Source organism: Lepisosteus oculatus, unplaced genomic scaffold, assembly GCF_040954835.1.
Source record: "Lepisosteus oculatus isolate fLepOcu1 unplaced genomic scaffold, fLepOcu1.hap2 HAP2_SCAFFOLD_121, whole genome shotgun sequence".
Classification (NCBI taxonomy): Eukaryota; Metazoa; Chordata; class Actinopteri; order Semionotiformes; family Lepisosteidae; genus Lepisosteus; species Lepisosteus oculatus.
In genome coordinates this window covers 117,196-172,038 of record NW_027167671.1, presented here as the reverse complement: position 1 = coordinate 172,038, position 54,843 = coordinate 117,196, and the positions used below count along the sequence as shown (strand labels likewise).

Genomic DNA, 54,843 nt, shown 5'->3' with positions numbered 1-54,843 from the left:
CCTGCTTCTGGAGTGTCTTACTTTTCCTTCTGGCTGATCTCTAAATGATTGAGGCTGAATGATTCTTTTTATTTGGTGATTTGACCTTTTCAACCTGTTTCTACTTTTAGACTTTGGTTTCAAAGACTCTGCTATGGACATGTTATGCAAACAAAAAAAAAATGACAAATAAAATTCCACCTACTCTGCCCTCAGTTTTCTTATTAAGTGGTAGTTGCCTTATTTGTGTCTAAGCATCTCTTAACAGGAGAAAAAATGATGGTATGATGTTAAATAAAAACATTGTTTTACGGTAGATTTCTGTCAACCACAGCTGCCAGTTTTTTACCGTAAATTTTACAGGTTTTTTTTTTACAGTTCATCGATGAAAAAACGGAGGTTTTAAAAAAGAGAATTAGCTCACTGATAGTTTTATGTGGAGGCTGTGAACACTTTCACATGTCATGGTCTTTTAAATGCATTTGGTTTGAAGGCTTTCTGCGTTTCCCTTCCAAAGATATGGAAAGAAGAATATTCTAGCTTGGTCAAAAAATGGCTTAAAAACGACATGAAGGCCGTGAAAACAGCCACATGTATTTTGTACCCACACAAGTGTTTTCGTAACTCTAGCAGTTATCGTGAAAAGGCTACAGTCGTGCCAATTGTAATCGCTTTTATTTTTAAAGACATTTTAGAAAAGTGTCATCTCTGTGACCCAGTGGTGAAGAGCGGCCTGTTCTGCCAAATCCACTAGATGGCGCTACCTCTTAGCTCGCGGCTCCTGTCAGTTGAGTTCAGCGTTCTGCGCATGGGCAGTAGGGACTAAGAGGCAGTGAGCGACCGTTAAAAAGAACCCGAAATGACTCCAGAGAGTTGTAACGGTAAATACGGTGTTGTTTCCCTATTTGCACCCTAAATGAGTATAAAGGGGTATTTCATAGGATTGAGACAAGATTAGCAAGAGGGGTATTAGATTTTAACGGAGTACACTGAGGCGGTAGCCAGTTTTTAGACACCTTCTCGGGCTAGGGATATCTGTTTATTGATTTGTAAGTAATGGGTTTCACATGCTCCTTCATTCTTTACAGAGACTTATGTTTAGCACCGTTTGTTAAGTGTACGCAATTGTGAGTCTTATACTAATTATTGTCGTAATGTAGTTCTCGGGGAGGTGACCTGCCTATTTCTGTAATGTCATTTCTTTCTTTTTTTGTTGTTCAGTGTAGATGCGTTTCTGTAACGGTCAGATGCAATGTAAAAAACTGTCAAACTAAACATGTTTTCTTTGTTTTCCCCTCTGCGTGAAAGAACCAGCGCCGTATTTTGTGTATATAAAAATATCGTTATATGTCATTTCTTTTATTTTTATTTTTTAAAACTAAGAACAGATCAGACCACATACTCACCTAGAAAACAAGACCCCCAAATTATATTTGTGTCCTGTGCTAATTATTCTTTGCCAGGCTACGTCTATACAAAAAAGTTGCATTTAATACCACTCGATATTAATATATTTACAGAGATAAGCTCTCGGATTATGGTCATCAGTGACCACTCATGTCGTTTCTTTTTTTAAAAGACAAACGCAAGATTTTTTCAAATAGATCCACACATTTTCTCATATGCACGTATTCTCCAATATCATCACAACAAAACCATAAGGTTTATTCCACAGATATGACACTATTGTGCAGTAAACCAATAAATTAAAGAACTAGCAGAACCCCAATAAAAACACCCGGCCAGCACAACATGTCAATATCATACCTTTTTACCAACAAAACCGCAAAAGCAAAAAACAGCAAAAATATATATATATCCCATTTTTTACCTTATTCTGAAGCATGATGTATATCCAAAATAACCCAGACTAGCTTATCTCCAAACCTGGAGGCTATTGAACGTTATTGACTTTGTAGTAAATGTGTGAAGAAGGACCGCGAGAAATAAGGCGATCTGATTGGTAAAAAGCGCTGTCAGTCATTGTATTTTCAGCCATTCAGAGGCCTTAGGGGGTAAGACTTCCCCTAGAAGCCTCAGGCTTCATTCCGCCTGCCTATTAGCTGTCAATCATTGACTCAGAAGGGCTAATCAATCAGTTTTTTATCAGTTTCTTCTCAGTGCTCCTTTTTTTCAAACTGGAAGTGAACTCTGAGGTTTTCTTCATTGCATAACAGCAGATAAAGGCTCTTTAGCAGTGTCTAATGTTTTTTATTCTTATTATTTTCAATATTTTTTTGATTTTTTATTATAGGCCTGAAATGTAATTCCAGGTCCAGTCTTCTCAAAACATGATGTCGAATTTTTTCTTATTGATCAATTTGTCCCAGATTTTTATCCAAGCTAGTAGTCACCCAGAACAAGGTTTTCAAATCATTCCCAGGGCCCTGACAGGCCTAGAATTGAAAATTCTGACCTCTGAATACCAACAAAAAAAAACATTTTTGCCTGCTGTTTTTTTTTTTTTCATATGTTTGTCTGCAGAGTGGACACATTAAGAAATATAAGAGATTTGTTCACACTCAAAGCCAAGGGGGTTAGTTTCAATTTAAGACCCGAAACAGGCTCTTGCTATGTTCTGCTGCAGAGATATAACAAATGTTTAAGGGGGAGGAAATTCCAGGCAGAAATTGGCTAAATGTGTCAATGGTTAGAACTGGTTCAGATCAAAGATCAAGCACAGATCAAACAGCAGGATCTCACACACTGGGACTGATCTGTGATCTGTGATGTGGTTGAGTGTGAATTGTGGTGCTCTAGCAGGCACAGTCTGTGCTGTGCTGAAAAAAAACCATTGAACAACTCTTAAGCATAGTGTAGTTTTTGTTAACAAGTTTATCAGTGAAAAGGCCACGGGCATTTTTCCTCCCACCTATGTCCTCAGAGTAGAATAGAATTTATTATTAGCACAATTTATTACAGTGCTAAATTTAATATTATTGATTACTAATAGTTTATGCTAACACCTAACTTTCTTAACGTGAGAAATACTGCTCAATACGGCCGTATATCACTATAGGAAGCATAACACCGTAGCCTCCAATTACCCAGACCACAAAACAAACAAATAAATGTTAAATGAAATGTCAAAAGAAAACTGAGGACATAAAGAAAGGGTTTCAGAAATCAAACAAAGCTTTATTCCTTTTGCCCAAATCGGGAGACATTAGAGGCTTGCCACACCCGGACTGTTACAGTAACACATTAGCAAGTTAAAGCAATTACGTTGAAAAGCCGGGTGTAATAATTGTTTTCTTCCTTGATGTTCTGATCTGCAAGGCAGTTTTTTTCCGCAGCGAATGTGGATTCCGTCTGGCATTGCCAGATTGTGAAAAATAAAAGTATTTTATGAAACACACATTTGCGATTTTAATCAAGATGAGGGTAAGGGAGTCTTCTCTATGACACTCTCCCGTATAAAATTAACGTGAAACAAAACAAAAACTAAAAATAAGATACAGGTACAATCGACAGACATTCACAGCATGTAAATGTTTTATGATATGTCTATGTTAGGAATGTCTGTCGATTGCATCTTATTTTGAGTTTTTGGTCAGACCACAGCCAGGACCCGCCGGGCCCCACAGCCCCATCTGCACACACCCCCACAAACCCACCCGCACACACCCCTTCTCCTGCACCTCACCGCGCCCGGCCACCACTGCGTCACACAGCTGCCAGCGCACCTCACCGCGCCCGGCCACCACTGCGTCACACCGCACAGACGGTGTGACGTGAAAGATGGTGACGTCACCGTGCAGGCGAGCAGACACACTCTCTAGTCAGGCGTACAGTATGTGTTAAATATATTTAGATCTTTGAATTAATATTATTATTGATTTCTTTAGCCTCACAGCATTGTCCAATAATACGCTTCTTGTGTCTAATTTTTAGTTAAGCAGGATTTGAGCTACAGACCATAAAAAAACAGGATTCACTTTTTTCACATATTGATGATAATGATATCGGTAACAGTCTGAAACTATCCATTGTTGTTAATAAATGACTTAGATTCGAACATGTTTTGATATTTAGAAATATAAAAAAGTCATTAGAGTGTCCATAATATTGCTATTTTCGTTTTTCAAGGTAATGTTTGATAAAAGAAAACTCATTGCGATAGCTGGGTTTGAACACCTAACCTTTTGCTTATAAGTCAGGCACTTAAACCATCACGCTACTGAGACAGTGACATAACAAGTGGTGAAACAGTCGTACACATCAATAGATATGTGTATATACTACTGTGCTACAGTACATGAATATAATTATATTGTTAATAATTTCTTTATATATGCGATTCCATATTATATTCCCTATTAATCAAATTCTAAAAGTATGCTTCTGTTTACTCTGGTATCGAGCGTATTCACAGAAAAGCTTAAAACTATCACTTTTCTCACAAAGTACTGAATACTGTATAAACGTACAGTAACATGGTCAGAAGGAGCAAGGAGCAAGTAAAAACGTTTCCAAAATAACCACATGTAAGACTTTGATGCTTAAAATGTTTAGGGAGAAATGGAATACTGGTGTGCATTTTTTCTTTCAAATACCAAGACCATCCATATACAGTACAGTTTACATACAGTAATATTTTTGTTCCTAAATTAATATCTTTAATGAGCATGTGAAAGGCATGGTGAATCGGAGATTCTCAAGAATTACTTTGTATGATTGGAAACAAATGTGTGATTGGATCAATGAAATGCTGTGACGTTATTTTTTGTCAAAGAAAACAATAGTCTTTAGATTTACAAAGAATGTGGACCAGGATAATACTTTGAGTTTACAGCTTGTCCAAGGTCATTCATTATTAATACTATGAGTAATATCTTCTGTAAAGACTTTGATGGCGAAAGCTCAAACGCTGTACATGAGACGTTGAGCTTTATTAGCTCCACCTGGCGGTAATTCCGGACACTAATATCTTACTTGCGGTATTATACGATAACCCGTGTTATTCCGGGACACTCCCACCACGTTTAACCGCAATATAATCCGCTCGTTTTGAATGGCTGCATCTGTAGGAATATAGTTCTTGAGTGGAATATTGTGAAAAGCCTTTGAGAAATATTTGAACCCTAACCCTAACTAACAAAACCCCAAGCCAGGGTTAGGGATTTATTCCCATACAATGTAGACAGTTTTTGATGGCATAACTGTGTTTTAGTGATGAAAGCATAATTAGGAATATAGTTCTTTCAATGTTTTCTAAACATTTTTTTTTACCTATGTGGCTGTATAGAGTGCTTTGCCCCAAAAAGGGACGGTGTCTGAATTGCCCGACAAGCAACAGTTCGAAAGAACCTGATTTAACTTTCAAACTCTTGCCATGGGTTTAAAAATCACAGGCATATTAACAAATAAAGCTATAATGTATTAGTTGTTTTGGACTTTTTGGCCACTAAGCCTAAACGTATGTTCGTTCAGCACTCCGTTCAATATGAAATTTCCAATGAAAGAATTCCTTTCAAAAATTAATTTCACCGTTCCTGACTGACTCATTTGATTTTGGCAGTGTTGTATTTTCTTTTCAGACCAATAGTTTGATTCAAAGAAGCATATTTTCCAGTCAAATGAGTGGAATATTGAGAAAAATGTATTTGAGAAATATTTGATCCCTAACCCTAACTAGCAAAATCCGAAGCTAGGGTTAGGGTTTTATCGCCCAACATGCAGCAGTTCGAAAGAACCTGATTTAACTTTCAAACTCTTGCCATGGGCTTTAAAATCACAGGCATATTAACAAATTAAGCCAAAATGTATTAGTTGTTTCTTTTAGGCCACGTAAGACTTAACTTACATTCATTACGTTAAAGGGTGGAATGGGCAGTACGGGAATGATTACGATGGTGGAGCATCGATAGTGTTACGCCAAAATAACAGATTTGCAATTTTTTTTTAGTCAAGAAGCAATACAAAGAAGAACAATCTCCCACTCCTCCTCACTGAAACATTCACCGCAGTGGCAGCTCCTCCACCTTCTTCATCTCAAAACGCGACTCTAGCTCCACAAAAAAGATGAACAAGGTCGGATCTTGTAATTGGAATTGCATTTTCCAAATTCCCAGGTTGCAAATTTATTTTAATTTGTATTAATAATCTATACTCTCCGAGTAAAATATTTTTTTCACCCAAGCATTTGTTTTCAATTAACCTGAACGTCATTTTCACAGATTGTGTCTTATATAGGTCACGTGCTCAATCTGTAAAGCGCCTCGCAGCAATCAGCGTGTCATCTCTGAACTCACAATTGCATTATTACTGAGAGAGGGACGCATTGCTCAAGGGGTTAAATTGATCGTAGTTTCTCATATGTTATTACTTTAGCCAATGTAGGGTGCTGAAAAAAACATGCGTGGCAGCGACAGAGTTTTATTTTTGTGCGGTTACTGCGCATCTGCAACCCTGCAACCTGGTAAAGGTCAGGCGAAGCCTATTTTCTAAATTAGACTCAGACAGGTCTAAATAGACAGGTTTTCTACACTGTGTAACCAAAGTGGTAAAAAATACTGTTTTTTACATTGGGTGTCAGCAGAAATCTCTGTCGATTTTCCATTAAGACCAGCTTCAGTAAAACATCATGCAAACGGTGCCCTTTTAAGAGCTCCCATTTTACTATCCTGAAAGCAGCTAATTCGTTTGATTAAAATCGATGAGTATATCAATAAAGATGTAAATTTGTACAGTTCAAGATTTGTAAAAACTTGTGGGAGGGCAAGGGGGTGTAGCGACGCTTTCCAGCACGTGGTGAACCGATGCGACCGCCGGTAAGAGATGGGAGTCGCAATCGCATCCTTCGCCAGGGAAATAAGCAACAGAAACGTTTTTTTAAACTGACATTTTTATAAATGGAAATACAAACATATTATTTCCCACAAGACTATCACAGAACACTATACTGATCATCTAGTAGTTCAAAACAGCAGCCAGTTCTGTCTAGGGCCTGTTCTAGAAAACATGTCATTAAATACATACTCTGTATGCACAATCCATATCTCTACTGAATTTCTTCATGACTTCAAAATACCTTTTTTCCTTCTTATTTTTTATGGTCCCAATAAATTAATTCTCTAATCACACTGCCTTTTCTTCTGATATTGCCAAGTTTTTGTCCTCTCTACCAGATTATGAACAGTGCATGATAAGGCTTTCTAGTAGTCTCACCTTGTAGTCTGTTTTCAGATCTTACTTTAAGACCCTGGCAGTCACATAGATCTTGTGATGTATTCTGTATATTGTCTTCTGTATATTGATTTATTTGGTCAAATTATCTCTCCTGAATGTGCACTTTCCTAAGAAACAATGTCTTCTGAGAACTGCTATGTAAAATAAAGATTAATAATTGATCATCTCTTTAAAAAAATAAAACTGTAGACTAAATTTGTAACTGGCACAGTTCTTTAAATCAGGAGTGTCAGACTCAATTTCTTCAGGGCCTTGAGTCTTCTAATGTTTGTTCCACATGTTCTCTCAGTTATATGCTATATACATTATACTGTTAATGCAGCTTCACAGTTATCATCACTTCCGTTCAAATAGTCATTATTTAATCACACTGATTCGGCCTTTTTGTTTTTATTGGAATTTCTGAAATATTTCGACATATACTGTTTTTCCACCATTTCTAGCTCAAATACATACTCAAAAATCTTGAAATTAAGATGCCAGTATTAGACAAGTCCAAAGCGGTTCATGGAGGAAGTAGAAACATATCCTATATCCTATACAAATTGATCATGCTAGTGATTCCAATACTTATTTTTGATAGATTTTTAATGCCTTGGTATACATATCACATGGGCAATATCAATCGCCAGACAGGATTGTACTATAGGCATCTGGGTGTTTATGTTGATTCTTTAATGGTCAAATTAGAACAATAAAATTACAAACAGAATGTTTGGGTACAACATGAAGTGTGTAGCTTACTCCCTTCAGCATTGAGACTATACATAAGGTTTACAACACTAGTAAAATCGCATTTATAATACTGCATTCATTTTTATTCACCATACCTCTAAAATTACATTAGGTAATTTAATATTCAGACATTTATAGTTCTGTGGATTGGTGAATCATAAAAATGAAAAAAAAAAAACAAAAGTAGTAAGAGATATTCCTTTTTATAAAAAAACAAAGTGTAGATAGGGTCAATCAGTTTTTTGTAGCAAAGAGCCACAACTTGAAACTAAAAGAGAATTAATTCTTGAAAGATGCCGTGGTATTGATGCTTCAATAAAATGGCTGGGCTGCTTGTTACTTTGGAGAGCTGTGGGTGCTTTCAACAGGATTCCTAGTTAGGTGTCTTGTGGCCCAATCTGGGCTCCTTGAAGTAGCAGCTAGAAATTGGATCTATATACAGTTAGGGGTGGCTTCTCTTGTTCTTCAGATTACAATCTGTATGTTTCATATTGTTTTATAATCATCAAAGAGTTGACTTGAATTAACACTCATCTTTTATAAACATGCTGCCTATAAACTCTGCAATTACAAATCAGCAAATAGACAACGTTAGCAGTAAGTACAGCCCCCTATTACTGTGTCTCCAGTTGTAAATTATGGAATAGAACTGCCTCCTTAGAGTTTGCTGCATTTTGGTTTATAAAATCATTAAGAAGAGATTTAGGACAGTCCATACAGGTCTGATTGTTTGTAATCCCATATTTTTCATGTTTGATTTATACAGTACATTTCATTACATCTGTCAATATGCGATGTTACTGTTGTAATGCTTGAGTTGAGTACTGATAACACATCACAACACTTCAAGGAGTTTTGATTGAGTGCCAGTTTTAGTACTCGTCATTTTTAATGTAGTAAATCAGAATAGTTTGTAATGAAAACTGTGTTAAGTAAGTAGACTGGAACCAGTGATCTCTCTGTCTTAATTGTGACATTTTATTGAAATAAACAGGAGCTTACTGTTTGGACTCGGTGGAAGAAAAGGATATTGCATAAGCTTCTAATATTCTGCATTCAGTCCTTAGGTTAATGTTCTCCAATGAACTAAAAGAGGGATTGATGAGCCCAAGAACTGTTCTTAAGTTAAACTGAAATGATCACTATATCAACTAACTGTCAACATGGTTACTAAAAATGATATACAGATTTAAATGTCTCTTGCTGTCTTTCTACATAAAATATGTAAGGATATTATTAAGGTTCAATTACACTACATGGAAAAGATAAGATATGGAAATGAGTAAAACATGTGTTTGCTACAAAAACTATACAGGTTTTCTTGAAATCAAACATTAAGCATTAACAAGCACTGAGAACTTCATTGTTCCTGCCTCTCAGATGGACAGAGATCCCTGGTCTCCCTAACTGAGTGGCTCCTCTGAGAAAGACCTGCAGTTCACTAGAACAATGAATATAAGTCAGGAAAATGCAAAATGTGCCAAACACTTTGGTAAGTACCTGATTTATGCTTCCTAGACTATGAATTTCAAGATGAGTGATGAGTTGAGATCTGTAGTTATCACTGTGTGTACAGTCTGTTTTGAATTCTTTAGCTAATTCTGAACCCAGAGAAAAAAGAGTAATTTAGGTTCACAATTACTCCACCAAAATCATTCCAAACATTTCTGACCATGGTGTGGTAAAGGAAAGTGAAGTACATTTCCCTCCTTGTGTGAGGAAAAAGACATGTGCTCCTGGTAGGGAGTAGTCTGTGTCAGTAACATGCTGTATGTTGGCAGGGCTTGAGGAGATGAAGTGGGCTGTGCGTGTGCAGTGCTACAGTATATGTATGAAACACCAGGCACATTGAGAGCTCCTGCATGATTAGCAGTTGCTATACAAAAAGATTTTCTGCTGTCCCTGTCAGAACTGAGGACATGATCAAGATAATTTGGAATCAGGACTATATTAACAGAGCTTTGATGGGATTAACCTGCTTTGCCAAAGTGCACTGATTCCCATTATTGGTGTTTGTGTGGTCACCTATTGTTTTTTGATTCCTGGCTTTCCAATGCATCTGTCCTCTGCTGCTTCTATTTCTTCTCCCCTGTCCCAAACCCTCTCATGGCAAAACAGCAGCTTGTTCTGATCTTGCCATCAAGCTAGAGAGTAAGATTGTTCCTCTTCAGAGACAAATATTTACTGATCGGTCTATTAAAGCAATGCTTCTCAACCCTGCTTCTGGAGTGTCTTTTCCTTTTCCTTCTGGCTGATCTCTAAATGATTGAGGCTGAATGATTCTTTTTATTTGGTGATTTGACCTTTTCAACCTGTTTCTACTTTTAGACTTTGGTTTCAAAGACTGCTACGGACATGTTATGCAAAAATAAAAACTGACAAATTAAAATTCCACCTACTCTGCCCTCAGTTTTCTTATTAAGTGGTAGTTGTCTTATTTGTGTCTTAGCATCTCTTAACAGGAGACAAAATGATGGTATGATGTTAATTAGTATTTGGTGATGCCACTTTGTCAAAGGCTTAAACCAGGTGATTTCAATCATTGTATCATACTGTAGACTGCAATGTGAATTTAATCTCCAAAGGTCCAATCACTTCATTCAGTCCATTACTTGAAAGAAGGCAGGTGTGAAACTCAAAAACTGAGCATTGATGGTATCCAACTACTTTTGAATTAGCTTAATCAAGACCTCAGCTGGCATGTTGGTTTTCCAGTCCTGGGGATGAGTTTTTACCGAATTAAAATCTGTAGAAACTTCAGTAGAATTTTCCAGGGTTCTTCCATAGTTTAGTTCCAAATAACTGATCAAGTCTGCATTGGGATATACAGTAATTAGGAATAACTATATGTTGATCGCTATTGCACTGGGGTTCCTAGATAAGTGTGTAGATCTGATGGGCAGCATGGTGGTACAGTGATGAGCATTGTTGTCTTGCAGCACTGGGGCTCTTGGCTCACTTCCTGGTGTGCTATCTGCAACACTAAATTAAATAAAGTGGTTAGAAAATAAATGTGATCTAGTTGCTTTTATAATTTTTTAGGAATACCTTTCCTACTGTGTCCTTCAGGTGAAGCCCGTGAAAATTGCCCTGTGCTAACTAAAGCCACGCTTGTGCCTTCTCGCTGTTTCTCCAATGGAATCAAGCCTGTGCCGCCGAACACCCAACCCAGGGCTGTCCATGACACACGGCCCTCAGAAATGTACACATTGCAGACACATTCAGAGCAATTAAAATGTTGCCCTTAAAGCTTAAGACGGTTGGGGCTTTCATAAACAGTGCACTGAAGCTCGTTTTCCAAACTGTGTGGCTTACTGCCACACAGGTAGCCTCCTACTTTTATGAACATCTTTTCTTTTTTTTTGTGGGGGCTGGAGTGAAGAGTGTTGATAAAGTTAGGTTGTGTTCAAGCTGGCATCTTTTGTGGTTTTATGTGCTTCAAAGCAGGATCGTGAACTTGGCAAGGGAGTGAACAGAGTTAACAACACTGCTCGAACTCTGTAAAGATGACACAGCAGTGTTTATCATTTTTTCACTTTTCTCCACTGTGTCTCCATTTGTCTTGTCTACAGGTCCGATAACTCCCCTCTTTTAGTAGCAAGACCTCGTTTGGCTGGAGTCCCCTCCAGTAAGCTGATGGCTGCTTCCAGAGTGGAGGACAGCCCCAACCAAGGTGCTGACAGCTGGAGCTGCTGGCCTGTCATTTGTTTGAATGAGTTTGCTTGTGTGTATGAGTGTGTGCTGAGAAACCAGCCGTGAGACTGGGCAGAACTGAAAGTAACTTAGCTCTTGGTTTGAACAGTACAGCACAGTAGAGATTGAAACTTCCTGTCTGCTGGGACTCAGTTAGAGTTAAAGAGATAAAGAGGATAAAGCCGATTATTCTTCTCAGTCAGTTCTTGCATTTGCCCTCCTTGAGTTGAGGTTGGTGTGTGTGTTAGTGTGTCTGCTACTGTGGGCTGTGGTGTTGTGAGATTGGTGAAAAGGGTGACAGTTCTGAAGGGTGTTGAGAAATTTTGACCTTGTTTTGTAGGGGTGACCTCAGATGTGAGTGTAGCGGGACAACAACTGACCTATTGTAACGGGCCTGCTGAGCCTGAGGAGGACAGGCTGATAGTGGTGTCCCCACCTGCTGCCAGACCCCCGGGCCGTGTGCCCCGCAGAGTGTCCAGAATCCCCACATGTGAGTCGGCTGCACCATTGGTTAAGATGTCACTAATGATAATAGGGACTGGTACCAGAGTTGCATGCAAAACCTCACTGGTAACAAAAACTCTCTAATGGCCTGTGAAGAGGGATTTATTACAGACTTTACTCTATTCCTTTCTAACATCCCACCTTCATAACTGTACAAAACGAAAACATACTTTCCTTTTTATCCATGATACAGGATTCTCCAGCATCAGGGAAAAAAAATGTATTACTGTATACTTGGTTCTGCTCTGTCTTTTTAAACTGCCTTGCATCAACAAAAGGCTCTTCTGCTGCTGCTGATGTGGTAAAAACATTATGTTTCTAACATTAGTTTTCTTGAATGTTTTAAGGAGTCCTTTGGTAAAAGTTTAGAGGATAGTAAGACTGGCCTTGGGGATCATTGTATTGTTTTATTGATTTTGAGGATCGTTTTGATTTTGGTGAGTTATTAATGGGCAACAGTATGTTGGCAGGGCTTGAGGAGATGAAGTAGGCTGGGTGTGTGCAGTGCTACAGGATATGTATGAAACACCAGGGACATTGAGAGCTCCTGCATGATTAGCAGTTGCTATACAAAAAGATTTTCTGCTGTCCCTGTCAGAGCTGAGGACATGATCAAGATAAATTGGAATCAGGACTATATTAACAGAGCTTTGATGGGATTAACCTGCTTTGCCAAAGTGCACTGATTCCCATTATTGGTGTTTGTGTGGTCACCTATTGTGTTGTTTCTTGGCTTTCCAATGCATCTGTCCTCTGCTGCTTCTATTTCTTCTCCCCTGTCCCAAACCCTCTCATGGCAAAACAACAGTTTGTTCTGATCTTGCCATCAAGCTAGAGAGTAAGATTGTTCCTCTTCAGAGACTAATATTTACTGATCGATCTATTAAAGCAATGCTTCTCAACCCTGCTTCTGGAGTGTCTTTTACTTTTCCTTCTGGCTGATCTCTAAATGATTAAGGCTGAATTATTCTTTTTATTTGGTGATTTGACCTTTTCAACCTGTTTCTACGTTTAGACTTTGGTTTCAAAGACTCTGCTACGGACATGTTATGCAAAAATAAAAACTGACAAATACAATTCCACCTACTCTGCCCTCAGTTTTCTTATTAAGTGGTAGTTGTCTTATTTGTGTCTTAGCATCTCTTAGCAGGTCAGATCATCATCTCCGAGCTGGCCCTCACCCAGAGCCTTCAGTTTCTGGCCTCTGACGACTGGTATGCATAAAGCAGTACAATCAGCATCCAACTATTCCGCTTTCTTTGAATACAGTTCTGACTAGTGAAAATACAGACCTTGTTGCCCATAGCTCTATACAGTTAGACCTCTTTCTTTGTCCTGGTTGATATATTTCTTTCCTTTCACTGAATTAAGGGAGAGGAAGGTTGACGGACTGACCTTCATAAGGCGTCTGTTCCAGCATCACCCCGCCATCCTGATGAGCAGACTGCACAATGTCTCCCAGGCGCTCGTGCAGGAGGTGTGATCTCTCCAAAATATTAATTGTTCATTTGTATGATTGCTTTTCACTGTTTTTGTATCCATTCTGAACCATTTATAGAGAATGGTTCAAGAGAGGGGTACAGACGAGGCTCTGCAGTGCTGGCGGTGGTTTGCCTTTCCCCAGGTGAAGAACTTGCGATCAGCTGTGTCTAGGATGGCAGTGGTGTGTCTGAGAGACATGTTCACCTTCCTGCAGAGAGGGATGGACCCGGAACTGGGCAACACAGTTAAGGTGCTGCTGCACAAAGCCGGAGAATCCAACACATTCATCCTTCATGTACCCCTGCTCGTGCAATCAACGCACTGCTGAATGGAGGTCTGAGGTGAGGGCAGAAATATACAGAATAGAATAATACCCACAATCTTAGGGTCTGACTTCAGGAGCTGTGAAGGGTCATTTACGTTTCACGGAGCTTTAAATCAAAGCATGTACTAAAGAATGTTTACTACAATGCTGATATCCATTCATTTTCTAACCACTTTCTCCAGTTTACGGTCATGAGTTAGCTGGAGCCTATTTCTGCAAACAGTGGGTGTAAATCAGGCCAAACCTTGGACTTGTCACCAGTCCGTCACAGGACAGACACACAGACACGGACACGTGCACACTCACACCAGAAACACATGAGAACACACAAGCAGATAGCACCCCAGGTCCTGGTGGAGAGGATGGGCGCACGTAACCTCCCCAGGGAACTCACCAGCTGCATCCTGCCTGCTGCCACTCGGCTGGCACAAGATGCCTCCCAGGAAACCAGGTACAAGCTTGCTCTTTTCCTAGACGGGTAAGATGGTGATTTCCTTTTAAGGAGCCAGCTTTGCAACTCCTTGGTGCAATGAGTCTCATGCAAAGATTTGTCATTTCAGACACTTTGGACAGCGGTTGCTGTCTTCCCTGAAGCACCGACTTTGAGCAAAAGGTACTGTCTGTGGTCTGCGGTCCTGTATTTTACAGTACAGCTCTAATTTTAAAACAGAAACATTTCATTTCCTTTAAATTGAAAATGTAGGTCTAAAATTTATAAAATCACAATACATTCACAAACACTTAACAGGGGACAATATACATCATTAACAGCTGGACTGTTTATTTTGTTAAAATTAATATTCCATGTAGTATGTGCTCTAGAAACTTACAGATGATTAAATATTTTAATACATTTCTACCAATGCATTTATTAGGTTATTCTTTTTACAATTATAGTACTTAGCACAAAAAACTAATCTGGAATATATTTAGCTTCCAATGTATTTAAAGGTATCACTTACTAATTAAAAACTACTTTATTTTTGTCAATGTCTGTTATTCATAATCAGTGAATGAATTAAAGTCATTACTGAATTGTGTGAAAGATGAAAAATGAAAGTACTGTGGCAGGCCTGTTCTGGTACACCCTTAATTAAATGCAGGTGGGCTGGAGCTTGAGGCTCCCAGTGATGTTGCTTGACTGATTGATGGACGTATTGTATTCTGTATGCTTCATGCACATGTTCACCCAGCCCGTCTGTCTATCCTGGTGCCAACTTCCACCTTTACCAACTCTCCCAACTTTGTGTCTGTTAGACTTCCAAGTGGAAGAAGAGACTTAATGGTGGAGAATGAAACATCACAGTGAAGACATCAGAAAAGACAGAACTTGTGTTATTTGTGTTTATACTATTCTCTGCTGTTTCTTGGTGGTTTCAAGTGCTTAATAAAGTCGTTATTTTGAAATCATAATTGACCTTGCTTCTCTATTCTTTATGTATTTCCTGTGGCTCATATGCCTTAGAATGTTGGCTCAGTACTTGTTCAAGCACATCATGGAAACATAAATGCAGTGGTATTGCTGTACTTACATTTATTCCCCACCCTTTCTGTACTGTATGTATTGTAATGTTATAGTTATTTCTTGAACTAATTTCTGCCACTAACGACAGTCTAAGTTAAGTTGCTGAAGTTGAAGTTGCACTTCCTTTTTAGTTTCTACTTTTACTCCCAAGTTTGATTTACTGTTTATTATGAAGATGTCTATGGCGTTAACTCTGTCTATCAATGCCTTTGAAGATTTGGAATACTTGAATGGGTCCTTCCGAGAGTTCTTTTAACCTGTCAGCATAGGAAATTCCTTTCAATCCCAGAAAGTATCTGGCTATTTTCTTTTGACTGATTCAATAGATCTCTTGTGTAAACACCATTCAACACAAACTTTCCAATAACAGTATACTTGTCCAAAAACAGAATCTTACCATTGTTGATACAGTATGTTCTCTTCAGTTTGGCTTGGATGTGTGGTCCCTTCAGAAGTATATTTTGATTGAGTGAAGGATATTTTGCATGTAAATGAGTGAAAGATTGTGGAAACTCTGAAGCAATCTGAACCCTAACCCTAACGCAAATCTATAGCTTGGGTTATATACACTGCATTGCCCTGAGGGAGAATGTTGTCAAAAATGCCCTCAAAGAAAATGTTTGCAAGAAATTGATAACACTTATCAAACCCCTTGCATTTTGCATGGAATGTACATGTATTTTATGGGATAAAGCCCAGAGTTTTAAGGTATACCTGACTGTTACCATAGTGCGTAACTAACTGGAACACTGCAGGACCGCTGTGTACATACTGTACATTCACACTGCGAGAAATACTGCTCAATATGGGTTCGTGCAAACAACCCGCATATGACCACAGGAAGTCAGAACAGCATTGAAACAAACTCAAAGTAGTCTCCAGTTATCTAGCCTGTAAGCAGGGAATAAAGCTTTGATTGATTTCTGAAACCCTTTCTTTATGTCCTGTTTTCATTCAGGTAAGAGTCAACTATATACTGTACACAATACTGCTGACAGACAGACACAGCCTTGTGGTGTGAATCTCTTTTTTTCTTGGTTTTATTTAATGTGGCACTATGCAGTGGGATGCTGCTCATAAGCCAATAGCATTTAAACGACAATACCTAGAATGCTGCAACTAAGTGTTTTACACACAAGGCAAGTCCTCTGACCTTTCCCAGCCTTGCTTTGGGTTGTGAAAGTTTTTCATTTTTTTAATGAATCGACACTTGACACATGCCTCCAATGTAATGAATCTTTATTACTTTTTCTTATCAAAAAATCAATTTAAACTCTCTAGTTATTTTTAAACTTCTTACTGAACTATGGAACAGTTGCAGGGTTGCTATTTCTCTTCCATATTGGCAAACATGGAAAAAACTAAAATATAACCCTATTTTAAATGTAAAGTTTTTTTTTTCCTTTTAAAACAACAGAAGTCTTAACATCTGAGAAAAAAATGAAGACATCATAACTTAGGAGAAGTCCTCATTGGTTGCAAAAATGATACATTTTAACGAAACATTTTGAAATATAATGAAACAAATTAAACATTGCTATTTCTCATGGCCATGAGAAACCCTACATTTCGCCTACCAGCCCAGAGTTGGTGTGGAGGATGCGATCATCTACATGCTGCAAAGGGCCTACTCACACCTGGACAGGGCTGGCAACACTGTAAGGATCATGTTTTTCGACTTCTCCAGTGCCCTCAATACCATCCAGCCCTTACTTCTAAGGAGGAAGGTGGAGGAGATGCAAGTCGATGCCTCCATGACCTCGTGGATCACTGACTACCTGACAGGCAGACCACAGTCTGTGAGACTTCAGAACTGTGTGTCTGAACAGGTAGTGAGTAACACAGGGGCACCTCAAGGGACAGTTCTTTCTCCATTCCTCTTCACCCTCCTATACTTCGGACTTTAAGCACAACTCAAAGTCATGCCACCTGCAGAAGTTCTCAGATGACTCTACAATTGTGGGATGTATCAAGGGTGAGCAGGAGGAGGAGTACAGAGGACTGGTCAGCAGCTTTGTGGAGTGGTCTGGGGTGAACCACTTGGAACTGAATGTAACAAAGACAAAGGAACTGGTGGTAGATTTCAGGAGGAAAAAGGTCAAACCTACTCCTGTCTACATCCATGGGAGTGGCGTGGAGATGGTGGACTCATACAAGTACCTGGGAGTGCACATCGACGATAGACTGGAATGGTCTAAGAACATCGAGGCCATCTATAAGAAGGGACAGAGCCGACTCTACTTCTTGAGGAAGCTCAGGTCCTTCAATGTATGTAGTAAGATGCTACATATGTTCTATCAGTCAGTGGTAGCGAGTGCCATTTTCTACGCAGTGGTATGCTGGGGCCCTGGGATTAGAGCAGTGGATTCTAAAAGGCTGAACAAGCTCATCAGGAGAGCAAGCTCTGTAATACGGTCTGACTTGGACCCCTTGGAAGTAGTGGCTGAGAGGAGAATCATGTTGTCATGGACAACATCTCCCATCCCCTCTATGACAGGCTTGTAGAAATGAAGAGCACGTTCAGCAATAGACTGATTCATCCACGGTGCGACAGGGAGCGCTACAGGAGGTCATTCTTGCCTTCTGCTATAAGACTGTACAATGCATCCACCTTGTGTCTGAGCAGAGGCAACATTGACAGTGACCTGTTTCTGGACTGAACGCATCTACACATCTACTGCTACATCTGTTCTCTTTCTTTTCTTTTCCCGTTTACATCCGTTTTTGGTGCAATACATGCCAGGGACCCGTGCAATACATTTATATTTATATCTAAATCTATATCTATATTTACATCTATATTTACTGTATATTCATATGTGTGATACGATTTTTTTGTTTACTGTTCTGTTCTAGTTTGTTCTTTGTGTGTCCGGACTGTGAGTAACTCTTTTAGTGCACCCCTCACTGTACTGATTATATTGTATGTATTGTACTATTATTATTATTGTATCATTTGTTACACTGTGGCTGTGTTGACTGTGTAAAGCTGCTGTTGCACTGCAATTTCCCTCACGGGATCAATAAAGTATCTATCTATCATAAAAACAGCCACACACACACAAAAACCTTTTCAAGCTACGCTGCGTGTAAGTTCAAAACATCTACCGGTAATCCATGGAACTAATGAAAATATGTAGACCTATGTTTCTTTCACAGTCTGAGTAACAAGCAAAACAAAATCCAAAAAATGAAAATTTTTGGAATTTAATAAATCCCAGTCAGACCGATGTTTTAGGTCTCAAAAAGAGGACATGCTAAATGTCACACCCCACACTCTCCCTAACAAAGGCCATTACATTCCCAAACCCACTGTTTCACAATCTCATTCCTAATTGAACCCATCACATTCCCACATGCACCAGGTTCCATAAATTCTCACTCCCAGACCAATTATCCAACCACGTCTCTTTCTCTTTAGTATTTAAAGTTCCCTCACGCCAATTTATGCTCCCTATTGAGAAGCCTCCCAAAGTATCCTCTTGTGTGTTTCTAAATTTTTTGATTGATCTGCTGGTTCCTAATCTTCGCTCCTGCCTGTTTGACCATTCTCTTTGGATTTTGTTTTTTGGATTGTCTTTCTGGGATTTCCCTAGTTACTGGACTCAGTGCTTCTCCAATTGACTAAGTCCCTGGATTATGTGTTTGGATTTGTCCCTGTGCTACTCCACATTATACAGGATTTGTGGTTCTGCATAAGGATCCTCTTATTCTGCTGATTGGTTCCCTGACACTAAATACTCAGCAATGACTTTCATTAAATGCTCTCTTTTAATCAAATTTACATACATTTTTTTGTGTTGCCCTCTACTAATAAAGTGAGCAGAGTTTGGGTTTAAGGTGCATTCAGACCCAGCTAAAAGGCTTTGTTTTGGCTCCTCTGGAAGACTTGGAGCATGCCCTGACTGGCCTGAAAGTTAAGGCATTATTTTCCCATGTTTTCAGCTTGTAGAAAAAGAGTAAAGATAATGTGCACACCTTCCTTTGATATGTCTAGTGTGGAGTTGTCTGTCTTTCTATAGCTCAGATAAACCTGAACGATTAATTGATGCAGAATTCAATGATACAGTAAAAGATGGGCATCTAACAAACTCAGTTTTATGTTCCACTCAAGGAAACTCAGTTATGGTTGGCCATTTATAAGAAAATATCACTTTATTGGCCATATTCAACTTCTTGTATAAGGGATTTGTCTTTTTGCATACTCCAACTTGCTCTCCATGAGACACGGACTGGGAGAGAAGCTTGAGGCTCGAGCGCAGTGTCAGCCATTTACAGTATAAAGCACCCCTGGAGCAGTGGGGGTTAAGGGGCCCTTACTCAGGGGTGTATGCTATCCTTGTATAATGTGTGATTGGATGTGCAGAAAAATTAATTTATTATCTATATGAGCCTAAGTGGGATTTAGATCCAGTTATGACCATAAGTGAGAAGAGATGGGAGTTCATGCCTAGTTATTTAGTAAACATAAACTAATTTTCGACCATAGTCTTTTGATGTTGTTAAGGAAGGGCTAAGGCATTAGCAGGACACAAGTGCCCTGCAGACTCCAAAGTTGTTACAACGCAAGCAATAGCACCTTGGTACAGCTAACTGTTGTAATTCAGCACCTAATTTCTACTGTTTTGTCAAATTAATTTGCCTTATTCTTTCAAAGACTGTACTGTGTGGAATGGGGGAGCTACACATTGAGATCATTCATGATCGAATAAGAAGAGAATATGGCATTGAGACTCACCTTGGACCACTACAGGTGGCCTACAGGGAAACCATCTTGCAGTCGGTTTCCACCACAGGTATCACATTCACACCTCGGCACAATATGCCAGTAATATCTTCACTTTGACAGGTAACAATTGCTTGTGCTGTACAGTATATCAGTGGACATCAGTTTCTTAGAGGGCTCATCATTGATAACATGTCACAATTCCTCTTCACAAGGATATAGGATGTGTGTTCTGCAAAATGACTGCAGGTTTTTTAGGTGTCTCAAATCACATGTCAGCATTTCTGCCTGGTGTGCATTCCAGCCAATATTTATGAAAGTATGGATTGTTTCTTTTTTCTGTGTCTGTTAGTAGAAAATGCTTTCGTTTTTTTCTTTCATTTCCCTACCCTCTACAGAAGCTTGACCCGTTCTAATCTGCTGCAGAGCCTGCTGTTCTGAAACTATTCCTGAGTGTCGTCGTTCTCCCTTTGTCAGACACATTGGACAGAAGCATTGGAGACAAGAGACACCTGGTGACAGTTGAGCTGGGAGTGAGCCCCTGCGCAGAGGGTAGCTCCACTGCTGCCCCTGCCATCAGCTTTGAGGACAGTGTGGAAGAGCAGCTTCCTTTGGATGTGAAACAGGCAGTGGAGAATGGAATACAAAGTGCTTATCTCCAAGGTAACGGGGCTCTTAAATGCATTTGGGCTATCAGTGACAGGCAGTTTTCTTTGGTTATTGAAGCACCATTATTTGGGTCAGTTTCAGATTCTGATACCAAGAATGGTTTCCAATATAGAGGATGTGTACTATAGCTTGACAAAATGTCCAAAAAATGTTTATCCCATTTGATATTGCAATAATAAAGTCATGTATGTGAAGGCTCACCTTGAAGCATTGTTTTTAAGCACTACAGTTTGCATAAACTCTGGTTGTTTACATATCTTTTGTTTTGAACAACTTTTCATTTAACTTCTTAAGAGTCAGTAGTGGAGATCAAGTTCTGGTGCTAGGGTGTCAATTTTTACTGACGTGTTTGAAATAGTGATGTACATTCTGTAAATTGTATAAGTCCTCTAGAATTATACTTTCATATGTTATGCTGTCTAATTAACTAAGGTAAGGAGTATTTCATATTTATGGTGTATACACAGCTGAAGAGAGGTTCTGAACTACTCAGCTTGAATTAGGTAGTGTTAAATGATGATGTATGGGTGTGAAAGCTAGACCCTGAAAAAAGCTGACCGAAAGAGGATGGATGCTTTCAAGCTATTGGTGCTAGAGAAGACTGTTACGGATACCATGGACAGCAAGGGTCACCAATAAAGAGGTTCTGGAGCGCATCAAGCCAGAAATCTTGCTTAGGGAAAGATCACCAGACTCCGGCAATTGGAGAAAGCAAATATGCTTGGAATGGTCAGTGGAACAAGAAGACGAGGCCACCAAAGAACGCGGTGGCTCGACGCCAACAAAACGGACACTGGTTTAGCTATAGAACAGCTGAAAGGGAAAGTCCAAGACCGGAAAGCGTGGCGAGAGATGGCCTATAGAATCGCCGAGAGTCGGATCCGACTGACCGGATAACATCATCATCATCAAATGATGATGTGGATGTGTAGGTGCACTGTCAAAAAAGCTTCTAAAAAGCTGCAATTTTACATGTTTGTCCATGTGCTTTCTACATATGCAGCCATTTCCTGATTCTCCAATGCCATTCAAAGTAATTCCAGGTCCACTGCTGGGGTTCCCGGTGCAGGATGTGGTCACTACAGTTTACTCTGTCAGCATACAGCCTGGGACATCAATGGCCATGGTCTCAGCCTGTGTGTCTCGCTGTATGCATAAGGTAACATTTGCTCAAAAGGAAAAGATGAAGACTAGGATAATCATGCAGCACAATACAATTTCTTCAACCCGTTTGAAATCATGATGGAAGGCTCATTTCTAGAAAGTAGTCCCCTAAATGAATAAACCGATGAAAGAAAACATGAGAGAAATATATGTAGAAAGAAAAGTCATTGCTTATTGCAAGACAGAAGTTAAAGATGCAATTGTTAAATGTTCTGAGTAGCCCAGGGCACAATACATAGAGGTTAGAAGTGTTGTGCTGTTTTTTACAATTGGCTTTGTTAGACCAATATGCTAACAACAAAATCAGTTTGTTTTCTTTCAATTTGATTTAAAAATACAACTCAAATATCAAATGCTATATTAAATGTTTATTGCTGCAATTTAGTCTTAATCTATTCAAATTTATCGATGAATAGACGGGCCAGAAGACTGGGTTTTTAGTGACAGAATAAATGTTTATATTTTTTATAGAACATTTAAGCTTGTTTGTCCTTCAGGTTTCATTACAATATGGGCATTGTTGTTTAAAAACATATTTAACAAAGTATTCATCAGGAAACAATGGAGTGTGATGGGAGTGAGCATTTCTTTACAAAAACGACTTTTCTTTTGTTCATCTTTCTCACAGGGTTACTTCACAGTCCTTTGCGCTCTGACATCTGGCACTGCCACCTTCACACTGGAACTGTCCAGCTACGAAGCCATGACTGCCCATGATCAGAACACCCTTCTCAGCCGAATGACAGGAGTGGCATGAAGCCTTCAGCCAAACATGTTTGAAACAAGGAGTACAAGAAACTGTTTAACTCTTGAAAGCATCAGGCTCATACAAAATGTAAACTGGGCTTTGTCTTTTAAGAAGGGGTTGAAAAGACCTGCATTTCCTTTCATGTGTTGTCATCCATTTTGCTGCAGGATATAACTTTGGAAACACACTAAACTGACTTCAAAGTTTGGAATTACCAGCTACAATTCTCTTAATAAATTATGTACAAAAGCTCTAAGAGTAGGATAGGTGATTGTTATGGATAAATTAAGATGTACTGAACAAAGTAACATTTTACACACATCAATAAAAAATTAAAATGCAGAAGCATTAAAAACGACCCCAAGAAAGCTAGTGCCTTCTTCTTTCAGTCTTATTTCCACAGTGGAGTCTTAGGTCATGGTTGAACTGAGTTTAACGGGACATATTTTAACATGGAGTGTTGCTAGGGCTGCAAATATCAGTACCTCTTCCAACAGGAGACACTTTAATGTTCAAATGCGGGACTTTCTGGGTCACAAGGGTCGGCTGGCAACCGTACTCGCCTCAAAAGCAAAGGAGTCCTCACGCGTCATTCTGTTGCGGTGGGAGACATGAGTGAGCACAGTGTTGATGAGCAAGTTGCTCAAACCTAACGTTTCCGAAGGGGTGGAACTGAAGTACGGGAATAATCACGAGGGTGGAGCATCGATAGTGTTACACCGAGATAACAGATTTGCAACTTTTTTTTTAGTCAAGAAGCAATGCAAAGAAGAACAATCTCCCACTCCTCCTCACTGAAACATTCACCGCAGTGGCAGCTCCTCCACCTTCTTCATCTCAAAACGCGACTCTAGCTCCACAAAAAAGATGAACGAGGTCGGATTTTGTAATTGGAATTGCATTTTCCAAATTCCAAAGTTGCAAATTTATTTTTATTTCTATTAATAATGTTTAATCTTCGGGTAAAATATTTTTTTCACCCGAGCATTTGTTTTCAATTAACCTGAACGTCATTTTCGCAGATCGCGTCTTATATAGGTCACGTGCTCAATCTGTAAAGCGCCACGCAGCGATCAGCGCGTCATCTCTGAACTCACAATTGCATTATTACTGAGAGAGTGACGGATTGCTCAAGGGGTTAAAATGATCGTAGTTTCTCATAGGTTATTGCTTTAGCTCATTCTCTTCGTCAGGGCATATATAAAAAAAACGTATTGTACGCCCGGTAGTAATGGTCAAGAGAGTGGCAAACTATTGCAGCAAAACCTTCCCGGATTAGGAATACCGCAGCAAAGCAGAAAGGTACCTATAGATTTTAGGAGTAGTTACAGTACCCTTTAAGAGAAGTTGCTTTCACTGAGACTTTATCTGGTATAACATTAGTGTTTCACTATTTTTCTATTAGTTAGAAATAGTCTGGTATAATATTTTAAAAGTAAATTAATATGACGTGCGTGTAACACAAGAACAGTAAACTATGGTGCAGAAAAAAAACTTGCATGGCAGCGACAGTCTTTTATTTTTGTGCGGTTACTGCGCATCTGCAACCCTGCAACTTGGTAAAGATCAGGCGAAGTGTATTTTCTGAATTGGACTGCTTGTTTCTACACTGTGTAACCAAAGTGGTAAAAAATACTGTTTTTTTACATTGGGTGTCCGCGGAAATCTGTCGATTTTCCGTTACGACCAGCTTCAGTAAAATGTCGTGCAAACGGTGCCCTTCTACACGCTACTTTGTGCAGAGGAAGAAGCATGAGAGCACCAGAATGAGCTCCCGTTTAACTATCCTGAAAGCAACGAATTCGTTTGATAAAAATCGATGTGTATATCAATGAAGATGTAAATTTGTACAGTTCAAGATTTGTACAAACTTGTGGGAGGGCATGGGGGTGTAGCGACGCTTTCCAGCACGTGGTGAACCGATGCGACCGCCTGTAAGAGATGGGAGTCGCAAACGCATCATTGTCCGAGGATCGGAGCAACAGAAACGTTTTTTTCAAGCGAAGCAGTATCTTCATTCATATTTTTATCAATAGAAATACAAACATATCCAAAAACGATATAAAAAAAAACAGTGGGGTGTGAATTCGAGCACTGGTCTTGTTACTTTTGGATGTGTGCTTACTTCATTCACCTACTGTAAGACGTTTTTTTTACACCAGAACCACACATCGTATTAAGAAAATAAATCTTTCCCGTTAAACATCTAGTAGCCAGTTCTGTCTAGTTCTTCTTGTGCCAGTTCTTCTAGAAAACGTCACCCATGTCATGAAATACAGTACATACTCTGTATGCACAATCCGTATCTCTACTGAATTTCTTTCAGTCTTCAAAGTACCTTTTTTTCTTCTTATGTTTTATGGTCCCAATAAATTAATTCCCTGATCACACTGTCTTTTCTTCTGATATTGCCAAGTTTTTGTCCTTTCTACCAGATTATGAACAGTGCATGATAAGGCTTTCTAGTAGTCTCACCTTGTAGTCTGTTTTCAGATCTGACCTTAAGACCCTGGCAGTCACATAGATCTTATGATGTATTCTGCATGTTGTCTTCTGTATATTGATTTATTTGGTACAATGATCTCTCCTGAATGTGCACTTTCCTAAGAAACAATGTTTTCTGAAAACTGCTATGTAAAACAAAGATTAATAATCGGTATACATATCACATAGGTAATATCAATCGCCAGACAGGATTGTACTATAGGCATCTGGGTGTTTATGATGATTTTTTCATGTTAATTAGAACAATAAAATTACAAACAAAATGTTTGGGTATAAAACAAGAAGTGTGTAGCTTACTCCCTTCAGCATTGAAGCAATACATAAGGTTTGCAACAGTAGTAAAATCTCATTTATAATACTGCATTCATTTGTATTCACCATACCTCTAAACTTACATTAGGTAATTAAATGTTCAGACTTTTATAGTTCAGTCGATTGGTGAATCCATAAAAATGAAAGATGTGAGAGATATTCTAGTTTTTAAAAATCCAAGGAGTGTAGATAGATAGGGTCAAGCAGTTTTTGTAGCAAAAGAGCCACAACTTGAAACTAAAAGAGAATTAATTCTTGAAACATGCTGTGGTATTGATGCTTCAATAAAATGGCTGGGCTGCTTGTTACTTTGGAGAGCTGTGGGTGCTTTTAACAGGATTCCTAGTTAGGTGTCTTAAGGCCCAATCTGGGCTCCTTGAAGTAGCAGCTAGAAATGGGATCCATACACAGTTAGGGGTGGCTTCTCTTTGTTCTTCAGATTACAATCTGTATGTCTAATATTTTTTTTAAATCATCAAGGAGCTGAGTTGCATTAACATTCATCTTTTATAAACATGCTGCTTATAAACTCTGCAAGTACAAATCAGCAAATAGATAATATTAGCAGTAAGTACAGCCCCCTATTACTGTTTCTCCAGTTGTAAATTATAGAATAGAACTGCCTGCTTAGAGTTTGCTGCATTTTGGTTTATGAAATCATTAAGAAGAGATTTAGGACAGTCTATACAGGTCTGAATGTTTGTAATCCCATATTTTTCGTGTTTGATTTATACATTCCATTACATCTGTCAATATGCGATGTTACTATTGTAATGCTTGAGTTGAGTACAGATAACACATCACAACTCTTTGAGGAGTTTTGCTTGAGTGTCAGTTTTAATACTTGTCATTTTTAAAGTAGCAAATCAGAATAGTTTGTAATGAAAACTGTGTTAAGTAAGTAGACTGGATCCAGTGATATCACTGTCCAAATTTGGACATTTTATTGAAGCAAACAGGATTTTACTGTTTGGACTCCTTGAAAGAGAAGGAGATTACATAAGCTACTACTGTTCTTGAGTCCTCAGGTTCATGTTCTCAAAAGAAATGAAAGTAGAGATGATGAGCTGAGAACTGTACTTAAATTGAATACAAATTATCACTATATCAGCTGTCTGTCAACATGGTAGCTAAAACTGATCTACATGTTTTAAATGTCTCTTGCACTCTTTCTACATCAAATATTTAAGGATATTCAGATTCAATTACAGTACATGGAAATGATAAAATATGTAAATTAGTAAAACATGCATTTGCTACAAAAACTGCTGTTTTTCTGGAAATCAGACATTGAGGATTAACAAGCACTAAGAACTTCATTGTTCCTGCCTCTCAGATGGACAGAGATCCCTGGTCTCCCCACCTGAGTGGCTCCTCTGAGAAAGACCTGCAGTTCACTAGAACAATGAATATAAGTCAGAAAAATGCCAAACGTGCCAAACGCATTGGTAAGTACCTGATTTATACTTTCTAGACTATTAATTTCAGGCTGAGTAATGAGTTGAGAACTGTAGTTATCAGTGTGTATACAGTCTATTTTGAATTCTTTAGCTAATTCTGAATCCAGAGAAAAAGGAGTAATTTAGGCTTGCATTAACTCCACCAAAATCATTCCAAACATTTCTGTCCATGGTGTGGTAAAGGAAAGTGAAGTACATTTCCCTCCTTGTGTGAGGAAAAAGACATGTGCTCCTGGTAGGGAGTAGTCTGTGTCAGTAACATGCAGTATGTTGGCAGGGCTGGAGGAGGTGAAGTGGGTTGTGCGTGTGCAGTGCTATATGCATGAAACACCAGGCACATTGAGAGGTCTTGCATGATTAGCAGTTGCTGAACAAAAATATTTTCTGCTGTCCCTGTCAGAGCTGAGGATGTGATCAAGATAAATTGAAATTAAGACTAAATTAACAGAGCTTTGATGGGATTAACCTGCTTTGCCAATGTGCACTGATTCCCATTATTGGTGTTTGTGTGGTCACCTGTTTTGTTGATTCCTGGCTTTTCAATGCATCTGCCCTCTGCTGCCTCTATTTCTTCTCCCCTGTCCCAAACTCTGTCATGGCAAAATACAGTAGCAGCTTGTTCTGAACTTGGCAGCAAGCTAGGGAGTAAGATTATTCCTCTTCAGAGACTGATATTTGTAACTGATCAGTATTAAAGCAATGTTTCTCAACCCTGCTTCTGGAGTATCTTTTAGTTTTCCTTCCAGCTGGTGGTACAGTGGTGAGCACTGGCTCACTTCCTGGCGTGCTATCTGCAACACTAAATTAAATAAAGTGGTTAGAAAATAAATGTGATCTAGTTGCTTTTTTTATTTTTCATGAATGCCTTTCCTACTGTGTCCTTCAGGTGAAGCCCTTGAGAATTGCCCTGTGCTAACTAAAGCCACGCTTGTGCGTTCTCGCTGCTTCTCCAATGGAATCAAGCCTGTGCCGCCGAACGCCCAACCCAGGTCTGTCCATGACACACGGCCCTCAGAAATGTACACATTGCAGACACATTCAGAGCAATTAAAATGCTGCCTTTACAACTCAAGACGGTTGTGGCTTTCATAAACAGTGCACTGAAGCTCGTTTTCCAAACTTGTTACTCAGTTTTTGCTTACTGCCACACAGGTAGCCTACTACTTTTAGAAACATCTTTTCTGTTTTTTTGTGGGGGCTGGAGTGAAGAGTGTTGATAAAATTAGCTTGTTGTTGTCCAAGCTTGCATCTTTTGTGGTTTTATGTGCTTCAAAGCAGGACTGTGAACTTGGCAAGGGAGTGAACACAGTTGACAACACTGCTCGAACTCTGTAAAGATGACAGAGCAGTGTTTATCATTTTTTCACTTTTCTCCACTGTCTCCATTTGTGTCTTGCCTGCAGGTCCGATAACTCCCCTTCATCAGTAGCAAGGCCTCGCTTGGCTGGAGTCCCCTCCAGAAGGCTGATGGCTGCTTCGAGAGTGGAGTACAGCCCCAACCAAGGTGCTGACAGCTGGAGCTGCTGGCCTGTCATTTGTTTGAATGTGTTTGGTTGTGTGTATGAGTGTGTGCTGAGTAACCATCTGTGGGACTGGGCAAAATGGAAAGTAACCTAATCAGTACAGCTCTAGATTTGAGCAATACAGGACAGTAGAGGTTGAAACTTCCTGTCTGCTGGGACTCATTTAGAGTTAAAGAGATAAAGAAATAAAGAACTTGCCTATTTTCCTTCTTGGTCGGTTCTTGCATTTGCCCTCCTTGTGTTGAGGTTGGTGCGAGTGTCAGTGTGTCTGCTACTGTGGGCTGTGGTGTTGTGAGATTGGTGAAAAGGGTGACATTTCTGAAGGGTGTTGAGAAATTTTGACCTTGTTTTGCAGGGGTGACCTCAGATGTGAGTGAAGTGGGACAGCAACTGATCTATTCTAACGGGCCTGCTGAGCCTGAGGACAGGCAGATAGTGGTGTCCCCTCCTGCTGCCAGACCCCCGGGCCGAGTGCCCCGCAGAGTGTCCAGAATCCCCACATGTGAGTCGGCAGCACCATTGGTTAAGATGTCACTAATGATAACAGGGACTGGTACCAGAGTTACATACTGTACAAAAGCTCACTGGTAACAAAAACTCTCTCATGGCCTGTAAAGAGGGATTTATTACAGACTTGATACTATTTATTTCTGACATCCGACCTTCGTAACTGTATATAAAAAAAACTTACCTTTTTATCCATGATCCAGGATTCTCCAGCAGCATTGAAAAGAAATGTTATTATAACTAATAACAACTAATCTGTTTCAAAGACCTTTAGAACTCTCAAGGACTTGTGAACTGATCTGTAGACAATGGGCACAAATCAAGCCGCGCTAGAGATAACAGCACAACCCAGGATTTATTGAACTCTGAGGTGTGGCCATGCCAGTTCACATTACTGTACACATTACAGTTCCAGCTGTACCAACACACCAACAGATGGCGTGACAGAGTTTTGAGTATTGGGTGTGAAGTTTTGGTTCTGTGAGGCAGTAGATCATCAGGTGACAAAAGCTCACAAGGTGATGATATCTCCAGATTCACCGAGAAAATCCCAAGGAGCTCCTTCAGAGTAAGCAAACTCATTTGCAGTAGATTCTGGCCAGAATACAGGTGGGTTTTGTTTTTGTTAACCCCAGCAACTCTGCTTCCCCCACCCAGTTATCCCAGAGCCTTGCCAGCCCCAGGTTTCAGGGAAGAAAGGGCTCCTGAGGATGTCACAGAACAGTGGTGGAGAGGACTCGGACATGCAGTTCCTGAGCCCCACCAACCCTTCTGACAGAGAGAGAGGTGGAAGACTGGTAGTGGTTACAGTCTGGTTGATTTGCACAACTTGACTTCCATGTGGTGAAAGAGCAGGGGACTTGATGTAGTGTTTTAGCAACAATGGCAACTTGTTAGGAAGACTGCCATCCTGACTAACCACTACAGCCTTCACAGTAGACAAGCAGTCCTCACCCTTTATTCTTCTTAAAGGTCAAGTGGAAATATAGTTTCCTCTCAGTATGTGTAAGCCCTGTCTGTGTTCTTCAGGTGAAGCCCAGGGAAGGACCTTCCCAGAGCTCCTCAGAGCCTCTCAGATGTGCTCCACAACCTGCTGCTGTGTATTCAGTGGGATTAAACCCGTGCCCCCGATCTCTAGAGGCACAAAGCCCTTGCCCGACAGGGACCAGGGCATGCCCAGGGACTCCGGAAAGGCCGGCCAGACAGGGCGCCCCTTGGAGCGCCCAACGGAAAATAACCTGCAGGTTTATGGAGAAGAGGAGGCAGTGGACTACGAGGAGGTCAGAACACACCAGGGCCTTTCTAACCCACATATCATCATTTAAATGTGCAGAAAAAGGAAGGGATAAGAGCTTGCTTGTGTAGTTTTATTTGGTTATGTTCTTCAGGAGGTTTCAAGGTTTCATTCCCAAGTCTTTTCTATTTTGCTTTGCACAAAAAGTACAATAAGCTGTGCGAATGCACTGGCAGTGAGAGCCCAGCTGGGTTAGGAACTGAGAAGGAATGTTAAAGGCTTGTGTCTTTTGTGTTCTTCAGAGGCCGAACTCCCTCAGGTTCCTGCAGTACACTGTGGCAGAGGAGCAAGACTTGCTCAGCTCACCCCCACACAACTTCCTCGATGGCATCAAAGCCGGGTCAGTCCACAACAGCTCATGGCCCACAGACACACGCCACCTTTACAAATAACAACGCCTACAAAAAAAGCTGAGACAAAAAAACCCAAAATATACTAAAAGCAACAGTTAACATAGTTGAGCTGCGTCAGCATGCATAGGCTTCAAAGGAACAACTAATAGATTTATTCCATGCTGAAAAGAGAAGAAAGAAAACACAAAGTTTCGGCTGTGGAGCCTTCTTCAGGTGTGAGTTAGTTAACATATTCAGAATGATGAAGTTGTCTGCTTGTGGATCATGCTGGCATCTTTTTCTTTAGTGGCTTTTACATGCTCCATAGCAGGGCTGTGAACATGGTGATTTTTTAATGTCTCACTGACAGAAAGTGTCCTATATTTACAATGTTTTTTGTACAGATAAAACTTTGTGGAGGGCGCGGTGGACATCACAACATTCTTGCCTGTGGGGTTGGGGATCACAAAATTGACAGCTCTGTTCCAGCTCTGTAAAGATAACTGTCAGAGCAGTGCTGATCGTTATTATTTTTTTCACTTTTCTCCTCTATGTCTCTGTGTCTTCCCTGCAGGTCCGATAACTCCCCTCCTTTAGCAGCAAGACCTCGCTTGGCTGGAGTCCCCTCCAGAAAGCTGATGGCTGCTTCCAGAGTGGAGGACAGCCCCAACCAAGGTGCTGACAGCTGGAGCTGCTGGCCTGTCATTTGTTTGAATGTGTTTGATTGTGTGCTGAGAAACCAGCCGTGAGACTGGGCAAAACTGAACAGTAATTAAACATTACAGCTTGGGTTTTGAATGGGGCAGTCTGTTTCAGTTTTTTCTTTTCTAGACTAGATTACTGCATTTCCTACACAGTAGCTGTTCATTATTGCTGCCTACTGGGTCTTATTTAGAGATAAAGAAATAAAGAATAACACCTGCCCACATTTTTCTCAGTTGATTTTGGCATTTGTACTTCGGCATGAGTGTCAGTGTGTCTGCTGTTGTGGGTTTTGACAGGTGAAGGGTGTTGAGAAATGCGGACTTTGTTTTGCAGGGCCTGGTGAGCCTGAGGAGGACAGGCTGATAGTGGTGTCCCCTCCTGCTGCCACACCCCCGGCCCGAGTGCCCCGCAGACTGTCCAGAATCCCCAGACGTGAGTCGGCTGCACCATTGGTTAAGATGTCACTAATGATAACAAGGACTGGCTCTGAAGGATAATTTCAAAACACAGACATCCCATTCCAATTGGTCAAATTCCCATGCATGAACACAACCTACTGTACGTGATTTCTTCTCCTATTATTATTTTCTGAGGAAAAACAGAGGAAAATTAACTATTAAGCTTTGATTCTTTGTTAAATTATGCGTTATGTGATGCATTATGTGATAGTTAGCCCACAGAGGAATGATAATATCAGATGGGAATGCAAGCTTTAACTAATCTAATGTAGTCAATGTCACTCTGGATCATGATGATAGACTGTGATAGACTCTGTGTCAACAAATGTGTAACTTTGGGAGAGATGTGATGTTTTTTAAGTCATAACAATTTGTTGGTATAATTTCTGAGCCTCAATTTGGTGTGTTGCTTTAAGTCTAATCTGGCTATTATCACATTATTACTTTAATATTGTTGTGTCCATTTCAGTGATGCCTATCAGACCATGTAATTAAATCATATATTCCAACTCACTAAAACATTGCTTTGGTCACTTTGCCTCTATAGGAGTGTTGGGGAGCTCCACTCGTGTTGCTTCTCATCAGAGCCTGATGTCGTGCCCTGGGCAAGGCATCAGCACTGGCAACACAAGTGTCGAGCCCCTGGCGCGAGTCTATGGGCAGGCAGTCCAACAGAACAGTTACCCCCAGGTCCAGGAGGTTAGTAAGAGTTCCTTATTTCTCTTTGCTTTTGTTTTGAGTTTTTTACAAACAAAACTTTTGAGTTTCAAAAAATGCTCTGTAGGTCTTTCATTTTTGTGTTTCACCAATGTCCTAGTTTTTTATAATACCTTCTACAGTATATTTATTTATAAACACTTCACATCAAGACATCAAAAACAATTTAGACATCAAAAACAATCAAGATTAGTAATAATGTCTCCATCAGCATATGTACTCTGTATACTGTAATGCCATAGCACACAAGTGTAACTACAGTATATTATGATCAAGTCCTGTCTACGTACTGACCTAATATTCACAACAACAGTATTTGAAGCCCTATACAGACAGTATTCTGGAATAGAATATTAGAGTATTTAGATATAAAAAATACAGCCTGGAAATGAATTGACCCAATAATAACAAACAGCAAAAATGTCTTCAGGGGTTCACTATATAGGAAATAATAATGATACAGGACTAATATGTTTCTTTTTCCATCTATAGTATATTTGGTATTTGAGGGATTTGATCATTTTGGGACCGGCCAGATTGCTTACAATGATCAGACGCAGTTATTTATCTCAGAAATTAAAACATTTTTACATTTTTTTAGACTCTGGTGGATAACTTGTGAAAGCCTTTAGCTTGCTTTTAGAAAACACCTATCAAATCCCTTGCATGGCACTTTCATCTATGTACTGTACTTAATTATATCAGCAGCATTATAGAGTTGCCGTCATATGGCTGTAAGTTATGTTACGGCAGCAAAATATAGAGGAAACTCAAAATAAAATGCAAAAAGGCTTGCCAGATATAATAATAATAATAATAATAATAATAATAATAATAATTGCTTACACTTATATAGCGCTTTTCTGGACACTCCACTCAAAGCTCTTTACAGGTAATGGGGTCTCCCCTCCACCACCACCAATGTGCAGCATCCACCTGGATGATGCGACGGCAACCATAGTGCCCCAGAACGCTCACCACACATCAGCTATCAGTGGGGAGAAGAGCAGAGAGTAATGAAGGCAATTCATAGATGGGGATTATTAGGAGGCCATGATTGGTAAGGGCCAATGGGAAATTTGGCCAGGACGCCGGGGTTACACCCCTACTCTTTTTGAGAAACGCCCTGGGATTTTTAATGACCACAGAGAGTCAGGACCTCGGTTTTACGTCTCATCCGAGGGACGACGCCTGTTTACAGTATAGTGTCCCCATCACTATACTGGGGCATTAGGACCCACGTGGACCACAGGGTGAGTGCCCCCTGCTGGCCCCACTAACACCTCTTCCAGCAGCAACCTTAGTTTTAGCAAACTATGGAAGATATTAACAGACGTTCGGGAGGGATAACAATGACAAGTCAATCTCACACAGCTGTTCCTAATCACCAGCATTATAAAACTAGCTACATACAGTATACTGAACTCCAACACCTCCCTTCGCATTTATCTCAAACATTCCTCCTACGCCCCATCTCCACCTTGCAGCTACCCCTCGGTTCACTCAAATGACTGGGGTTCGAGACTGCTTGTCTTATGGCCAGGAGGCTGCCTATTAACCAGATGGGTTAAACCAAATTTTTCTAGGTAGGTATTGCTAGCATTCACAAAACATTCAGTTTTTGGATGTTGTTGTCCCTAGTGAAATAAATGTTATGAACACAACTCTACTGGCATCCAATAATAATATTTATAAGACGCAGTAGAAAAATATATATAGAATTTATGGAAATGTCTTTAAATTGTGTTTGTGTCTTTAATGATTGGGATTAGACTCTAAATATACTGTATGCGTATGTATAATAATTTTTTTTTTATAGTAGAATTTTTTTTTATACTGTACTCCCCCAAAAATACACACAACAGCAACCAAGTCCTGAGGGTGACAAGTAGTTACAAAAATGTTTTGTTCTTCTCTTTTTAGAAAACGTAAGTAAATTAAATCATATCTGTTCTGTCAATTTGTATGATTTTTTTTTTACAATCCAAGTTGTTTATGCTACAGATGATATATTCTTGTGCAATTTAGTTTTAGCTGAGATCTGAGCAGTTGATTACTCTAAACACTATCCTTTCCTTTCCTTTCACTATCCTGTTCCCAGGGTGATTTTATTGCTGGCTACACAATTGCAATTTCTTTTTCTAATTTGCTAATACTGGCACTGACACTGATACTGACAATACATCAGTACTGTTTTTTTAGGTGGAGCAAGTACAAGTAAATGTATATGAATACTATGAATCACAATTCAGTGCTGTGAAACAATTTATGTCATGGGGTCCAACAGTAAATATTTCAGAGGACTCAAAGTAAAAAAGTTTACCAGGATTAGTCCAGCTGGTCTCAAAACTGAGCCGGGCCAGGATTGCCCAGGGTTAACTTGTGCTTTTCTGTTATTACAGACACACAAGATGGGGCACGTCCAGGACCGGTGGAGGAGCGTGGGGAGTCTTAAGAAACGCCTGCGCATGATAGGGGGGGATGGATCTGCAGAGGAGAGGGATAACATCTCTTTTCCCCCTCTGAAGAGTACCCCCCATATCGCAGGTCAGATCAGCATCTCCCACACATCTGCACTGATTTTCTTTCTCACTTTCTTCCACCACTTTCTTTCAAGGTCAGGTTTTTTTCCTTCTTCTAGAGCTTTTTTACTGATGCCCCGAGGCAGACGCCTTTCACGATCTGCTTTTGTCAAATCAGTGGTGACCAAACTGATCACAGAACGTTTCCCCACTCTGTTGTGACCTTTAGATGAGCTGTCCCCTGCCCTTAAAGGGAAGAGAAGAGATGGTCCAGAGCAGCCTGGGCTGCAATCCTTCTCTAGGCCCGAGCTGGCCCTCACCCAGAGCCTTCAGTTTCTGGCCTCTGACGACTGGTAGGCATAAAGCAGTACAATCAGCATCCACCTATTCCGTTTTCTATGAATACAATTCTGACTAGTGAAAATACAGACCTTGTTGCCCATAGCTCTATACAGTTAGACCTCTTTCCTTGTCCTGGTTGATGTATTTCTTTCCGTTCACTGAATTCAGGGAGAGGAAGGTTGATGGACTGAGCTTTATAAGGCGTCTGTCCCAGCATCACCCTGTCATCCTGATCAGCAGACTGCACGATGTCTCCCTGGCGCTCGTGCAGGAGGTGTGATCTCTCCAAAATATTAATTGTTCATTTGTATGATTGCTTTTCACTGTTTTTGTATCCATTCTGAACCATTCATATAGAATGGTTCAAGAGAGGGGCACAGACGAGGCTCTTCAGTGCTGACGGTGGTTTGCCTTTCCCCAGGTGAAGAACTTACGATCAGCTGTGTCTAGGATGGCAGTGGTGTGTCTGGGAGACGTGTTCACCTTCCTGAAGAGAAGGATGGACCCGGAACTGGGGAACACAGTGAAGGTGCTGCTAGAGAAAGCCGGAGAATCGAACACATTCATCCGACAAAGTGTAGACAGCACACTGGACTGCATGGTGCAGAGCTGTACCCCTGCTCGTGCAGTCAACGCGCTGCTGAATGGAGGTCTGAGGTGAGGGCAGAAATATACAGAATAGAATAATACCCAGAATCTTAGGGTCTGACTTCAGGAGCTGTGAAGGGTCATTTACGTTTCATAGAGCTTGAAATCAAAGCATGTATTAAAGAATGTTTACTACAATGTTAATATCCATTCGTTTTCTAACCACTTTCTCCAATTTAGGGTCATAGGGTAGCTGGAGCCTATTTCTGCAAACAGCGGGTGTAAATCAGCCCAAACCTTGGACTTGTCACCAGTCCGTCACAGGACAGACACACAGACACAGACACGTGCACACTCACACCAGAAACACATGAGAACACACAAGCAGATAGCACCCCAGGTCCGAAATTGAACCCATTGGACACTGCGTGGCAGCAATGCTAACCACTGCGCCACCATGCTGCCATACAATGCTAACATACAGTACTTAAAAAAATATAAAAACAACATTAGACAGTTAAATATAATTTTTTATCATTTTAAAAGAAATCTGGTTAAGCATTGGAAAATGAGGTCCACATTGCCAATGGTTAGGTGACAGGTTGATATGGTTTCAATCAAAGTAACAGCTCAGTAATATACAATACAATGTTCTGTGTGCACAGTCACCTGAACTCCAGAGTGAGGGCGTGTATGGCACATCACCTGGCAGACCTGGTGGAGAGGATGGGTGCACATAACCTCCCCAGGGATATCACCAACCGCATCCTGCCTGCTGCCACTCGTCTGGCACAAGACGCCTCCCAGGAAACCAGGTACAAGCTTGCTCTTTTCCTAGACGGGTAAGATGGTGATATGCTTCAAGGAGCCAGCTTTGCAACTCCGTGGTGCAATGAGTCTCATGCAAAGATTTGTCATTTCAGACACTTTGGACAGCGGTTGCTGTCTTCCCTGAAGGACCGACTTTGAGCAAGAGGTACTGTCTGTGGTCTGCGGTCCTGTATTTTATAGTACAGCTCTAATTTTAAAACAGAAACATTTCATTTCCTTTTAATTGAAAATGTAGGTCTAAAATGTATAAAATCACAATCTACATTCACAAACACATTCAATAGGGGACAATATACATCATTAATAGTCAGACTGTTTATTTAATTAAAATGAATATTACATTTAGTATGTGCTTTAGAAAGTTATAGAGTATTAAATATTGTAATACATTTCTACCAATGCATTTTTTAGGTTATCCTTTTACATTCATAGTACTAATCTGGAATATGTTTAGCTTCCAATGTATTTAAAGGTATCGCTCACTAATTAAAAACTACTTTATTTTTTTAAATGTCTGTTATTCATAATCAGTGAATGAATTAAAGCAATAACTGAATTGTGTGAAAGATGAAAAATGAAAGTACTGTGGCAGGCCTGTTCTGGTACACCCTTAATTAAATGTAGATGGGCTGGAGCTTGAGGCTCCCAGTGATGTTGCTTGACTGATTGATGGACGTATTGTATTCCGTATGCTTCATGTACATGATCACCCAGCCATTGTCTATCCTGGTGCCAACTTCCACCTTTACCAACTCTCCCACTTTTGTGTCTGTTAGACTTCCACAGAGAATAAAATCAGAAAGTTCACAAAAAGCTGGATGTGAGCTGTTGACTAAGTGGACTGGAAGCAAACGCCCTTGATGGAAGGCTGATTTCTAGAAAGTAGTCCCCAAAATGAATAAACCGATATAAGAAAACATAAGAGAAATATATGTAGAAAGAAAAGTCATTGCTTATTGCAAGACAGAAGTTAAAGATGCAATTGTTAAATATTCTGAGCAGCCCAGGGCACAATACATAGAGGTTAGAAGAAGTGTTGTGCTGTTTTTTACAATTGGCTTTGTTAAACCAATATGGTAAAAACAAAATCAGTTTGGTTTCTTTCAATTTGATTTAAAAATACTACTCAAATATCAAATGCTATATTAAATGTTTATTGCTGTATTTAGTCTTAATCTATTCAAATCTATCGAAAAATAGATGGGGCAAAAGACAGGGTTTTTAGTGACAGAATAAATATTTTTTATAGAACATTTAAGCTTGTCTGTCCTTCAGGTTTCATTACAATATGGGCTTTGTTGTTTAAAAACATGTTTAACAAATTATTCATCAGGAAACAATGGAGTGTGATGGGAGTGAGCATTTCTTTACAAAAATGATTTTTCTTTTGTTCATCTTTCTCACAGGGTTACTCCACCATCCTTCGCTCTTTGCCATCTAGCACTGCCACCTTCACACTGGAACTGTCCAGCTACAAAGCCACGACTGCCCATGATCAGAACACCCTTCTCAGCCGAATGACAGGAGTGGCATGAAGCCTTCAGCCAAACTTGTTTGAACCAAGAAGTACAAGAAACTGTTTCACTCTTGAAAGCACCAGGCTCAAACAAAATGTAAACTGGGCTTTGTCTTTTAAGAAGGTGTTGAATAAACCTGCATTTCCTTTCATGTGTTGTCATCCATTTTGCTGCAGGATATAACCTTGGAAGCACACTAAACAAAACCTATGTACAAAACCTCTGACTAAGAGTAGGATAGGTGATTGTTATGGATAAGTTAAGATGTACTGAACAAAGTAACATTTTACACACATCAATAAAAATTTAAAATTCAGAAGCATTAAAAATTACCCCAAGAAAGCTAGCGCCTTTTTCTTTCAGTCTTACTTCCACCGTGGAGTCTTAGATCATGGTTGAACTGAATTTAACGGGACATATTTTAACATGGAGTGTTGCTAGGGCTGCAAACATCAGTACCTCTTCCAACAGGAGACACTTTTATGTTCAAATGCGGAACTTTGTGGGTCACAAGGGTCAGCTTGCAACCGTTCTCACCTCAAAAGCTGAGGAGTCCTCACGCGTCATTCTGTTGTGGTGGGAGACATGAGTGAGCACAGTGTCGTGTGTTGATGAGAAGTTGCTCAAACCTAACATTTCCGAAGCGGTGGAATGGGCAGTACGGGAATAAATATGATGGTGGAGCGTTGATAGTGCTACGCCGAAATAACAGATTTGCAATTTTTTTTAGTCAAGAAGCAATACAAAAAGAAAAAAATCTCCCACTCCTCCTCACTGAAACATTCATCGCAGTGGCAGCTCCTCCACCTTCTTCTAAATTAAATAAAGTGAACTAGCGCTTCATCAGTAAATCCCCGTAAATGCCCAAACCCTACAGAACTGGTGCCTTCAGAGAGCACACTACATCTGTAAAGATGACAAAGCAGTGTTTATCATTTTTTTCACTTTTCTCCACTGTCTCCATTAGTACCTCTAGGTTTGAACAGTAAAGCACAGTAGAGATTGAAACTTTCTGTCTGCTGGGACTCATTTAGAGTTAAAAAGATAAAGAAGATAAAGACCTTGCCTATGTCACGATTATAGTCCCCCCTCCTTAAGGGTGCTCCAGCCCTTTCACTTGTGACTTTATTCTATGCACCTGCTCCCTATTCCCAGCCCACCTTAAAAGCCAGGCGCTGACGCTCATCCGGGCTCTGCATCTGATTTCCATATCGTGCGAGTCCGGGACCTGGAAGCGCCTGGTCCCGTTAAGGTTTTAATCTCGGGTCCCGTTCCTGTTCCCTGTCCGCCGGTTCCGACCCGGCCTTCGTGGTTTTAATTCCCTTCTTTTGATGGATCTCCTGGTTTTGGACTTACTCCTGTGTTTTTGGATACTCTAAGGATTACTCTCTGGGATTGTTCGCCTCGGCCACACCCCGTGCACCAGCGCACCTTGGACACGCCCCCCTGTCTTCAGCCCCGTTTTCCTGCATGACGTTTCCCCAGTGTTTCCCCACTCCGTCGGACTGTGTCGTCCGCATAGGGTCCGGAAAGAACTGTTCGTTACAGCCTATTTTCCTTCTCAGTCAGTTCTTGCATTTGCCCTCATTGTGTTAAGGTTGGTGCGTGTGTCAGTGCGTATGCTGCTGTGGGTTTTGATAAGTGAAGGGTGTTGAGAAATGTTAACCTTGTTTTGCAGGGGTGACCTCAGATGTGAGTGTAGTGAGACAGCAACTGACCTATTGTAACGGGCCTGCTGAGCCTGAGGAGGACAGGCTGATAGTGGTGTCCCCTTCTGCTCCCAGACCCCCGCAGAGTGTCCAGAATCCCCACATGTGAGTCGGCTGCACCATTGGTTAAGATGTCACTACTGATAACAAGGACTGGCTCTGAAGAATAATTTAAAAACACAGACATCCCATACCAATTGGTCAAATTTCCATGCATCAACACAACCTTATGCATTATGTGATAGTTAGCCCACAGAGGAATGATAATATCAGATGGGAATGCAGGTTTTAACTAATCTAATGTAATCAGTGGGACTCTGGATCATGATGATAGAGTGTTTGTAGACTCTGTGTCAACAAATGTGTAACCTAGGCAGAGATGTGATGTTTTTAAAGTCATAACAATTTGTTGGTGTAATTTCTGAGCCTCCATTTGGTGAGTTGCTTTCAGTCTAATCTGGCTATTGCCATATTATTATTTTAATTTTTGTTGCGTCCATTTCAGTGATGCCTGTCAGACCATGCTTTTAAATCATATTTTCCAACTCACTTACACTTTACAAATAAAACAGGTGATGCAGTTATTAATATTGTTTTTGAAATGTTGAGCATATCTTATGTTGGGTACATAGAGGGTATCTTCTAAGAAACAAATTTGTAGAGAATGTTTAAACCAAAACATTTACATTAGTTCTTGTTATTGCTTATGACATGACTTGCTTCTACTGTGTTGCTTTTTATTTACTCAAACATTCCACTTTCATTTCTTTAATTCAAGTATCTCCTTTGCCCACAGAGGTAGGGTGTTTTTCTTAAAAAGGCTCCTATGTATCTTCTCCATGAGATTTGTTTGAAATTGGGACAGAAAATCTGTATTTGTAAGGTTCAGTATGTAGCGATTAAGATTTAGAGTCTGTCAGTGTTGCAACTTGTAAATCAGTGTGATGGGCTGTGCTGCAGTTGTCTTTGAATAGGATGGAGTTCACCAACTGAACCAAAGGAGAGAAATGGCAGCTAGATGGAAGTGCATTTAAAACCAAGAACAGGAGGCCCATCTTTACGCAAAAGGTTGTAGGAGTCTGGATCAAGCTAACCAGCTATGTTGTCAGATCCAATCCAATACCCTGGTTTCAAATGAGCCACTAATTACCAAATAGGCTAAATTACCTGTGGGCAGGCAGTCCAACACAACAGTCAACCCTACATTGAGGAGGTGAGTAAGAGGCTGTAGTGTCAAACAAATGACAAAGTTCAGGTGTCTGTGAAGCAGAAGTCTCTTTATTCATATGCATATGGAAGTCCGGCTTGCAACCACCAGACTTAAAAAATAAGTAGCTGAAGATGGTCCTTTATACCTTAAAACACAAAGAGTTACTATGACATATTCTAAACAAATGATGAAACAGCAACACCTGCCAATTAATTATATCTAAGTTGCGGACTAGACAACAGTTAGTTCTTTTCATATTCTGGGCGTACAGACAGCTTACCAAAATCTTACTGACCAAGGACAGGCAGCATCTTTATATACATTTGAGCACAAAGCCTACGTCAAGCCACTAGACTGCATAGTTTGCAAAAACATACAAAATCAAGAAAATTATATTATTATCTTACGTCCTGGGCATCTCTCATCTCTTCATTCTTCAGTCCTTTATAGCAATACAAACCCAACATGAGCTCTGATTATTATTTGTGGCTGATTGATAAAGTATTGATTCAATATCCCCATTTATCAAAGTAAAACTCCTTACACTTAACAGGCACGCTGTCGGCCCCCCTCAAGGAAGCCCATCAAACACAGAAACAGTAACAGCATAATAATTAATGTTCACTCAGTCTCTGGTGCAGTGGCTTGGTGGCAGTGCGAAGCGTAGATCCAGCGATCTCATCCTGTCACTCAGATGGCAGAGTCAGTTGTCAGTTGCACTTGATTTGGTCCCTCCCCAGCGGGGATGCAACATCTGGCAGGGTACATCTTCCTCACCCACAACCACTCGCGAGGTATCAGGTCGTGTCTTCCCTCTACTGGAGGTCTCCAAACGTCCAGCACCTGTTCACCAGCCTCATGCACTGCTTCAATTAACAATCTACAATACTACAATAGAGAATTAGCAAATTCAGTGATCCATTAGCCAGATTTGGCCCTCCAGGAAGGTTCGTTGGTTGGCCCGTGATGAATTCAAACAGGCTCTGTTACACAGTTCTGTTTGATCCAGCCCGCAGGCTACACAGAACCGCAGGCAGAACATCTACCCAAGGTGCTCCTTCAGTCTGATGTTTCGACGATCTTTCAGAGTTCTGTTCCTTTGTTCCACTGTTCCAGCAGACTGAGGGTGATCTCAGTCCATCTCACCCCAAACAATGCAGCCACAGCCTGACACTTTCCCTGTGAAGTGCGTCCCTTCATCATAATACAAGCGGCAGGGCAGTGCCCAACGGGAAAACAGATTATAAGAGCCCAGGTTTCCCTTTACAATTGTCAACTTGCCAGTGCATGAAAGGTTCCTCAGGAGCAGGCCTTTTGAGCTGTTGCACCCGCACCTGAACTGTAGTTGAGTTCCTTTGATAAGCATCACATCGAGATATCACAGAAGTGGCTACTGCTTCAAATCAGGTCCCCACCCAGTTTTGGGTAACCAGCACACCATTTGTCTCACACCCGGGTGTCCGACAGAGTGCCTTTGTCGGGCTACAAAGGGCATTAGGCTGTGAGGGCATGCAGGGCGTCCAGTGTGCTGGCAGCACCATACCCAATCATCCTGCAGCCCCATATTCTTTTCTAACCATGTCCATTTCTCTGCTTTAGAGGCCTCAGCCTGAATGTCCTGTAGCTGTCCCCTTTTCACCAGCAGAGGTTTCACAGAGGTCTCAGACTCCTGCTCTACCAGGACTGCTCACCTGACAGCTGCATCTGCAAAGTTGTTCCCTCGAGTTACTGGAAACATTTCTTTATGATGTGATTTACACTTTACCACAGCTACTTCAGTCAATAGCTGCAAAGCGTCTAACAGTTCAGAGACAAACCCAACATTCTTAACTGGAGTCCCTGCCGTGTTGAGGAAATCCCTATTCCTCCACCACCATCCAAAATTGTGGCATACACCAAATGTATATATAGAGTCTATATAAAGCGCTACAATTTTCCATTTAGCATATTTACAAGTTTCAATTTACAGTTTATACAGGCACAACACATAAACATGGCCCCTTGGCCACCGCATCGAGGGGTCCTGAATAATAACCCACCAGACGCTACCTCCATGCTCCTGCACCAGCACAGCAGCTCACAACCCATTTCTTTCACTCACACACAGATTACATACAGATGATCCGTCTGAGGGAATCCAGTCCAGGGCCAGTGCCTGCAAGAAAGCTTGTTTCAAAACATTAAAAACAGTTTCTACTGCAGGGGTCAAGGCAATTTTGTCTTTAGACTGCACTACCCCACTTAAGCCAGTTCGTCACCAGGCGAGCTCGCTCAGAGAAGGCATTCACCCTGGCTTTATCATGTAGTTGGTTTTATACCCTTTTTTCCGTCCGAAGATCTAATACTTGGAGTAGCCCGGCCTTATGGATTCCCTCATTAGGTAAAACAATCACAATATCACATAACTCTTTTGAGGTAGTTCACATAAATGCTATTTCATACAGAAATTCCTTATAAATGCTGCAGGGCATCCTAGCCCAATAGGTCTTGGGTGTCCCCCACCCACATCAGTAGTTGAAACTGTACATCTTTTCCCAAGCATACTGTGACAGCTTGTATCTGCTTTAAACACAACCCGTGCCCCCCTACTCCTGTAGCCTCCTGTTACCCGTTAGAAAACTTTATATCACATCTTTATGCTGTTTTAGTCGAAGAACAGGACAAATGTGCTCCTGTGTCCCGCCGTTACTGCACACTGTAAGATTATTTCACTTTTATTTAAATCCTGAGATAAACTTAGGAAGGCTACAAAGGGGCTTATTAGTTTAAATCTATTATTTCACGCAAGGCTCTCGTTTCAGCTTCTGACATGTTCTTTAATTGAGATATCAGCCCCTTCTGACCCTCACTATCAGTAGGGTTATGAGGGGGACCCCTTCCCCCTCTGTCACTCTGTTTTTTTGCTTTTAACAATTGTCTACAGGCTTTATAAAAATGGCCCGGTCTATTACAATAGCGACACACTGGCTGTTCCTTTTTCTCCTCTTTGGGAGCTTCCATATCTCCCATTTGCAGTGCTCGCACTTTAGCATACATGCTTTGCTCTATCTTCCTAGCTTCGCGAGTTATTAAATCAAATCTGTCTCCGCTCTCCGTAATGTCAGGAGAACGTAGCTGCACATGCTTGGCAACATCAGGTTTTACTGTAGCAGTCTTGGAGTATAATAAATGTATCTAATGTGAATCTGTTTTAAATTTGCACTATTTCTTCTTTTTGTAACCTGCATCAGAAATAAAGTATACAATAAGCATATTTTGTTCCATGTAAAGGTTCGTATTACAATTGCCACTAAATCTTACCGCAAAGCATCATTTTATATAGACTGAAATGCAAAAATAAGTGAGATTATCATGCAGAAAGTGTGTTTGCAAACTTTGAATTTTTGACCATTTTTGATTGACAGGTACATGGCTAAGCAAAAACTGCAAAATTGGGAAAATGTATTTGTTGAGGAGACAAAAAAACACCTTTCCTGGAATTTAAAAGGCATCTGAAAGCACAGAAAATGCATTAAAACATTTCCAGGAGTGTTTAAACCCTAACCCTAACCCTAGCTCGGGTACTTATAGAAAAAGTTTCAAAATCCCGGCATCAAAACACTGCTAAAAATGTTACCCAAATGACTCCAGATCACTCAGAAATACTTAATGTAGCAGTCTTGGAGTATAATAAATGTATCTAATGTGAATCTGTTTTAAATTTGCACTATTTCTTCTTTTTGTAACCTGCATCAGAAATAAAGTATACAATAGGCATATATTGTTCCATGTAAAGGTTCGTATTACAATTGCCACTAAATCTTACCGCAAAGCATCATTTTATATAGACTGAAATGCAAAAATAAGTGAGATTATCATGCAGAAAGTGTGTTTGCAAACTTTGAATTTTTGACCATTTTTGATTGTCAGGTACAGTAACCTACTCAAGCAAATTTGTTTTATTACTGTGGAAGTATCTTCATTCACTTCCTTTTCATCTGCTAACCCGGAGTATTCTATCCATAGAATTATAAACCTTTCTGTAAAATCTGAAACATCCTCACTTTCCTTCTGCTGACATGCTGTTACTTTTCTCCAATCAGTTTTCGGTGGGTAATGTTCTTTCAAAAATCTCCACACTGATTCCCACCCTTCTCCCAGGTTCTTTCTTTCACACACCTGTTTTAACTGCCCTGCCTTTCTTTCACCAACTCTTCTCAAAATCATTGCCGCTTCTATAGGTCTAATCCCATATGTATCCTTTCAGTCTTGAAGTGCACTCCAGGTTTGCTGCATGCCTGACTTAGGGTGAGGCACTTCTTTAGCCCATCGGTCTATATCCTCAGGTTTGGATTTGTACCCGTCTTTGTCTTCTGATCTTTCACTACTAGATCTCTCAGCCCTGCTTATACCCCTAACTGGGCTCGGAGACTCTTGTCTTTTCCCTGTAAAAACGTTATGACCTGGGGGTTGCCAGGACCCGTCTCTATCTCTATCATATGAAGTGTCTTCCCAATCCGACCCCCCTTCTGGATACGGCCAGTCGGGATATCTGTCCCAGTCCTCATTTTTGCCTTTTAAAGGTCTCAGATCTGGATATAATTTAGGTGTTACATTCACATTACTGCATTTCCCTAATTCGTTCTTGAGACTTTCTATTTCTTCTTTTGCTTTTTCTTTTTCACTGTATAGAACTTCATTTGGTTCTGCCAAAGCTTTTAGCTTCACATCAAGACATCAAAAACAATTTAGACATCAAGAACCATCAAACATAATTAGTAATTGTCTTCATCAGCATATGTACTCTGTATACAGTATATAACTGTATTTTATATTAATTTAACTTTTATTCCAAGCATCTTCTTCTGTTCTAATGCTGTATTAGGCAGTTTTCACAGGCAGTGACTGTAAAATGTATTTAATTGTTCAAGGATTTTCCAAAGAACTTGTTAAAACCTCCACCTTGCAGCTACCCCTCAGTTCACTCAAATGACTGGGGTTCGAGACTGCTTGTCTTTTGGCCAGGAGGCTGGCTGCCTACTAACCAAATGGGTTAAACCAAATGTTTCTTGGTAGTGTTTTAACAGAAAGAATACGGTTCTGGATCCCGAGATGAAGTTTTCTGCAGTAAACAGAAGAGTTTACTGCATGCAAGGAACAATAAAGCCGAAGTCTTGTTTCCCGCAAGAAACAACAAAACAGAAGTATTGTTCCAAGTGTCGGTACAAACTTTTAGTTTATATAGCCCTTCCTTGCCACTTCTGATGTCACTCGTTATTATAGTAAAGGGGGGAGGTCATGTGTTTGGCCAGTTTACAGCCTTTTGGCCAAATGTTCAGGGATTAAGTCCCCAGGGAGTTTCCTAGCTCGCATCTGGAATCCTTATCAGTTAACCCCCTTCCTGCCATAAACTCCAGCCTTAGAAGTCTAATCTTCATGCAGAAAGGACTTAAAATAAACCTCGTCTTCACATCTTGTTTCTTACTTCATTCCCCCCTTATAAAATATGGCATACGTCAGTACTGCCTATTTTTTACACATACAATGTCAGGGCAGATCTTTCCTTTCTAGATGTACGGGCATGCATTACCATGACATTGTGCGTTCCACGGTTACAACAAGATGTGATTGATGTTTTTGTACAAGTGATAGTTACAATTATACATTTAAAACAATCCTAATCCTACAAATAAATAAAGTCCTATCCCAGGACCCAAACGCAGACCTCAGCCATGTGGAGATCTATTGTCAGGATCTTGGAATAGCAATATTGACCCAACTCTGATTATCATTTTTGGCTGATAGATATGACAACACCAGGAATGTATTGATACATATTCCCCAGTAATGCTCCTCAGGCCTAACAAGCACACTGTTGGTTCACCTTACGAAGTATCAGACACAGAAACAGTAACAACATTATTCTTTCTGTTCACTCAGTCTCTGGTGCAGTGGCTCGGTGACAGTGCAATGCGTGGATCCAGCGATCTCATCCTGTCGCTCAGATGGCAGAGTCAGTAGTTAGTGGCACTTGTTATGGTCCCTCCCAGCAGGGTTGCAACGTCTGGCAGGGTATCTCTTCTTCACCCACACCCACTCGCCAAGTATCCGGTCATGTCTTCCCTGTACTGGAGGTCCCCAAGCGTCCGGCACCTGTTCACGAGCCCTGTGCAATGCTTCAATTAACAAACCTACAATACTGTAATAGAGAGTCAGTAAATTCAACAGTCCGTTAGCCAAACTTGGCCCTCCAGGGAGTTTCTTTGGCTGCCCGTGATGATCTCAGTCTCACAATTCCATTTGCTTCAGCCCTCAAACTGCACAGGACCACAGGTAGAGCATCTACTCACGGTGTTCCTTCGGTTGATATTTCCCTAGTTGGTCTTTCAGACTGTGGGTGATGGGGGCAATGTAACTTCCACCTCACCCCTAGTGAGGCGATTACAACCTGGCACACCTTCCCAGTGTAGTATGCCCCTAGATCAGTATCCAAGGGGCAGGGGAGTCCGCACCACGGGATCATCTTTGTCATACACCTGGGTATCCGCCAGCATGAATTTCTGGCTACAAAATGGCATTAGGCTGTGAGGGCATGCAGGGCATCTGGTGTGCTGACGGCCCCACATCCCATCATCATGCAACCCCACATTCTTTTCACATTTTTTCTAACCACATCTATTAGAGGCCTCAACCTGAATTCTCCCTTTTCCCCAATAGAGGTTTCACAGGGGTCTCAGACTCAGACCCAGGATTATTTATTGTGTCATTTACACCTTACTACAGCTACTTCAGTTGGCAGCTGTAAAACTACAAATGAGATCAGAGACAAACCCAGTATTCTTAACTGGAGTCCCTGCCGTGGTGAGAGAATCCTATTTTTCCATAGCCATCCAGAATTGTGGCCTACATGCAACAAATACATAGATTATATACATATACAGTAACCATTTAACATCTTTCTTTTTACAATCTTCCATCAGTGCTCTAAACTGGCTTGCTGCGCAGAGGCAGTGGAGGGGCATTTTCCGGTCGTTAGCACCTCGAATTCTGTTGCAACAGCTCAGCCTGTTCTCTGTTCTCCCTCATGCGCCAGACCCTTCAGTAAACAGTATTACATTTTCTTAAATTTTCACGGTCCCCCACCCTTTGGCTACAGCATCTAATGGTATAATAGTATCCCACCGGATGGTGCCTACCTCCATGCTCCTGCGTCAGCACAGCTGCCCAGAACCCATTTTCCACACTTACATACAAAGGAATGGTTGGTCCATCTGAGGAAACCCCAGTCTCGGCACCTGTAAGAGAGCTTGTTTCAAATTATTACAGGCGGCTTTTGCTGCTGGAACCAAGGCAATCCTGTCCTTGTACTGCACTTCCCCCTTAATTAGATCTGTTAAAAGTTGTGCTCACCCCGTAAAAACATTGCACCCAGGCCCTGTTAAAATTACACAATGCTAGACACAAAAGGGCCTTATCATAACTGCTTAATATTAGACACTCTAAACCTGAAGCAACTCAGACTTGTGGGTTTCCTCGTCAGGGGAAGCACTCAGAATACCATCAACATACTGAGTGATCACAGTCAGTTGAAGCCACGTGATACCCTGTTCTGGATAGTCATTACTTGTAATGCTGCATAACATCCCAACCCAACAGATCTGGGATAGAACCACCCACATTCGCATGATAAGTGCACGTAAATGGTAGAATCAATGTTAAAATCTGGTACTCAGGAAGTAAAACTCGCTGCCCCAATAGTCCTGTGGCCTCCTTCCGTCTCCCCATATACGTAACTCTATAGCACACTGTGAAGTGAGACAAGCATGACAGAAGTGCTCAAGTATCCCATAACAGAGAAACCAACACACCATTAACAGTTCACTTTAGGTTTAACCCCTTCTACGCACTGGACTGGGACAGACTTAGGGAGGCTATGAGGGATTTACAGGATCTAATCTTTAGGTAAACAGATCCCTCACAAGACTGTTTATTCTCCCCAGACAAAGCTCTTAGCTGGGTGATACATGTTTCACTGTTCTTCCCTGTCAGTTGAACCACAGGGTGTCACGATTATAGCTCCCCCTCCTTAAGGGTGCTCCAGCCCTTTCACTCAAGACTTTATTCTGCGCACCTGATTCCTATTCCTATTTGTGGGGGCTGGAGTGGAGAGTGTTGATAAAGATAGGTTGTTGTTCAAGCTGGCATCTTTTGTGGTTTTATGTGCTTCAAAGCAGGATTGTGAACTTGGCAAGGGAGTGAACAGAGTTGACAACACTGCTCGAACTCTATAAAGATGACAGAGCAGTGTTTATCATTTTTTCACTTTCCTCCACCGTGTCTCCTTTTGTGTCTTGTCTTCAGGTCCAATAACTCCCCTCCTTTAGTAGCAAGACCTCGCTTGGCTGGAATCCCCTCCAGTAAGCTGATGGCTGCTTCCAGAGTGGAGGACAGCCCCAACCAAGGTGCTGACAGCTGGAGCTGCTGGCCTGTCATTTGTTTGAATGTGTTTGCTTGTGTGTATGAGTGTGTGCTGAGAAACCAGCCGTGAGACTGGGCAAAACTGAACAGTAATTAAACATTACAGCTTGGGTTTTGAATGGGGCACCGTCTGTTTCAGTTTTTTTCTTTTCTAGACTAGATTATTGCATTTCCTAGTCATTTTCTTGAGTGAAAAAACTGTCTTTGTCCACAGAAAACACAGTTGCTGTTCATTATTGCTGCCTACTGGGTCTTATTTAGAGATAAAGAAATAAAGAATAACACCTGCCTACATTTTTCTCAGTTCATTTTGGCATTTGTACTTCGGCATGAGTGTCAGTGTGTCTGCTGCTGTGGGTTTTGACAGGTGAAGGTTGTCGAGAAATGCGGACTTTGTTTTGCAGGTGTGACCCCGGATGTGAGTGTAGTGGGGCAGTGGCTGACCTATTCTAATGGGCCTGGTGAGCCTGAGGAGGAAAGGCTGACAGTGGTGTCCCCTCCTGCTGCCACACCCGCGGGCCGATGGCCCCGCAGAGTGTCCAGAATCCCCAGACGTGAGTCGGCTGCACCATTGGTTAAGATGTTACTAATGATAACAAGGACTGGCTCTGAAGGATAATTAGTTTTTCTGAGGAAAAACAAAGGAAAATTGACTATTAAGCCTTGATTCTTTGTTAAATTATGTGTTATGTGATGCATTATGTGATAGTTAGTCCACAAAGGAATGATAATATCAGATGGGAATGCAGGCTTTAACTAATCTAATGTAGTCAATGGGACTCTGGATCATGATGATAGAGTTTTTGTAGTCAACAAATGTGTAACATAGGCAGAGATGTGATATTTTTAAAGTCATAACAATTTGTTGGTGTAATTTCTGAGCCTCAATTTGGTGAGTTGCTTTCAGTCGAATCTGGCTATTATCACATTATTATTTTAATATTGTTGCGTCCATTTCAGTGATGCCTGTCAGACCATGTAATTAAATCATATATTCCAACTCACTAACACTTTAAAAATAAAACAGGTGATGCAGTTATTAATATTGGTTCTGAAATATGTTCATATGTTCTCAAGAGCTCAGTGCAGGTCTAAGTCTCAGGGCCATTGCTTTGGTCACTTTGTCTCTATAGGAGTGTTGGGGAGCTCCACTCGAGTTGCTTCTCAGCAGAGCCTGATGTCGTGCCCTGGGCAAGGCACCAGCACTGGCAACACAAGTGTCGAGCCCCTGGCGCGAGTCTATGGGCAGGCAGTCCAACAGAACAGTCACCCCCAGGTCGAGGAGGTGAGTAAGAGGCCTTTATTTCTCTTTGCTTTTGTTTTGAGTTTTTTACAAACAAAACTTTTGAGTTTGAAAATGCTCTGTAGGTCTTTCATTTTTGTGTTTCATCAATGTCTTAGTTTTTTATAGTACCTTCTACAGTATATTTATTTATAAACACTTCACATCAAGACATCAAAAACAATCAAGATTGGTAATAATGTCTCCATCAGCACACGTGTGTACTCTGCATACTGTAATGCCATAGCACACAAGTGTAACTACAGTATATATTATTTCATCTTCGGTATTTGAGGGATTTGATCATCTTGGGACCAGCCAGATTGCCTACAATGATCAGGCACAGTTATTTATCTAAACATTTTTACATTTTTTGTAGACTCTAGTGGATAACTTGTGAAAGCCTTTAGCATGCTTTTAGAAAACACCTATCAAATCCCTTGCATGGCACTTTCATCTATGTACTGTACTTAATTTTAAAAGCAGCATTATAAAGTTGCTGTCATAATGCTGTAAGTTATGTTACAGCAGCAAAATATAGAGGAAACTCAAAATAAAATGCAAGAAGGCTTGCCAGATATAGCAAACTATGGAAGATATTAACTGACGTTCGGGAGGGATAACAATGACAAGTCAGTCTCACACAGCTGTTCCTAATCACCAGCATTATAAAACTAGCTACATACAGTATACTGAACTCCAACACCTCCCTGTGTGTGCTAGCATTCACAAAACATTCAGTTCTTGGATGTTGTTGTCCCTAGTGAAGTAAATGTTATGAACAACTCTAATGGCATCCAATAATAATAATTGTAAGACGCAGTACCCAAAAATATATAGCATTTATGGAAGTGTTTTTAAATTGTGTTTGTTTCTTTAATGATTGTGATTAGACTCTGAATATACTGTATTTGTACGCGAAATTTGTTTTATACTGTACTCCCCTAAAAATACACACAACAGCAACCAAGTCCTGAGGGTGACAAGTAGTTACGAAAGTGTTTTGTTCTTCTCTTTTTAGAAAACGTAAGTGAATTAAATCAGATCTGTTCTGTCAATTTGTATGAATTCTTTTTTTACACTCCAAGTTGTTTATGCTACAGATGATATATTCTTGTGCAATTTAGTTTTAGCTGAGATCTGAGCAGCTGATTACTCTAAACACTATCCTATCCTATCACTATCCTGTTCCCAGGGTGATTTTTTGCTGGCTACGCAATTGCAATTTCAGTTTCTAATTTGCTAATACTGGCACTGACATTGATATTGACAATACATCAGTACTGTTTTTTTAGGTGGAGCAAGTACAAGTAAATGTATATGTATATGAATACTATGAATCACTATTCAATGCTGTGAAACAATTGATGTCTTGGGGTCTTACAGTAAATATATCAGAGGACTGAAAGTAAAAACTTTTACCAGGACTGGTCCAGCTGGTCCCAAAACTGTGCTGAGCCTAGATTCCCCAGGGTTGACTTGTGCTTGTCTGTTATTACAGCAGAAAGCAAACCTACCAGTAACAGCCCACAAGATGGGGCACGTCCAGGACCAGAAGAGGAGCGCGGGGAGTGTTAAGAAACGCCTGCGCATGATAGGAGGGATGGATCTGCAGAGGAGAGGGATAACGTCATTTTTCTGCCTCTGAACAGTACCCCCCATATTGCAGGTCAGATCAGCATCTCCCTCACATCTGCACTGATTTTCTCACCTTCTTCCACCACTTTCTTTCAAGGTCAGGTTTTTTCCTTCTTCTAGAGCTTTTTTACTGATACCCTGAGGCAGAAGCCTTTCACGATCTGGTTTAGTCAAATCAGTGGTGACCAAACTGATCACAGAATGTTTCCCCACTCTGTTGTGACCTTTAGATGAGCTGTCCCCTGCCCTTAAAGGGAAGAGGAGAAATGGTCCAGAGCACCCTGGGCTGCGATGCTTCTCTAGGCCTGAGCTGACGCTCACCCAGCGCCTTCAGTTTCTGGCCTCTGACGACTGGTAGGCATAAAAGAGTACAATCAGCATCCACCTATTCCGTTTTCTATGAATACAATTCTGACTAGGGAAAATACAGACCTTGTTGCCCATAGCTCTATACAGTTAGACCTCTTTCCTTGTCCTGGTTGATGTATTTCTTTCTGTTTACTGAATTCAGGGAGAGGAAGGTTGACGGACTGACCTTCATAAGGCGTCTGTCCCAACACCACCCCGCCATCCTGATCAGCAGACTGCATGATGTCTCCCTAGAGCTTCTGCAGGAGGTGTGATTTCTCCAAAATATTAATTGTTAATTTGGATGATTGCTTTTCACCGTTTTTGTATCCATTTGACCCATTTATAGAGAGGGGTACAGACGAGGCTCTGCAGTGCTAACAGTGGTTTGCCTTTCCCCAGGTGAAGAACTTGCGATCAGTTGTGTCTAGGATGGCAGTGATGTGTCTGGGAGACATGTTCACCTACCTGCAGAGAGGGATGGACCCGAAACTGAGCAACACAGTTAAGGTGCTGCTGCACAAAGCCGGAGAATCCAACACCTTCATCCGACAAGGCGTAGACAGCACACTAGACTGCATGGTGCAGAGCTGTACCCCTGCTCGTGCAATCAACACACTGCTGAATGGAGGTCTGAGGTGAGGGCAGAAATATACAGAATAGAATAATACCCAGAATCTTAGGGTCTGACTCCAGGAGCTATGAAGGGTCATTTACGTTTCATGGAGCTTGAAATCAAAGCATGTAACAAAGAATATTTACTACAATGCTAATATCCATTCATTTTCTAACCACTTTCTCCAGTTCAGGGTCACAGGGTAGCTGGAGCCTATTTCTGCAAACAGCGGATGTAAATCCGGCCAAACCTTGGACACAGACACGTGCACACTCACACCAGAAACACATGAGAACACACAAGCAGATAGCACCCTACGTCCAAAATTGAACCCACTGGACACTGCGTGGCAGCAATGCTAACCACTGCGCCACCATGCTGCCATACAATGCTAAAATACTTAACAAAAATGTAAAAACAACATTAGACGGTGAAATACAAACTTTTATCATTTTAAAAGAAATCTGGTTAAGCACTGGAAAATGAGGTCCTCATTTGCAATGGTTAGGTCACAAGCTGATATGGTTTCAGTCAAAGTAACAGCTCAGTAATATACAATACACCTAAACTCCAGAGTGAGGGCGTGTATGGCACATCACCTGGCAGACCTGGTGGAGAGGATGGGTGCACGTAACCTCCCCAGGGACATCACCAACCGCATCCTGCCTGCTGCCACTCGGCTGGCACAAGACGACTCTCAGGAAACCAGGTACAACCTCGCGTTTTTCCTAGATGGGTAAGATGGTGATTTCCTTCAAGGAGCCAGCTTTGCAACTCAATAGTGCAATGAGTCTCATGCAAAGATTTGTCATTTCAGACACTTTGGACAGCGGTTGCTGTCTTCCCTGAAGCACCGACTTTGAGCAAAAGGTACTGTCTGTGGTCTGCGGTCCTGTATTTTACAGTACAGCTCTAATTTTAAAACGGAAACATTTCATTTCCTTTAAATTGAAAATGTAGGTCTAAAATGTCTAAAATCACAATCCACATTCACAAACACTTAATAGGGGACAATATACATCATTAATAGTCAGACTGTTTATTTTGTTAAAATGAATATTACATGTAGTATGTGCTCTAGAAACTTATAGATTATAGATATTAAATATTGTAATACTTTTCTACCAATGCATTAATTAGGTTATTCTTTTTACATTTATAGTAGTAAGCACAAAAAAACTAATTTGGAATATGTTTAGCTTCCAATGTATTTAAAGGTATCACTCACT

The 54,843-nt window shown here is 40.7% G+C and overlaps 2 long non-coding RNA genes across 2 annotated transcripts; both read left to right on the top strand.

The window, feature by feature from the left end:
- The first annotated feature begins 792 nt into the window (after positions 1–792).
- LOC138226266 (uncharacterized) lies at positions 793–13,889 on the top strand. The gene is made up of 6 exons (XR_011184456.1): positions 793–860; positions 9,286–9,397; positions 11,478–11,578; positions 11,939–12,088; positions 13,240–13,316; positions 13,474–13,889. It is a non-coding gene; the product is annotated as an uncharacterized lncRNA (long non-coding RNA).
- Positions 13,890–23,950: 10,061 nt separating this feature from the next.
- Positions 23,951–28,506, top strand: LOC138226257 (uncharacterized). The gene is made up of 4 exons (XR_011184447.1): positions 23,951–24,043; positions 26,895–27,006; positions 27,905–28,007; positions 28,422–28,506. It is a non-coding gene; the product is annotated as an uncharacterized lncRNA (long non-coding RNA).
- The last annotated feature ends 26,337 nt before the right edge of the window (positions 28,507–54,843 follow it).